Here is a 72089-nt window from a genome sequence, read left to right as displayed (position 1 = left end):
TTGGTATGCAGCAAACCGCCCCAGACAGTGGTATAAAACAAGAATTTTATTATGTTTGTGGATTCTGTGGGTAAAGGAATTCAGACAGGGCACAGTGTGGATGGCACGTCTCTGTTCTGTGATGTCTAGGCCTCCACTGGGGAGACCAGAAGGCTGGGATGACTCAGCTTCTGGATGCATCAATGATTTTGGAAGCTCCTTCACACATAAGTTTCTTTGGGGCCAGAATGACTTGAGCACTGAGCTCATCGGGGAATGCTCACCAGAGTTCCTACCTTTGGACTATCTCTGTGGCTTGGGCTTCCTCACAGCATGGTGGCCTCTGAGAGTCTGAACTGTTTTACTGAGATGGTCAGGGCTTCCGAATGAATGTCCCAGCAGACATGCCTTTCTGACTTATCCTCAGAAGTTGCAAAGCATCACTTTCTCCGTATCTGTTAGTCAAAGTGGTGACAGGCCTGTCCAAACTCACAGGGAGGGGATGCAGACCTACCTTTTCACGGGGAGGTACAACAGTCATGTTGCAGAAGAACATGTGGGATAGGAGATGTTGTGGCCACCTTTGGAAAATAGTGTCTGGCACAACCTAAAATATGGTTCCTACAGGAAAAGAAAATAAATATCTGATTCTACCCATTGAATTAGTATTCAGGGCAAGAAGCCAGCATAGTGGATATCTTGAATGGTGACAAATTTAAGTGTTTTTCTGAGAACTGAGTGTGAGGCTTTCTCATTTTTGATAGCATTATAATGCCCTGATTTTTTTAAATGGTGTATTTTAATCTATTCTTTTTGGCACACAGATTGCCCCAACTCTGGCTCATGAGAGCCTCTTCAAACTGGCTGCTGTGTCCTCTGGATAATAACACCATAACCTTTGATAGCTTCATTGCTTGCAGGCATGACAAGGTGTGTCAGGCTTGGATTATACATTTCCTGGTCTGCTCCTGGAATTGACCATTTCTCTTAAGAGCTCCACTTCCTTTCAATGAAGAATGGTATTTAAAAAACAAATCTAGGTACTGAGGATGTTCATTACTACAAGGCTGGTGTTGTGTCCAGGGCTTTCCAGTGGATAGAGCAAAAATAGTTTTCTTTCTTTCTTTCTTTTTTATAATAGGTTCTACTCCCAACATGGGGCTTGAACTCATAACCCTGAGATTAAGACTTGCGTGCTCTACCAACTGAGCCAGCCAGGCACCTATAGAGCTTTAAATTCTTAAAAAAAAAAAAAAAAGTCCGGCATGCATATGTGTATCTTTAAATGCCTAATTTGATACTAATATTTATAGTTCAAATTTAACTAGTATAAGATTTTAACCTAATATCTTTTTTATTCTTAAAATAACTTTTAAGATTTATTTGTTTTCTTTTTCTTTTTTTTTTTAAATTTGTATTTAAGTTCTGGTTAGTTAACATACAGTACAATATTGGTTGCAAGAGTAAAAGCATAATATCTTTGATTTTACACTTTTATATCTTTAATACTACCTTGCAATATAAATTTTACACTATAAAACTATCTTAGAAAACAAAAAATAACTTCAAAATGACAATGCTAATATCACCTCTAACAATAGGATGTAATTAAAAATAAAGATTTTTTCAATTTTATTTTATTTAAATTCGATTAATTAGCACATAATGTATTATTAGCTTCAGAGGTTGAGTTCTGTTATTTATCAGTTGAATACAACACCCAGTGCTCATCAATGACATACCCTCCTTAATGCCCATCACCCAGGTACCCTATCATACCCCTACCCACCTCCCCTCCAGCCACCCTCAGTTTGTTTCCTAGAGTTAAGAGTCTCTAATGGTTTGTCTCCCTCTCTGATTAAAAAGAAATAATCATAAAATAAACATTTAGATTCCTTCGAAGTTTTTTGTTGTTAGGCTTGTGTATTTATTTTTAAATTTTGTCCTTGAGAAAATCACACTAAGCTTATATAGTGAAGGTACAGTAAGAGAATGAATGTCCAAATTATACAGAGATGAATCTTGCTTCTTTCCTGCCCCTATACTGCATTCCCCCTCACCCCAGAGCAAACAATTTTATAAGATTTCCATTTATGCTTCCAGCATTTCTCTTTAGAAATATAAACAAATACATATGCATACATACAAAATCATGTTTGTATTTATACCCTCACCTCTCTTTACCCAAACAATAGCATAGCATTTGTATTTTTCTGTATCTTGCTGTTTTCACTTAACAAGATATCAAGATCACTCCACAAAACTACTAGAACTCTTCCTCATCGTTTTCACAGCTGCGTGCACTCCATTGGTGGGCTTACCATTGTTGATTTAATCTTTCCCTGGAAGATGGAGATTTGGCTTGATTCTAATCTTTTAATTTCAAGTAAGGCCACCAGTAATGACTTTGTGCATATGTTATTTTGTATTTGTTTTTGTGTTACTGTATCTTTGGGTTAGATTCCCAAAACTGGGACCATTGATGTCCAAGGGTCGGTGCACTTGTCATTTGGCTTGATGTTGCCAACTCCCCACCATAGGGGGGAAGCCACTGCATTCCTAAGAGCAATGAAGGGGAAATTGGTTCCACATAGCCTCATCATCAGAACATGTCATCAAACTTTTAGATTTTTGCCAATCTGATAGGGGAGAAATGGTATCCTGCTGTGCTAGTATTTTGCATTTCTCTAATTATGAATATGCTCAAATAATGTTAAAATTTTAAAGGCCATCTTTGTTTCCTTTATGAGTCTTGTCTGTTCATTATCTTTGGCTTGTTTCTCTATTGAGCTGTTGGTCCCTTCCTTCTTCCAATACCTATGAGTGCTGTGTTGCCATGCAAAAAATTTGTTTTTCTTTTTGATGGTCTCAAACTTATTAATGTTTACTTTTATTGATTCTGGATTTAAGCCATCATTACAAAGGTTTTTCTCATTCTCAAGTTGTAGGAATTCATGCATTATTTCTCCACTCTTTTTATGTAATAAAGAATTTGACTATTCCCTTAGTCAATAAATTCCTTTATTTATTCACCATTTTAAATAATGCTTATAAACATCTTTGTGCATAAAGCTTTTCCTTCTCCCTGTGTTTCAGATTATCTCCTTAGGGTAGAGGCCTAGAGTGGAATTTCTTGGTCAAAGAGGACAAAACATTTTAAAGATTTTGATATGTAATTCCAAACAAACAATAATTCTTAACACCATAGTAAATGAATTGGCAACAAATTCTGAGCCTCTTGTTATGGGCAAAATGTTTAATCTGCTTGTCAGTTTTCATAATTCAGAGCGTGTGCTATAATTATAGGGTAATTCCCTGGGGCACACCTGTAGAGCTGGAATGTCCCTATACCTCACCAGACACTTCTATTAAAGCTTCTTCAGTTATCTGGGGGCTGGAGGAGTCATCACATGTCTTTTGAGGAGCAAGAGTTCTTCTTGGTCACTCTGTATATGTCCACTGCCAGAAGCCCCTTGATAGGTGACTCACCATTGCGACTGAGGAAGTGTCTTCTATGAGAATGCCACATCACATCCCCGGACAGCCTCAACACTGCTCCTCCAGTCACCTCAGGGTGCTGAAGCTGTGCTCTGTTCTTTGCAAACAGGAGAATTATTTTTAAGATTTTATTTATTTATTCATGATAGACACACAGAGAGAGGCAGAGACATAGGCAAAGGGGGAAGCAGGTTCCCCACGAGGAGCCCAATGTGGGACTCAATCCCAGGACCCTTGGGATCACAACCTGAGCCAAAGGCAGATGCTCAACTGCTGAGCCACCCAGGTGCCCTAAACAAGAGAATTTATATCTCTGCTACGCTGCCACAAAAGCCCTTAGTGACTCTGCTTGTGCTATAGGTTAGTTTCTTGTAAAGACCATTCCTTCATTCCTACTTGCATTGTTTATCTTCTCCATTGCCCTGTCTGCGCACATATATTCTGTGAACCCATCACAGAGCCTCCCCATCTAAGACCTCCTGGCTTCTTTGCATGCAAACTCATGCCACAAATGGGGGGAGTTATGTCAGTGTAGAACGCGGGGCTCACTGATATATCTGACAACAGACTGAACCCAAATTTTCCTGCTCTACGTACTATTTTATATGATAGATATGGAGGCTATACAGGATAGGCTATCATTTATCCAATTAACACAGGTCTACTAAGTGCCCAGGTATTACTCTAGGTACTAGGGAATGGATGATAAAGAAAATAAATCATTTCCTCTTGGAATTTACATTTTAATAGTGGGAGACAGATAACTAACAATTGTTTAAATTATATCACAGCAGATGATGGGGGAGGATGTGGCTATTTTTGACAGTGTTAAGGAAAGCTTCTAGAAGTGGTAAGACACAAAGATACAAAGAGATGCAAATCTCTAGGAGAGATTTCTTTTTTGTGAGGCAGGAACAACTGTGGGTTATTGAAGGGGCAGCAAGAAGGCCATTGTGGGGGGTGGGCAGAGCAAGGAGGAAGAGAAGTCAAAGAGGGAGCCAGGGGCGGGTCCCCTTGGCCTTGCAGGTAGGTGTGGTGGATTTTATTTCAAGTGTGATAAGAAGTCTATGGAGGGTTTTGGGCAGCAGAGTAATTATCCTGATTTACTCTGAAATAAGGTTATTGCAATTACTGTGAGGTGAACAGTGTGAAGGGGGTATAGGTGGTATTAGGGAGGCCAGGGAAATCACTGTAGTCACTCAGACTACATTTCCCAGTACAATTCAGAGTTACAATATTCTGTCCTGCTTTCCTCCTAGCACTTTAAGAAGTTATTCATTTATTCAACCAATATTTATTGAGCACCTATCATGAGCCAGGTACTGCTCCAGGAGCTGGGAATAATACATCAATGAATAACACAGATAAAAATAAAAATCTTTGCTTTCATGGATCTTTTGATCTTGGTGGCTGGGGGAGGCAAACAATATAAATAAATGAATTACCTGCTATGTTAGATAGGGATAAGCCGCAAAGAAGAAAATTAAAGAGGTTAGGGAGTGCAAGCGCACACACTCACCCAAATGCATTGAGTGGGGTGGCAGGGATTAGATGTTAGAAGGGATTTCAGTTAAGATGACTAGGGAAGAACTCAGTAAGAAAACAATTTGAGTGAAAGCCTGAAGAAGATGAGGGGCTTGTCAAGTCATATAGGTCTGATTCTTATTTTGAAAACATGGTCATTCATGCATTCATTCAACAAGTATATATTGAGCCCCTGCTAAGTTGAGTGCTGGGGATATAAATGTGGGTAAAATTATGTGTTCTCTGTCTTCATTAAACTTACAGTTCAGGGAGAAGGGAAGAATTATCAAATAATTGTAAAAATCAATGTAAAATTATAACTGTAACATACACTAAATCGAAGCACTTGGTTTTATGACAGCATGTAATAGAGGAATTTTGACACAATCAAAGCCAGATAACACTGTTCAGTTCAAGTCTAAAGGATGAATAGACATTAGCTCAACAAAGAGGGATGCAAGAACCACCCTTTCCAAATGGAGTAGACTGTCAGGCCTTCTGCTAGGAGGGAGTACAACATACAAAGACCAAAAGGTCCAGATGTTTGGTTGAGGAGAACACTGTAAATTTCTGGGCTGAAGATGCAGAAAGAGGAAGTTGTTGATGTGCAAAGCTTGTTTTTTGTTTTTGTCTTTAGTAGGGTATTTATAAATTTATCTCTTCTCTATCCATAAACAGGCTACCCTACTGAAGAATCAGACCTGGGAAATCATGAGAAAAGCAAATAAGACTCCATTATCTCTAAGATTAGAATTTATTCTGGTAATATTTTAAAGATTAATGCCTCCCAATACACCAGGACTTAGTTTTCCAGTTGGGATGTGGTGATGAACAAGGACCAATAGGAAAAGTAGTTGGTTGTAAATTTGTAAGACAGAGAGAGGGTAGCTATTTAGTTTCGGTGTTAGCCTCGTTAAAAACTACTTTTTGTTGGTCTATAAGAATGTGAGTTTAAGGAAGAGTTAGAGAAGATTAACTATATGACAAACAAGGTGCTAGCCTTGAGCCTAGCATCCTTTTCACATCCTAGCAGATAGGGATAATTGGGCAATCAGTTCTCATTTGTTTCACATTATTCAATTATAATGTAATATGCAATTTCCTGAAATAAAACAAAACCTGTATTGGAGAGTATCAACTCTTTGCCCAACTCTTTGGTTATTTTCACATAAATTTCACTGTTTTTTAACTTATTTTTTAATCCTTTATTCAAATGAAATCTTACGCGTTCTTCAAGTCAATATATGTGTCCACTCTATTTTAAGATTTTATTTATTTATTTATTTATTTATTTATTTATTTATTTATTTATGAAAGAGAGAGCCCACTCAAGCACAGGAGAAGGTACAGTGGGAAGGGAGTGGGAAAGGGAGAGTCTCAAAGCAGACTCCTTGCTGAGCATGGACCCTGACCCAGGGCTGAATCACATGACCCTGAGATCATGACCTGAGTGGAACCAAGAGTCAGTGACTTAACGAACTGATCTCCTCTGTGTTCACTTTTTGATTGTTCCTTTAATTCTCCTGTTGCATCTTGTTGGTCTTCTCTTTAATGAGTTAAAAAATAAATCATTGCCATGTGTTTACTTTATATTTGTATGAGAATTTTTATTTTTAGCTTCAACATATTTATCCTTTAAGAGATAAATATTTAAGCATCACTGATGCTTACAATGCCCACTATGAAAGTAGCAAAAGGGTGGTAGACACCCGCTCTGATGCTGCCATACATGTGGGGAGAGGACAGAACTGAACTCTCCCATTGTAAGGAATTCTACTCTCAATCTTCCCTTCTTTTGGTGGAAAGTCACTTCTGGTCCCTGTTGGGTCCTCTAGGGGCCTCTCTATCGCACCATTTTCCAGATACTATATGCTACATCCCCGTCTCTCAAGCTTATTATATTAATTAATTGTGCAATACATGTGAGATCAGGCAAGTCTGGGCATGTTCAGTGAGTATAAAGCTGACCATCAGAAATCCGTTTGTAGAGGCTCTATAAGTCCCTTAGAGCAATTCAAAACAAGGGCAGAGAGAAAGAGGTATAATGGACACTACCTAGCAAAAAAGCATTGATCTTGACATGGGGGGGCATTTGAGAAAATAATTCAATATCTGTCACACAGATTTATCTCCCAGTCCATTCCCTGGAAGAGTAACATTTGAATTCTAGGAAGAACAAAAGAGTTGCAAATGGAAACTAAAACAGTTGAACTTAAAACTCTGTGGGCCTTGGGGGCCGGAGCAGCATAGGCCACAGAGTGCCACCTGGAAGGGAGAAGGTGTCAGTCTTCTCCCTGCGTCTGACCTGGGGCTGTTCTTGAGGGCTTCATTGCTCTAGACAGGAGGGCTAGTGGAGTAGCAGCCAGGGCACTGTTTGCTGCCGTAAAAGTCATTTGGAAATAATCACTTGGATTCCAGGATCTGACTTATGGATGTGGATGCAATAGGCCAGCGCCCCACAGTCTGGTCAAACCTGGAAACATTCTGTCAACTTTTTTTTTTTTTTAAAGAGATTTTATTTATTTATTTGACAGAGAGAGAACCAGAGAGCACAGGAAGGTGGAATAGCTGGCAGCCTGGGTGGCCCAGCGGTTTAGCACCTGCCGTCAGCCCAGGGCCTGATCCTGGAGACCAGGAATTGAGTCCCACATGGGGCTCCCTGCGTGGAGCCTGCTTCTTCCTCTGCCTATGTCTCTGCCTCTCTCTCTGTGTCTCTCAATGAATAAAAAAAAATAAATCTTAAAAAAAAAAGGAGGAATAGCAGAGGGAGCAGGAACAGGGACCCCAGTGTGGGGCTGGATCCCAGGACCCTGGGATCATGACCTGAGAAGGCTGATGCTTAACCCACTGGGCCACCCCAGGTGCCCTTTTTTCAACTTTTTTTGTTTTTTGTTTTTAAGATATTATGTATTCATGAGAGACACACACAAACAGAGGCAGAGACACAGGTAGAGGGAGAAGCAGGCTCCATGCAGGGAGCCCGATGTGGGACTTGATCCTAGGTCTCCAGGATCACGCCCTGGGCTGAAGACAGGTGCCAAACCACTGAGCTACCCAGGGATCCCCCTTTCTCAGCTTTTTATTCAACAAATTTGATTTGATTTTCTTTTTATTTTTTATTTATTTTTTTTACTTAATGACATTTTAATCACTGAATTAGTCACCTACACGAATCTGCTTCCATGTAACTTATTATGCCTGGTGGTCCTCGCTCTGCACGTCTCATTACAGTCCATTAAATGTTTTTGGTACAAATCCCTGTACTCCTTTGTTGCAAAGTTGACACCCTGTTCAAACTAGCTTAAGCACAAGTGAGTATGTACTGGCCTAGGTAACTGAAAGGTGAAGGAGCAGAGGTGAGGGGTGAGGTTGGAGAGACTGGCATTCCTGCCCAGCTGAATCAAACAATGCCAGGAGTTCCACCTCTCCTCACCCATCCCTGAGTTCATGTTTTCTCCATATTGACATTATTCTCAGGAATGACTACCCTTCATGACGATCAAGACAGCCCTTGGCAGCTCAAGCCTTTACAGGGCTCCTAGCACCCTTGATATCAGGAAAGAGAGCTTTCCTCCCAGAAGTCATGCATTTTTATAAATTCTGATAGGTCCCACTTGATCACATAGCCCACCCTGAGCAGTGAGGGAAGCCTCTAGATAAAGCACTAGGATTGGCCAATGGGGTCACGTGCCCATCCACACTTCCACAGAGAAGGTAATGCCACATGACTGACCAACCCCCTTGGAGCTCTGCAAACACTGTTTTTGCTTTCACACTTTAAATGCCACAGTTTGCCAGGCCTCTGTCCTTGGGGAGCATGGAGCCTATAGACAAACTGGTTTGCCTTGAATTTTAATCTCACCGCTTATTAGCTGTGCCCCTTTTGGGCAAATTACCCTGGGCTTCACTTTTCTCATTGGCAAAACTGGAATAATAGTACCTCCCTCCTAGTGTTATTGAGAAGATTAACTGATGTAACCTATATAAAACACACATAGGAAGTGCTGTGTGTTACCTATCTTCATCATCATGACTGCCATCATAGTCATCACCATGCCTCCAGGGCCAGTAAAATGACCAAGAACTTAAACCCCATGGATTTGAAAGAAAACTCAGAAGGAGAAAGGCTGCACATAGTTCATACTCCTATACAAGCCTCTGAATGTTTCTTTCTCAGAGAAAATGTACTGGAGCCACTTTTATCAGGAGAGCCACAAAGAATTTAGCACTGCTGTACAGTTAAGGATCAATAGATAGACTATGCTCTGGTCAGAAAGTTGGAGTTTGGGACTTCAAAGAAGACCCCTTCTCATTAAGTGAAGATGAATGGCATTTTCTGCATTCACAAAAGTAAAAATCCGCATCCTAAAAGAACTTGCATGCATCCAGCCCTCATCCTGATTAGTCACGGCGCTTAAAAATCTGAGGGAGACAAGCATCCTTTGTGGACTTTTACGTTATAACTCGATCTGTTAGACTTTGGTACAACTGTATTGGCTTTGAGAAATATAAACCCAATTAAAGTGTGTCCAGCTTTGAAAGCAGAGGGAAGAGAAGGCCTCTGAGAGCAGCTTTCTCATGCTATGCTCTTTACCAAACTGCTTGACTTTTTGCCACCTCATTCCTAGCAGTTAGATCTCGGATCACGTGGGTGGGTGACCTACAATGAGGTTAAAAATCCCTGCAAGAGTTGGAAAGCAAGCTAATTAAGAAACAAAAATCACACAGACACAGGGCCTGTCTCTCCAAAGATGTGTTTGGGGAGTTAGACATTCTTGGTAGGGCATTTGAGGTGACCAGCTCGGTGTCCCTGTCCATTTCCATTTCCATTTCCTGCAATAAAACGAGAAGTGCCCTTATTAAAAAAAAAGAAAAGAAAGAAAAGAAAATGAATAAGCTGTTTTGGTAACATCCCTTACAACCAAATCCGACTCAGACCCTCGGATATCTGACCATACTAAATGTCTTTTCCTTGACTTCCCACCCAGTGTAATAGCTTTATGAGGTTTTTTTCTTCTAGGGATGTACGTGTATTTTAAAACAAGTGTTTGTCATTTATTGAGCATTTCTTATATAAGCCCCCTACCTTAGATGCTCCGTATCTTCTAGTAGAATCCGTAACTGATCACATGAGATAGGGACATAGCAGAGTCCCCGTTGTCTCAACTCTCGGTTTGGACATTGGTCTGAGCTGGTCTGAGCCCCAGACATATGGACAAGTGAGTATGCCTCCAGGTGATGTGAGCTCCCAAACTTGGAGCTACAACAGCCCATGCTGAGGGGAGCAGAGCTGAGCTGTCCCTTCCCAGGGCAGGTGGAAGGTTCATGAACTATGTAAACTTGGTAGTTGTTTTATCCTACTTGGTTTGGGAACATAGTAATAGATAATAAGAGCCTGCTTCTGGGCAGCCTGGGTGGCTCAGTGGTTTAGCGCTACCTTCAGCCCTGGGTGTGATCCTGGGGACCCGGGATCAAGTCCCATGTCAGGCTCCCTGCATGGAACCTGCTTCTCCCTCTGCCTATGTCTCTGCCTCTCTGTGTCTCTCATGAATAAATAAAAAAATAAATCTTAAAAAAAAAAAAGAGCCTGCTTCTCCCTCTGTCTGTGTCTCTGTCTCTCATGAATAAATAAGTAAAATCTTAAAAAAAAAAGTTAAAAAAAAGAGCAATGAGGCTAAAATTATCTGCTTCACTTACAAGGTTGCTGTGAAGCAATGAGAATGTGTATGAAATTCGTGTAGATATTAGAGTAGTATACAAACAGAGTTATCATAGGAAGATTGAGGTAACACACAAATGTAGCTGTGTGTATATGTCAGAGTTTCCAGCTATGTCCCACATAGGAGCTGGATTTCTAGTTTGGCCTATCTTGACTGGAGCCTCTCAGAGGCTCCCAACAGAGTGGAAAATGAAAGTGGGCCCAAACATTCACAAAAATTATGGGGTATCTTAAATATTATATAATTAGCAAATCAGTATTTTAATTAAAAATATAATTGGGATATTAGCAGTATGATCAAAGGATTTCTAAAAGAGGACTTCTTAGGGTACTACCCGTAAGCACAGCCTGACGATGAGACACACATTTAAGGCTGCATGAGTCACACCTTCTCATTCTGTCAGCATCTCTGTGACTGAACAAACTCATTTGGAAATGGCGACGAAAATCTAATCTCAGGCCATCGTGAATGTGCGTCCTGAACGGCTGGGCTAGGCCCTGGACTGGCACCCTGGGACTGGCTGTACACCCTGGACTGGCCTGCCCATTGCCCACTGCCCCTGGATGGCCATGTGTCCCCCTCAGGCTCTGAACCTCCTCATCCTCTCCACAAGCAACAGAGCTGTCCTCCTGTGCCACCCACTGTCTAGGGGTTAAAAAAAAAATCTGTTTTTCTCCTTTGTTATTCTCTTTCTCCCTTCTCAGCCTTCCTCCTAACCAGGCCTCAACATGCTTCCAGGAGCCACTGTTTTGTCTCCTCAGAGGCATTTAGTCTCTGTTAGTGTAAACAACACAGCAGTCAGCACAATTAACACTTATACAGTGGACTGTAGTTTGCAGAGCATTTTCACAGACATCCTCTTACCTCAGCCTCACATCCAAGAAATCATTATTATTCAAATATAGTTATTATTGTAATTTCAAGTTCACATGGGAGGAACAAGGCTCGTAGAGGTGACGTGACTCTTCTTAGGTCAAATAACCCCTCAGTGGCGAAGCCTGGACGCAGATGCAGGTATTTTGAGCCTGACTTCCTTCCATCATGCTTCCACTCAGTCAAGCCGCGTCCTTGTGGGTAGACAGAGTGGCACCTCTCCCTACACGAGTAATTGTCGCGACGGTTGTCATTGCTCATCAGCTTGAGTTCACTCAATGTGCCTTTGTTTCCTTTTCTTTTCTTTTTTTTTAATTTTTATTTATTTATGATAGTCACAGAGAGAGAGAGAGAGAGAGGCAGAGACACAGGCAGAGGGAGAAGCAGGCTCCATGCACCGGGAGCCCGACGTGGTATTCGATCCCGGGTCTCCAGGATTGCGCCCTGGGCCAAAGGCAGGCGCCAAACCGCTGCACCACCCAGGGATCCCCTTTGTTTCCTTTTCTATGAAAATAATATTATTTTTACAGAGTAGGATTCCGAAAACCTGCTGAGAATTTTTGTAGATTTTAAATCTTAGTTTACCCACTAGTTCTTGATTTCTCTACACATAAAATATAATAATAATACAATAATTACTATGGTGGCAATAATAGTAAGCAACAAAAGTTTATAGTGTTTGATGTTTAGCAGTTTACAACGTACTTTCACATATATTACTAAACTTGATTTTCACCACTTTCCAGGAAAGTGACATTTTATACAATGACTGAACGTCACAGAAGTGAGATGCCCAGTTCACATTCTCTCAACAAATAGAAGTTGCCCTGTGGTTTGCACTAAGGGTTTTGGCTTATTCTATACCTTTTCTGGTACCTCCAGCATGACTCAGGGTGGTAGAGAATGTCACTTACTCTGTGTCCTAGGGCAGTGCTGTTGAAATTCCGTCACACACACCAATCACTTGGAGAGCTGTTAAAACTCAGATTCCTGGGCCCAATCACTCTGATTCAGTAAGTCCGGAATTGGGCCCTAATATTTGCATTTCCAACAAGCTTCTAGCTTTTGTCATTACTTCCTGTCTGGGGGCAATGCTTTGAATAGGGCTGATAAGAGGGAAAGCAACTCATCCTCAAAACTTAGTCCTGTCATCACTAAGGGGCGTTAACAGTAGTACCTACCTCACAGGGTACTAATGAATTAACATATGTAAAAGCCCTTTTACACTTGCTTATAATGTACTATGTAAAATATACTTGAAGTTTGAAAGATTACATCAAGCACGTTCTTACACAGATCTCCGGGGTGCCATCCACATAATATTCTAGGCACACTATGCCCATGAATTTGCGTAGCAAGGGAATATTGGCTAAATGAGAAACCACTCCATTCAAGTTGTTGGTAAGAACTATAAGGGGTGGCTGTGTGGCTTGATTGGTTAAGTGTCTGCCTTTGGCTCAGATCATGATCTCAGGGTTCTGGGATAGAGACCCACTTCAGGCTCTCTGCTCAGCTGAGTCTGCTTCTCTCTCACCCTCTGAGCCCCCACCACTTGTGTGATTTCTCTCTCTCTGTCCCAAATAATATAAATAAATAAGAACTTTTAGATGGGATTCCATTCTAAATCCAGTCCACACTCACAATGCCTACTTCCCCAGTGATGGGGGTGTAGAGCACAGCTCATTGCCCTCCTGTGGCAGCTCAGCATCCCAGGAGTGTACTTACACTCCCCACATGGGGACAACTAACAGGGGATGGGTGGAAGGAGAGAAGAGAAAGGAACCAGGAATCCCACATCCTCACACACTACCACATGGGCTTCTCTTTTCACACCAGTCTTGGTCAAGCAGCCAGACTGAAAAGCAGTTTTTTTTTTTCCTTTTAATGTTTACTCTAGTTTAAGAATTACTGGGGACTTGAAAGTGCCAACAAGCGGTCAGCGAGAGGGAGAGGAGCCAGGGCAAAAGGCCCCTCAAACCACATGTTAGTTCCTCAACCTCTAAGTGAGAGAAAATCAGCCCCATGAGGATTCATTGTTTTCCTCAGCTTTGGAGTTGAGACAGTGTCATGTTTCTCTCACTGTCACTTATTAGCAGCATGGATTTATGTGGGTTACTGTGCCTCCTTGAGATGTAGTTTCTTTACTGTAAAAGATTGATAACGTCCTAATGCCCAGGGTACTCAGTAAATAGCAGCTATCGTCGTCATCATCATCATCATCATCATCATCATCGTCATCAACATCATTTCAAGCAACCAGGATTTACTATACATGTTCTATGTGCCAAACAATATGTTAGGCACTAACAAGGCAGAGGTAATAAATACAACACCGATATCTCTCCTGGAGACAGCCATAGTCCAGTGCGGAAGACAGAAATTAGCAGATGCTGTTCTCAATACATCCACAAATTCACTACAAATAAGGGGAAATGGAAGAGTGGTAAGAGTGTCTGCAACAAACAGCCTCTTGATTCTTCACCCTTCCCTTCTATGTACCCTTCTAATCCTGAGAAGGCAAATCTACATGTCCACAGCTTAAACAATAACCCTAGATAATTGTCCTAGGTCAATATTCCCTGAGTATCCTTGAACTGCTGCCTGACTGAGCCCTTGCCAGCCAAAATCGACATCCACTGGGGTGAATTTACACCATCCACTCAGCATGCTCTGTCCACACAAGGCATTTCATTCAGGTTTGGAAAGTTACAGGCTGACGCAGCTCTGGAGGTTTGTTTGACTTTTTTTTTTTTTTTAATGTTTCATTTCTTTCCTTTTAGGATCTATGCCCTAGTTGTTCTGGGAAACTTGTGACCTCTCTGTGTTTTTAATTGGAAGATGTCATTTTTCCATGGCAACCTATCTTGATGTCCTAAATAGAGAATCTGTAAAATCAGTTTTTCTATGAAGGGCCATGCAGTTGGAATGGGAGGCTGCCCAAGGAGCGCTGGTGGCCAGGCGTGGGGGCTCCACCCCTGGAGAAGGCCCCCCCCCAGCAGAGAGACACCACCAGGGGCTCCTGTACAACAGACCTGCCCCAGAGTGGGTCCCACCAGGAACTTTCTTGGTTTGAGTTCATAAAACCCAGTTGTTGATAGTTGAAGGGGTGGGGGTGGATATTGCACTCTCTGATGGCATGAGGAATGAAACTATGTCAGCCATGAATTACAGTGTCTCCAGGGCCAAGAACCCATAGGTAATAACATAGAAGCCAGAAAAACATTGATGGGAAACAGTTGAAACCAACCCAAGCTCCATGGAGGCTGAATCTGAACTCACCCTTTCTCCATAGCACCTCACCTCCTCAAGGGAATGAGTGTCCTCAGGAAATGATGAAGGATATAGAGAAATTATGTACTACACTTTGCAAGTCACTGCTGAAGAAACTAGTTAAATCATTTGGCAAATAAGTGATCAGGTTCTGATAAATGTCCTAATTTTTGGAATTCTGTTTTTCCTTTCTTCTATTTTTTTAAAGCATAAATTTTCCATTCAGTGTTAGATGTGTTGACAAACAGGAGTCAACCTGACCATGGAGAGTATATTGGTGCATTTAAAAAAAGAAATGGTAAAATGATACACCAAGTCCTTCATTTGTACTTGATCTAGATAGAAGAGCACTGAAGTGACACACTCATTCAGTTAGTGAGATCCCAGTAGGTGCTAGGCATCACCAGTAACAGCTAACACCTTTGACTGCTTACTATTTCCAGGAACTGTATATGTATTAATGAAAGATTCATAATAATAATATCAAGAGCTTTCCCTCACTGCCTTGGTCTTTGCTTGACTGGCTCCTTCATCCCACTTTCTTGTTCTAGTCCTTTCAGCGTTTTTCACTGCCAGAAAAGGCCCTGTGTTTTTATGTGTTGATTCTCCCCCATGACCAGGATGTAAGCTCCGTGATGGTTGAGACCTCCTCTCCGTCACTGCTGTGTCTCTTGCCCATGCAAGAGTGCCTGGCACAGTTAGGCACTCAGTGGCTATTTGTCAAACACACGAGTGGAACATACTGGTATTGACTTTTGTCATGAGCACCAATTATAATGATGATGATGCAGCAGCCACAATACTAACAGGTAATAATGGTGAAGTGTTTCTTATGAGTCATATGCTGTACCAAACATTTCTCCTGGATTCCTAGGAGGTAGATGGCTTTATTGTCTCCATTTTGCAGAAGAGGACACTGAGGTATATGCGATGCATTGCTGGTGTCATCACAAGGCTGAGAAACCCTTATGGACACATCCCTACACCCAACATGAAAATCATGAAGTTCTTGTGGGTGAAGCAAAGGGGGCAGCCGGTCTGCACCCACCATGGCAAATCCTTAAGACCCCTGAGGCCTCTACTTCCTTCCCAGTTAAAGAGGGAAGATTGAAGCTTCATAATTAAGAAGTGTCAGGATCTAGAATGCAGCATGGCACAGTGGACAGAACCCAGGCCATGGCTTTGGGAATAACTGGGTTTGAATTCTGACCTTGCTCCTTAGTAGTTAGCTGTGTAAGCCTGGGCAATCTCTTGATCTCATCCAGCCTCAGTCTCTCTACCTGTGAAAAGGGATAACAGCCCTGACCTGCTTGCTCTGCAGAGATGCCATGAGGAACCAATGCAGTAGGTCTGTGAAAGCAGCTAGCCCTATGACTACTGCACAGTCAATGCTCAATAAATGCATCTTTCCCTCCTCCGTTCCTTTGCTGCAGCTTATTCAGCATTTACCTCCCCCCACCCAAAGAGACCCTATGGTTTCTAGATGTTTGAATTCCATGTCCTCAGATTAAGCCCAAAACTATAGGTTACCTGTGGCCAGATGGCTCAGTCTTTGACCTCATTAAAGGATAGCTGGAAAGTAAGAATGGGGAAAAATAAAAGACCAAGAAAAAGATTTCAAGGAAGAAAATAGAAACTTTTCTGACAGGAGAAAAAAATGTGTGGGAGGAGAGGATACTGCAGGAATCACAGAACAAGAAGAGTCCCGCTGAGGGAAAAAATGGTGTCAGTCAAGAAGTCATTGAGGACATGGTATCTCCTCTGCTCCATCTGGAGAACAGCACACCTGGGGAGTGAGTCGCAGCAGCTAGTTAACAGCCCCTGGGGCCCACTGGCCTCCTCTGAGCGGATGCGCACTTCAGAGTGGACTCCAGTCCACAGGCCGTGCTGGGCTACAGGCCAGCTGTGCCTGGCAGGTGAGACCCACCCTGAAGCCGAAGCAGGGTGGGGGTGAGGATCCAACACTGTGCTCAGCTGCTTTTCAGCTTCTGAAAACACCTCACAGCCCTCTATTTCAGGAGACTCTTAGGTCATCAAAGTGTGAAGTGAAAAGGTAATGTTAGAGGTTGACGGGCTAATCAATTCTGAAGGGTTATTAGCTTCACAAAATGGCTGTGGAAAATGTTTACATGGACACTAAACTTATTTTTAAATTGATTTTTGTTTTCTACAGGAAGAAGGGTTGGATGAAACTAAGCCTCACCTGTGAGGCAGCATTCCTTCTCCCCTCACGCACAGGATACTGGGAACCTAGGCCGACTGGTAGAGGGAAAAGATTGCCCTCTTGGCACCTCGGGGTGGGCTGTGGGCCCAGTCCTCAGTGGGGTGAAGATGTGCAGGAGTGACCTCTGGCAGTGACCATACCTACCACAGTGGTCCTCAGTCTGCATTTCAGCAAGATCCCACCTTAGGTAATTGGTGTGCACATTCAAGTTTCAGAAGCACTGAGCTAACAAAAGCATTCCCACTTCTCTTAAGGAGTCCCTGAAACCCCAGTCAGGGAAATTCTCAGATGGAAACAACCTACCCACAGAGTGAACTGTCTGAGCGTTGGCTGACCACCATTCAATCAAGCGTCAGTTTCTTGTTATGAGGAATAAATTTCATCTCAGGCTGAACTTCAGTCTTTCTAAAACACCTCTATCCCTCTCTTTTCACATATAGAGACTCTCTCCTGGTTTTCTGATTGATTAAGGTAAAGGCAGGTCAGGAGATTTCATGCTCTGGAGTCAGCAAAACTGGGTTTCTACCTTGGTTCTGTTTTTTCCTGGCTGTGTGAGCATAAGCAAACTCTTATGCCCTCAGGCCTTGGTTTTCTTATCCATGGAAAGAGGCTAGGAAGAGCACCTAATTCATGAGCTATAGTAAGGATAAATTTTTAAAATGGATGCAAAGCGCTGTCACAATTTAAGCCCACCAACTGGCTGCTCTTACTGCCATTATTAAGCAATGATATTGTATTATAACTATTTCCAGATGCTGCCACCTTGCTCATTCATCCCAGGAACACGTTTTCACATTAGCATTCTGTTGGTAATTCACTGTAGGTATCTGGAGAGCCTACCTAACAAAGAATTAATTTTCTGACAGTATACACTATGAAGAGAGATATTTATTTGCCAATCCTGACGAAAAATACCAATGAAATTATATGGCAGTCCCAAGTGTAAAAAGACTTTTAAAAAGATTCATTTCAACCATTTGCATCGTGCCAATTTTAGGGTTTTATGCTATTTGCAAAAGTGTTTTCTTTGTGCCGATTACAGTGCAGCTGGAGAGACAGACATGTAGACAAGAAACTGGAAGAGCTTAGAACACACATAGCAGTGGAGCATGGCAAGCTAGCAGGGCATGGTCATAACAGCAAGGAGAGGGCCTAAGTCAGTACGGGGGAGGAGGCAGAGAAAGAGTGATTTTAAAGACTGAATTAAGTTTTAGGGTTGGACAGATGAAAATGTAGAGAAAGCATTCTGAGCAGAGAGAACAGAGGCATAAAGGGGCTGTGTGTGTATGTGTGTGACTTACAATAATGTGATATTGCTGGTTAGTGGACAGACAAAAGGCAGAAGTCACATCACAAAGGGCTCTAGATTTCACACACAGGAGTTTATTCTGTTGCAAACGGGTGGCAGCTGTTAGAGAATTTAAGCAGTGGAGTGTTGAGGTCAGATTTGAGTTTCTGTAGGATCCCTCCCATGACTATGCAGGAAACAGAGTGGAAGGGCAGACAGCTGTGGCAGAGAACAGAGAGTGGGAACAGAGAAAATGGACAGCACTCAGGGGATATTTAGAAGATAAAATAGGATCTGGAAGTGAGAGAAAGAAAAGTGTTAAAGAGGATTCCTGGTGTGCCAAATAGGAGGAAATGTTCAGCAAATAGTAAGGTACGCAAGTGTGGCAGATATGGATCTTTGCTTACATAACAACCATCCCCTGCCTCCTACCTTCCTCCTGCTGGAGCTCCAATTTATTGACTTACAGGCAGAGCTCCTTTGATATTAGAAGGGTATAGGCCCAGCCCCTATGGATGAAGTATGACTGATCTAAACCAGTTGAGCTAATCTCTTTCCCCTTGGCCACTTAGTCAAATTGTGGGCAAGTGACTCATTTATTCTGGTTAATGAAGCATAGTGAGGGGCTTCCCTTGATGCATTAAAAAGACATGCAACTGGGGAAATAACCTTTTGCTTATTTCCCTTCTTCCTGTCCAGAAGTGAGCACAACCCCCATAGCCCACATATTCCTTTGCAATAGCCATCTTGTAGCCATGAGACAAGAATTTGAGAACAAAGCCAACACACTGAGGATGGTGGGACAGAAGATGACACCTGGTCTCTGATGGCACCTTCGAGCATATGAATAAATTCTAGCAGCTACTATCTCTGAATTTCTTGTTAAGTAAGATAAAAGTGTTCTATTAGTTTAAGGCATTTGTTTTATTGAGGGTAAGATATAGTAAGGTAATGAGTAGACTCCAAAAGTAATGGCTCAGACATGACAAACATTTACTTCCTGGTTTTTGGTTGGCTAAGGCTGGATGTTGTAGGTCAGTGGTGGTCGAAAGCTCCGAGACACAAGATAATGGTGGCCTTTCCATTTCCAACATGTGGCTTCTAAGGTTACTCTGAGCATAGAATCAGCCAGGAGGGGTAAAGGGAGATTTTGTAGTCAGTTCCCTAAATGGCATATATCACTTCCACTCATATTCCACTGGAGAGAACTGAGTCATATGGCCACATCTAGCTGCAAAGGAAACTGAGAAATATAGAGTAACCAGGAAACCATATTCCAGTTTCTATGGAAGGATGGATATTTGTGGATAACTACTAGACTCTGCCACACCTCTGTAAATTGAATTTTATTGTTGTTGTTATTTGCAACTAAAATAATTCTTAGCTGATCCAATGGGTCTGGGGCATAGGGGAGACCTTGAAGTGGATCATACCGTTTTTCCTTTACTGTAGTATCTTTATTTTTCAAGACATTATCATATGTGATCAGTAAAAGCAATGGAGTGATGATATCACCTAGGGAGAACACAGAAAGTGAGGAAAGGCACAGAGATAGAGCCCTTTCCATTGTTCATGGGACCATCCAATCCAGAATTCTCCTTACTGTCCATGAAAGAATGACTCAAACATCTTAGTCGTCTAGAAGATTTGCCTTAGGCCCAAAAGTCTAATGGCTCAGATGAAAGAACAATTCTATAGATCAAGGTTGCCCAAGTATTTTTGTTTCGGGGGGCTTCTGGATATAAAATCCAAGTGAGACTGTCTTTGCCTGTTTTCTTTCTATAAGGCACTAACTTTGACAAATAGCTGAAAAAAGTGTTGAGCAAAATATATTCAACTTCCTTCTTTCTCTGGTGAAGATGTTTTATGTGGACACCTAGCAACACAGATCCTAAAATAACATGTGGGAAATGCTCCAAGTGCAATTCTGTTCCTTCCCCTCTTCCTTATCCTTACTCCTGAGGCTTTGGGTTGGGAGACTCACTTTTCTGGTTTTAACTGTACAAGGCCACACTAAAAGCAACAGATGCAGGCACTGGAACTTTCCATCACCGAAAATCTACATTGGCATTTGAATTTTCTTAGAAGGGCGTCCCCAGTAGGCAGTAGAGTTTCCTGATAACTTTAACCACTCCACGGAGTAAGTACGGATGACTCCTCGAAGCCTGAGTTGACACAGTCTGCGATGTCTCAAGGGTGTGTGGCATATACAATCACGGGTAGCCTGTCAGATGCCCTCCATCTGACTGGCTAACAGGGTACTCCAGACTCTGTGCCCCAAAGCTCCCAATCACAGTAGCTAGGCAAAAAGAGAACATTCAATTGTGGCTTGGTCTGGAAACTTGAGGATACAGGCACTAATTAGCTGGAGTCCTATCTATTTGTCATTCAAATAAGTTCCAACAGGGCAGGAGCCAAATTACAGGCATTTCATTGCACTCCCATCCCTGCCATAATCTGTAAAGCAAGGATAATACTAACTAGTGTACTTGGCATTCTTATTTTATGGCCGTCATCATGCTATGTGTTTCACCAGAGGGATTTCATTTAATCCTCAGAACAACTTGATCAGGTAGGTAGTGTTACTGTCACCATTTTACAGATGAGGAAAAAAAGATGTTAAGTAACCACCCAAGTAACAGAGTTCACAAATGGTTGAACCAGGATCCAAGTCCCGTAGCCTGAGTTACTCCTACCCTAGGCTGCCCTCCGCATTAAACCTTGTTGTAAGGATTAAACACTGAGGTGAAACACCTTGCTGGCACCCAATAAAATGCCCAATACTTAGCCATTATCTTCATGTCATCATTCCATCTTACTAGGTGATTTGCTTACAAGACTGCGAAGTGGGCTTACACTTAGGTGAGCTATCTTGTTGCTTGTGTGACTATAAGGAAGTGATGCAAAGGTGATTCCTTTGTTAGAAAATGTGGTGGTTTTGTGACATGGTGACAACTAAAGTCTTGGTGACAGGCAATGTCTGGGCACCCAGAGAAATAAAAGGTCCCAGGAATCAACCTCGTGGCATTTTAAGTTATAAGCTTTTACTTACCAGCAGTAGTTATAAGTCCTTTGGAAAGCAATATTAAATTGATCAGTGGTTATTCTGATCATTTTTCCTTAATAAAGCTTGTTTCCCATATAGGAGTAATATAAAACTTGGAAAATCCAATGAAATAAAAAGAGGAAAAATCAACATAATTATACTGCTGAAAGACAGTTCCATTGGTATTTTTGTGTCCTAATCAACATTGTATTCATTTTTTAGAATTTGCTTACTGTGTTGATAGCATGAGAGACCCTTGAATTCCCATGTACCTGAGTCATCAAACTTTCTAAATCCAGTCCCTTTGGCTTGGGACACAAAGAGACCCTGCTATTAGTTGGTTCTTGGCCCTAGAGTCTCAAGGGTGTAGTAAGGCAGATCCTGGCAGGGCAGTAGCCAGAGGGGCCCCTCTGGACAGGGTGACAGAGGCCCTGATATCTCAGGGAAAAGCACTGTGCTCTGAGCCAGTATTCTGCACAAGGGTCGCCCCAGTCCAGGAGGAAGTTTTCCTGGGCCCGGTTCCCACCCTCGTGGTCACATCACAGTGACGCAGCAGGAAGCCAGCCTCCCCAGAGCCCAGGTCTCTCACAGGAAAGTGTTGTCAGAGGTTTCTGCATGGGCAGGCGGTCCGTGCACGCCGGGTTCGCAGCAGCATTCTCAACCCACAGGATTTGTTCACAGGCTGAAAGGCCAGCCTCAGGGCTGCTCTGTGGCGTTTCCTCCATTTGGTCCCAATACTTGCGGTAATGCCTGTGGTGATGCCATAAATCAGCTCTGCTCTGCTTTCCCCGAGAGACTTTCAAATGGATTGCCCTCCAGGCGGGCAGCGTGAGATACCTCCTTTCGGATGTCATGCCCTAAACAATGATTGACCAGAGGAAATTTATTTTCTAGTTGAACAAAATAATATTCTGAAAGCTTGGACATATTCTTCTTTCGGCCTGACATTTTTGGTGGCCATTGAGAGAAAGGGAGGGTCTCCACATTCACCTGCTCTCTGGATGGAATTTGCTTCTTTGTAGAGGGGGTGAATGGCAATGCCATGCTCTCCCATTGATGTCTGATCCCTAGTCCTCACACGATTTTGACATCAGTGATGAGCTCGCTCTTGGAGGTCCTTCTCCTGGTGTTCCCTCAGCTAGAGGAAAGAGCAAAGGAATAGCAGTCCAAAATCTCCTGTGGAAGCTGCAGGCTTGCTATACCCACTGCTTGGAATTAGACAAACTAGCTTACTTCTCAGGGTCTTGAGTGTCCTTGAAAGTTTATTCCCTTAACTGGACACTTAATTAGCTGACATTCCTTGCAGCTGTCAGGCCAACCACTCATGATGCTCATGATAACAATCCTTGGGCCCTGCATGATCCTAAATCACCTTCTGAGCTCCCTATATTCTCAGGGATCCATGTATCTTATTTATTTAAATTCCTTGAATATTGGTGTTCTGTGTGCATCAATTATGAAGACTTTAGTAACCAGAACAGTGGACTACCAGAATCAGACAGGAAGTGTTACCCAAATTCTACAAACTTTATTTTGGGGTTGATGTCACGGAATATGTCACAAGACACCAGCAGGGCTGAAGTGACACATAGGACAGGGGTCTATCATGAACACCCTCAAGAAGACTTACCACAGGTGTAGGATAAATAGGGAGTGCTATCTTTTTTCTCCACAGACTTATAAAACTTCTGTTGCTCAAAAAGTTTTCTTGAGCTTCAGATTGCTCAGCCAGTTTCTCTCTCTGCTACTGCCACTTGCCAGCCGTCCGGTGGCATGCTGTGCCCTTTGAGGTCTGTCTTGCTCTGTCTAATGGCATTCAGCCTGTGCTCAATGTACTTCATCACGTGGAGCAGGTGGTTGTGTTACAACGAGGCCACATCGTAGCCACTGAGTGGCAGATCAGCTCAACACTCAAAGTGCACATGAAGATGAATATGATTTAGGGGATAAGCCCGTGTCTCAGAACACTGCTCCACAGGTCTAGAGCATGGTTAGACTATAGTGTTTCATTCTTCCTTTGATGGAATATTCAGTGAGACTTCTCCTTTTTCCACAGTTTCTTCTGAGGACCCTAATGTGACAAATAACTCCACTTTCTGAAGAAACTACAGACCATCCATGTAGGATTTGCTAAGAGATGGCCCACCACCCCCCTCCAGCCTATATATAGCAAAAGGTTAGAGGTTGATCAAGGATGCTGGGGAGTAAAGATTTCTTCAAAGCAGCTTCTTTGAGTGTCCTGTGTGTCCCTTCCCCTCCCCCAATGCTGCTTCCTAGCGAGAGTCAGAGGAAAGCTTTTTCTCATCTCCTTTTCAAGCCTGGTGAAGAGAGCCTGTTGCCCTGTGCTGCTGGGAGAACACAGTAGGGAGGGGTGGAAGAGCTTCTGAGAGGACATGACCACGTCCCTTGGAATCTGCCTGAGTCTCCTCAGGAGAACCCTAAAGAAGAGAGGTCAGCCAGAGCTCTTTATGAAAGTCAAAAGAAACTGCATCGTAGACAGGCTTCCTTTGCAGCAGATGCTGTAGAAGACAGCTGGGCTTGAACTATCATGACAGAACCCTGACCTATATGGATGACTCAGGGTAGCAGCTGCTGCCAGGGGACAAAGTGTGTCACCCTGATTCTGTGCACCCTGACAGAGCAGTGGTGCACCTGTGCATCCCCTAGAGCAGGGGCTCAGGAGAATGCACAGCAGAGGAAGAAAGCCTCATTTGGGCTCCTTCCTGGCAGAGGGCATTCCTGTCTGATTGCAGCAGCTCCAGCCATTACATAACACTTTGCCCTGTCCTTTCATTTCCCTTCCCCTGACCCCAACCATGGATGAAAAAGAAGCAACAAAGAGCCAGAGAGAGGAAGAGCAAGGCAGAGAAGAAAGCAAAGTTCTTGCCTATGCAGGTAGCCAAGCTGGGGCCAAGCCCAATGGGGTAGAAAGAAAAAGAACCCCTGAAGTAGATGAAAAATTGAAGTTTTGGGTTGGTTTGGATTGCTGTTTCCTCCCCCTGAAAATGAACACTGTTCACACTTGAAACTGGAAAGTACAAGGATCCAGTCTTGATGCCAGCCAGTGTAAGGAGATGGGAAGATTGGATTTAAAGGATAGTGATAAGGGAAAAATTCAGTTCTTGAATCCAACCTCTTCAATAAACTGGTCACATTAACATTTTGGAGTCAGACTCTCACTTCTAGGAAGCTTGTGTAAAGATACTTTATTCTTCTTACTAGGTCCAATTAAAACCCCTGAATTTTTAAAAATATTTTATTTATTTATTTGAGAGAGAAGAGCATGAAGGAGAGGAGCAGTAGACAGAGACAGAGGGAGAAGAAGGCTCCCTGTTCAGCGGGGCCCAATGTGGGGCTCAATCCCAAGACCCCGGGATCATGACATGAGCCAAGGGCAAATGCTTAACCAAGTGAACTACCCAGGTGTCCCAACCCTAGATATTTTATATAAAAAAGGAGAAGGAGGAAGAGGAGGAGAGTGTGAAAGCTAGAAAGAAGAGACAGACTGGTTAGGAACCTCAACATCCAAAGAGTAACACAGAAGTGAATTCATGGATTTTCTTTTTGCTTTACATCTAGACTGGGTGCTGGAGAAACCAGCAACATAGAAACGCCTATTAGTCAGACATAAAAAGCCACAACAAGAGCCTCCTCTCCCTAAGTCAAAGTACCTGGAAAAGGGTAGCCTAAAAAAGCAGCATTTAGACAAAAACTATTGTACTCCAGTTAAACACCAAAGAAAAAGAACTGTGGTCCCCAACTTCACCAATACCAACCAAGATCAGGTCATGAGCCTGGACTTCCACCTTATCTCTGAGCTGTGGTGCCCTAACTCTACCCCACCTGCTGTCAGAGACCTGCCAGAGCAGGCCCAGCAGGGAGCTGGGACTCTCATTCCCCACTGGTTACATTAACAAAGAGGAAATGCTTTAAATAATCCAGATGCCCACATGAGGAATCTAGAAAAGCAAAGAGCAAAATAAACCCAAAGAAAGTGAAGGAAGGAAATAATAAAGGTAAGAACAGAAATCAGTGAAATAGAAAATAGAAAAACAATAAAGAAAATCAATGAAACAAAGAGCTAGTTCTTCAAGATTATCAATAAAATTGGCAAACCTCTAGCAGGACAGACCAAGAAAAACAGAGAAAACACAAACTTTTATCAAGAAAAAAACCTGAAATAAGACTATAGATCCTGACACACCAGAAGGATAGTAAAGGAATATTATAAACAACTGTACAGATGTAAATCTGATAACTTAGGTGAAATGGACAGATTCCTCAAAAAGCACAAACTACCAAACATCACCTAATATAAAATAGTTAACTATTAGGAAAATCAAATTCATAACTTAAAATTTCCACCCCCCTGCCAAAAGAAAATCTCCAGACCTAGATAGTTTCACTGGAGAATTCTATCAACTCTGGTTTCTCTTCAGATCGTATAAATCTTTTGCCTTTTACTGGAGAACTCTATCAAATGTTTAAAAAAGAATTAACATCAACTCTACAAAATATCTTACAGAAAAATAGAAGAGGAGGGAATACTTCCCAATTCATTTTATAAAGCTAATAGTATCATAATACTGAAGCCAAACTTGATAGTACAGAAGAAGAAAACAGACCAATATACCTTGTAAATTTAGAGGCAAAATATTAGCAAAAAGAATTCAGTAATATATAAAAAAATTATACTCCATAACCAAGTTGGGTTTGTTCTTTTTTTTATTAGTTTCAGAGATAGAATTTAGTGACTCATCAGTTGCATTTAACACCTGGTGTTCCTTACATCATGTGCCCTCCTTAATGCCCATCACCCAGTTATCCCATCCCCTGACCCACCTCCCCTCCAGCAACCCTTAGTTTGTTCCCTAGAGTTCAGCATCTCTTATGGTTTGCCTCCCTCTCACTTTTCATCTTATGTTATTTTTCCTTCCTTTCCCCTATGTTCATCTGTTGTGTTGCTTAAATTCCACATATGAGTGAAATCATATGGTGTTTGTCTTTCTCTGACTGACTTATTTTTGCTTAGCATAACACACACCCTCTAGTTTCATCCATGTCATTGCAAATAGCAAGATTCCATTCTTTTTGATGGTTGAGTAATAGTCCCTTATCTATCTATCTATCTCACATCTTTTTTTTTATACATTCATCTGTTGATGGACATCTGAGCTCTTTCCATATTTTGGCTATTGTGGACATTGCTGCTATTAACATTGAGGCACATGTGCCACCTCAAATCACAATGTTTGTATCCTTTGGATAAATACCTAGTAGTGCAATTGCTGGGTTGTGGGGTAGCTCTATTTTTATAATTTTGAGGAACCTCCAAACAGTTTTCCAGAGTTGGCTGCACTAGTTTGCATTCCCACCAGTAGTGTAAGAGGGTTCCCCTTTCTCTGCATCTTTGCCAACATCCGTTGCTTCCTGAGTTGTTAATTTTAGCTAAGTGGGATTTGTTCTATAGAAGGAAGGCTGGTAATTTATTTTAAATCAATCAACATAATACACCTTATTAATAGGCTAAAGATAAATGACAAGATCATTTTAATCGCTAAAGAAAACACATTTGATAATATTCAATACCCATTCATGATAAAAATGCTGAGAGAACCAGGAATAGAAGGGAATTTCCTCATCTGAAAATGAACATTAACAAAAAATTTAGAGTTAACATTATTCTTTATAGCCAAGAGGGAATGCTTTCCCCCAAGATCAGGAAGAAGGCAAAACTCTCTTCTCTGACTACTTCTGTACAATATATTGCTAGAATTTCTAGCCAGTACAATGGGCAAGAGAAATAAATAAAGGGTATACAGGGAAGGAAGGAAGGAAGGAAGGAAGGAAGGAAGGAAGGAAGGAAGGAAGGAAGGAAGGAACTCTCTTTGCAGATGACATGATTGTCTATGTTTAAAATCCTAAAGAATCAACAACACCAAAAATCCTCCTCCACGCAATACATATGTTCAACAAGGTCACAGGCTAATACACAAAATGTACAAAAGCTAACTGTATTTCTATATACTAATAATGAACATGTGGATACTGAAATATAAAACACTATGCCATTCACAACCACTCAAAAAATGTTGGTGTAGGGATCCCTGGGTGGCGCAGCGGTTTGGCGCCTGCCTTTGGCCCAGGGCGCGATCCTGGAGACCCGGGATCGAATCCCACGTCGGGCTCCCTGCATGGAGCCTGCTTCTCCCTCTGCCTGTGTCTCTGCCTCTCTCTCTCTCTGTGTAACTATCATAAATAAATTTAAAAAAATGTTGGTGTAAATCCACCGAACATGTACAGGACTTGTACACTGAAAACTACGAAATGTTAATGAAAGAAATAAAAAAAGATCAAAATAAATGGAGAGACATACCCTGTTCATAAATTGGAAGACTTAGCTTAGTAAAGAAGTCAGTTCTCCCCAGACTAACATACAGGCTTAATGCAATTCACATTAAATAGTCTGCCAGACTTTTTGTACATATACACAAGACTGGTCTAAAATTCAGATGCAAATACAAAGAAACTGAGATAGCTAAAACAGTTTTTGAAAAGAAGAGTAAATAAAGTGTGTGGAATCTACCCAATTTCAGGACTGATTATACAGCTAGAGTGGTGAAGACTGTGTGGTGTTGGAGGCATGCACAGGTGGGTCAATGGAAAAGAGCAGAGAATCCAGAAGTAGACTCACACAAATATGCCAAAATGATTTTTGACAAGGTTGCAAACAATGTTGGAGCACTTGGTCATCTAAGGGCAAAATAATGACCCTGATCTACACAAAAATAAACTCAAACTGGATCACAGACTTAAATGTAAAATACAAAACTATGAAACTTTTAGGGGAAAAAAAAAGAGAAAACTCTTTGGGATCTGGGGTTAGGCCAAGTTCTTAGACTTGACATTAAAAGCACGATCCATAAAAGGGAACATTGATAAAATGAATTTCATTGAAGTTAAAAACACTGGCTCTTCAAAATACCTAATTAAGAGAATAAAGAGACGAGCTGAAGACTGGGAGGAAATATTGGCAAGCCACATATCTGACATATTCTAAGATCTAGAATGTATATATATATAAAAACCTCTGAAAACTCAGCAGTAAAAAAACAAACAATCCACTTAGAAAATGGAAAAAAGACATATACAGACATTTTGCTGAAGAAAGTATCCAGAGAAAAAATACACACAAGTGAAGTTGTTCAAGGTTATTGGTCATTAGGGAAATGCAAATGGAAACCACAATGCAATGAGCTATCACTAACTACACACCTATCAGAATGACTAATATAAAACACAGTGACAACACCAAATGATGTCAAGGATGGGGAGAAATTGGATGACTTACACATTGCTGGCGAATATGTGAAATGACACAGTCACTCTGGAAAACAGTTTGGCAGTTTCTTAAAAAATTAAATGTTGAGGCTACCAGCAATTGCACTATGGGCATTTACTCTGGGGAAATGAAAACTTATTTTCACACAAAACCTATATACACATCTTCACAGAAACTTTATTTGTAATAGGCAAACCCTGGAAACAAGCCAGGTATCTTTTGACAGGCCAGTGATTAAACAGAATGTGCCACATCTGTTCAGAGATTACTTACTACCAGGCCCCAAGAAGGAGTGAGTGGCTGATATCCACAACAACCTGGATGAATCTCCAGGGAACTATGCTGAACCAAAAAAGCCAAAACCAAAAGGTTATGTCATGTGATTCCATTTGTATGACATTCCTGAAATGTCAAAATTACAGAAATAGAGAATAGAGTCTGAGTGGTTTCAGGGGTGGAGGAGGGGGTAGGAGGTACAACAGAGAGAGGCAACATGAAGGACCCTTGTTGTAAAGGGTGTTCTGGATCTTGACCGTATCAATGTCAGTATCCTGACTGTGACATCATACTACAGTTTTCTAAGGTGTTATTATTGTGGGAAAACTGAGTGTTAGAGACTGAGTTGCATCCCCTAAAATTCATGTTGAAGCCCTTACCCCAAAAGGACCGTATTTGGAGACAGAGCCTTAAAAAAAGTAATTAAGGTTAAATGGGTTCAAAATGGTAGGGCCCTAATCCAATCAGCCTGGTATAAAAAGGAGAGGAGACACCAGCCATATGCCTGTCCAGAAGAAGGGCTTTGTGAGGACACAGAAGACAGTCCTCTGCAAGCCAAGTAGCAAAGCCTCAGGAGAAACCAAACCTGCTGACACCTTGCTCTGAGACTTCCAGCCTCCAGAACTGTGAGAGATAAATGTCTGTTGTTTAAGCTGCCCAAGCTGTGGTATTTTGTTATGATAGCCCCAGCAGAGTAAGTCACTGGTTAAAGGGTACCTGGGCTTGCTCTCTATTATTTCTTACAACTGCATTTTAATCTAAAACTATCTCAAAAGAAAAAGTTTACTTAAAAAAAAATTCTAGCATCTCAGATCTTAAACAGCTCTATCTGGGAAGTACCAGAAAGACTCTTAACCTGGTTCTCTTAATTAGATTTTTTATACCAGGTCATGTCAGGTGCCTCTTCCTGGTCTATGCATGATACCCTCTGCTTACCTCTATCGTCACACTGATCTTATTGTTCTCCAAGTGCCTCCTCCACTGTACCATGTCTTTCCTAAGTGCACGGACTATGTCTCAATCATTTTATATTTAGTATGTAGCTATTTGTTTGTTGACATGATGTCTGGGACATAGTAGGTACTCAACAAATGTTTGTGGAATGGGCAAATCAATGAATGCCTCTATGGTCACATTAGGTGGCAGATTTTTGTCTAAGAACTGACTGCCTGGCTAATTTGTACAGGACATCTGAGAACATTTAAAGATGAGGCTGAGTAAAATAGAGATGCTAACCAATTTTTATAAGGAAAACATTTTCCATTGTAAACTCTATGAAGATAATCCCCTGTAAGTACTATTAAACCATTACAAAATTTTCTGACATCCTTTTTATATTCAAGTATTTTAATTACAATTAAGTATTTTCTATTAAAATATTTCATAAAGAATTGATTTGTTCATTTTTTTGGTTATAAAACTTCTGCCCTTTTTTTTTTTGGTGGCTTCTTCCTTGTGTTAGATTTACAGATGTAAATTTTATCTGACAGATTTGGTTTTTCTATTAGTTTTCCCCAGTAACAAATTTTACACTAGAGTTTTAGCCAATATCAATTTTAGGCTCAGACATAGCAAGGCCTTAATAAAAATCAGCCGTTATTGTGCATTCTTATAACAGTTATTTCTTTACAAATTTGTTTTGAGATATAATTAGATGCCATAAAATTTTAATGTGTACAATTCAGTATTTGCAAGATTTTACAATCATCACCATTCAAATCCAGAACATTTTATCACTCCAAAAAGAAACTCCATACCTATGACCAGTTACTCCCCATTTTTCCCTCTCCAGTCCCTGGCAACCACTAATCTACTTTCTGTCTCTAGGTATTTGCCTATTCCAGACATTTCATATAAATGAAATCATGCAATATGCAGACTTTTGTGTCTGGCTTTTTTTTTTCATTTAGTATAATACCTTTAAGTTACACGCATATTGTAGCTCATATCAATACTTTATTTCTTTTTATGGTCGAATAATTCATTGCATGGCTATACCACTTTGTATACTCAATGCCATTTGGATCATCCATTCATTAACTGACAGACATTTGGGTTGTTTCCACTTTTTTGGCTATTAGGAATAACACTGCTGTGAACATTTGTGTACAAGTCTTTGCGTTGACATGTTTTCAGTTCCCTTGGCTCTTTACCCAGAAGTTAGAATTGCTGGAATGGATTCCCATTAGCGTGTATGAGAGTTCTACTTTCTCCAAAGACCAGTCAATACTTGTTATTGTCTGTTTTTCTTTGTAGCCATCCTAGTAAATGTGAAGTGATATCTCATTGTGATCTTGATTTGCATTTCCCTAGTGACTAATGATATTGGGCATCTTTTCATGAGCCTCTTGGCTATTTGCACATATCTTTGGGAGAAATTTCCATTCAGAATAAATTTTTTAATTGTAGAGTTTATCTTTTATTGCTTAATTGTAAGGGTTATTTATAGATACTGGATATAAATCCCTTATCAAATACATCATCTGCAAATACTTTCCCCCCATTCTTTGGGTTATCTTTTACTTTCTTGATGGTATCCTTTGAAGTACAAAAGGTTTTAATTTTTATAAAATCCAAAATTTGTGCTTTGAATGTCCTAAGAAACTACCATATAATCCAAGTCACAAAGAATTACACTTATGTTTTCTTTTACAGTTTTAGCCTTACATTTTGAGTTAATTTTTGTATATGGTTTAAGGCAGGGGTTCAACTTTATTCCATGTGAAAATCTAGCTGTCTCAGCACCATTTGTTGAAGACCATTCTATCCACACTGAATTATTTTAGCACCCTTGTTGAAAATCAATTGACCATAAATGTAAGAGTTTATTTCTGGACGGCCAGTTCTATTTCATTGATCTATATGTCTATCCATATGCCCGTTTCACAGCCTTGATTACTGAAGCTCTCCAGAAAGTTTTCAGATCAGGAAGCACGAGTTGTTGAACTTTGTTCTTTTTTTTTTTTTTTAAGATTTTATTTATTTATTCATGAGAGACACACAGAGAGAGGCAGAGACACAGGCTCCTGCAGGGAGCCCGATGCAGGACTCAATCCCAGGACCCCGGGGGATCATGACCTGAGCGGAAGGCAGACACTCAACCAGTGAGCCACCCAGGTGCCCCAAACTTTGATCTTTTTAAAGATTGTTTTGGCTTCTTTAGGTCTCTTGACTTCCATATAAAATGTTAGGAGCAGCCTGTTAATTTCTTTTATAAAAGGCAGCTAGGATTTTAATAGGAATTGTGCTGAATCTGTAAATCAGTCTGGGGAATAATCATCATAACAATATTAAATCTTCTGACCCATTAAGAGGGACTGCTTTCCATTTACTTAGATCTTTAATCTCCTACCATGATGTTTTGTACTTTCCAGTACAAGTCTTCTGCTTCTTTTGTTTGTCCACAAATTGGATAAAAGACTGGGAGAATTAATTTTTTTAGTTAACATATGAGAATTTTTTCTTATCTTTGTAAGACAGAATGAGTGAGGCCAGAGAAAAAGACAGATGCACAGAGAGACTGAGGGAAAGGCTGAGCTTCTTTGGTGAGTTGACTGTTCAGTCCTTGAGTGTTTGGTAATGTCAAAGCAAATGAGAATATTTGGGCATCACGAAGTCAGAATACAAACTTTAGGCTAAAAGGATCCAGATCTGGCAGTGAGAGATGGTAGTAAGGGAAACCTTTGACACACTTCCCATTATACCCCATGGTAGTCCCTTGGCCTCCAAGTGGGAGTCTGGTCCTGTCAGTAGTAACCTCCCAGAGGAACTTTAATAGTTCCATGAACTTCTCTGTTCTGTAATCACTTGAATACAGAGTCAATAGTATGGGATGGGAATGTTTCCCCCCAGTTCTTTCTGACTTGCCACACTGCAAAATACCACAGATGCCCAAAGTCCTCATTCAATCAGCAAATAGCACTTCAGGAATGGCCTGCCTTTCATTCCCAGTAGCCCATGGCAAAAAAGAGGAAGACAGGAGCAGCTGGGAAAAAAACAACAGCAGAGACTCTCTTGAGTCTAAAACTGAGTCGTGGAAAAAAGTCCTGAGAAATCCCATTGGAAAGAATGGGAAAGAATCCACATAAAAGATTTTATTGCTAATGACAAACTTCTGCTGCTCCCATAAATTTTTCTACAAACTACAGTAACATTGTAAATATGCAACACACACATGCACACACATACTCTCTCTCTCTCTGACATATTGACTAGGCTGCATTTATACTATGCTCTCCAGAAGAAAACATTTACTTCGGTTTAAACATTTTAAATGCAAGTGGAAAAAGAATTTCAAATATCAAATTTTCAAAGACCTTCCCATTTTGAGGTAAACTCAATCCCTCCCTAGCTCATTCAGGATAATTTTTCTATCAAAAACTAAAGCAGATTTTAAATTAAATTAAATTTAATTTACAGAAGTGCCACTCCTTGCTTCACCAGAATATTTTTGCTACCACTTTAAAAAAGCATTCCTGAGAGTACATAAGAAGAGAGCAGACAAGGTAAGAAGCAGATTGATTCCTCCCATTACAAAGATGAGGAAACTGAGACATAGGGAAGAAGTGGGATTTCATTCATTTGTCAATATAGTCATTCATCGATTATTTACTGAGAGCCACTGTGTATTAGGCCCTACCTTTAGATGCTACGGTTACAGTAACTGTCTTGGCTCCTCTTTTAATGGAGTTTCTAGCTTATGGGAGAGCCAGATTGTTATTTTCAAAATGCAAACCTGATCATGTCGCATCTTTGTTTAACTTATTTCTAGGGTTTTCTACAGATTTCGGAATAAAGACTAACTCTCTTATCATGGCTTCCTGGTCACATGGGATTACCCCAAATCCACTAACATGAGCCTCATCAAATTTCTGCCCCAACATCCAACAAAGTTTCAACTCTCACCCACAAGGTTTGTATGTCTTTGGTCTTTTGAGAGAATGTATTTAGTTTTATCAAAGTTTTAAGGGCCTATAGTTCATAAAGCCGATGTTTCTAGTTAACTCTTGCAATAAAGAATCACAGACCCTTTTTTCCAGACTGAGACTCACTCTGTTTAGGTTTTCAGTTGGTTCTTTTAATATTCACTCCCTCATCTCTCAACCCTATCCGTTCTCTATCAGATTTCACCATCCATTAACACTAACCTCTTAAAACTAATAGCCCTTACATCCATTTTAGTAGGAGGATGAGGTGGACTAAACCAAACTCAACTGCGAAAAATTATGGCATACTCCTCTATCACCCACATAGGGTGAATAACCGCAATTATTGTTTACAACCCTACAATAATAGTCCTAAACCTAGCCCTATATGTCCTAATAACCCTCTCAACATTCATACTATTCACACTAAACTCATCCACCACAACCCTATCTCTATCTCACACATGAAACAAATTTCCCCTAATCACCTCTATAATCCTAATTTTAATGTTATCTTTAGGAGGACTTCCCCCACTATCTGGCTTTATTCCCAAATGAATAATTATTCAGGAACTAATGAAAAATAATATAATCATTTTCCCAACACTAATAGCTATTACCGCCTTACTCAACCTGTACTTCTACATACGACTCACATACAGCACAGCACTTAACCATATTCCCATCCACAAACAATGTAAAAATAAAATGACAACTCGAATGTACAAAAAAGATAATCCTTTTACCTCCACTAATTATCATCTCCACTATACTACTCCCACTAACACTCATGCTATCTATCTTGGACTAGGGGTTTAGGTTAAATCAGACCAAGAGCCTTCAAAGCTCTAAGCAAGTGTTATCTACTTAACCCCTGATAAACAACACTTGGATTGCCCTGTGTCTATGTTTTTGTTTAAGCACTACCTGGAGGCTTCCCAGAAGAGTATGAGGCTTTAGTTGTATTTACCCTACCATCACCCCATTCTGTTCCCTCCACTACTGGCTGTCATGACTTCTCATTCTAAATCCGCATTTTATAATCAAAAGTAGACTCTACGTGCTACAAATTATAGCATAAAGTTATATTTATTGTTCCTGCTTCAGAAACAGCTGAATAAAAGGCTCAGCTCTTGGGAAAAAAAAGATAAAAGACACTGGTTTAATTTTTTTCATTAGAAGGACTCTCAGGGGTAACTTCTTCCTCTCTTAACTGCAGGGTTATTGATGCCTGAGTGGAAGGTCATGTGGCAAATGAGTGACAGACAGGACCTGGCAGGTAATTCTCCTTATCCCATTTCCAGTTCTTTTTAGCATGTGCCATACTATAAATGAGCTTAAAAGAAACTTGAATTCAAGAATGATCATGGAGTGTCATGAAATTGAGTCTGTTTGCCTACAGGTACCTATGAGGTAGATCTGGGCAGAAGTAGTAGAGCTAGAGTTTGAACTTGCTCTGTCTCTTTCTGAGCTCAACACTTTCCTTCTTTAATTAACATCACACTGTTTCTGTGTTTCTCAAACCAGGTTCATCCCTAGTTCTTGGAGCCTAGAACTATCTGGCCTGCTATCAGCCTCAAAAGCCTGTTTAAGTAAGTAAATAAAGATACAAACGCTGTGCCTTAGAAAATGTTAGCTGCCTTGTAATTCTTCCCTCCCCTTCCTACCCTCTCTTCTTCCTCCGCAATCTCTTCTTTCCCCCAATCTCCCTCTCTTCTTCCATTCCATCCTTTGCCTCTAATCTTCATACCTTCCTCCTTGCTGACCAACTACCTTTTTTTCTTGGTCCTGACAAATACTCTTCCTTTCTCTGATTTTATTCATGAAAGATTCTGTTGACTCCATTTCTTGCCATTGTCCACATGCAGTTCAAACTTTTACCCTCTTGTCTTGTTTTCTTCATTTTTATACTTGCCTTCCATTTGTAATTGGCAACAAATGGCCCCCAGAATTATCTCATTTGGATCCAACTGCCCTCATCTTGCCTCTTCAAATCAGTCTCTCAGTTGCCAAAACCTATCCCTTCCAAGAAGTCCTTCCTGAACTAGGCAAACACATTCACAGGGAGAAAAGAATCCAAGGGCCATGGCCTCCAGGACCCCCCATTATGCCCTGCCTTCTCAGACTCAAGAAACTTCACTGGTCTTGGCTTCTTTATCCATAAAGTGAGGGCACTGAACAACCCAGCCCCCAAATTCTTGTATTTAATAAATGCTTTCATTTCATTTCATTTCATTTCATTTATCTATGTCATTTCATTTCAGATAGTAGATCCTGTTCTCGCACCCTGCAAAAACTGCCAATTACTGCTGAACCTCCTTTTGCTCTTTTCTTTGGTTTGAGTCTTCCTTGGAAAAAAAGTAAAATTAGTTAGCTCCAGAAACTGTTGGTGGAAGACTCTATGTACATTATACCATGCCAGAAATCAGACCAAATTAAGACCATCTTTCCCTCAACGTTCTGGGAATATTCATTTGTGGAGGGAGAGGTAACTAAACACCTACATATTTTTAAATTCACTCCTTGTAATGAAAGCAGAAAAACAAACCTCTTGGCAAAAAATGGATCCTCAAGGGTGACTTCTCTTCCTTTTTCTCCCCCTTCCCTAGATTAAGTGATAACTCCTCTATATTTGAAATTCTGCTATATCTTGTCTCTTCAAATACTACTACTCTCAAAATTCCCACACTCACTGTTATTTCAAATACCTCTTGCCCAGTAAAGAGCTGCCCCCCCCCCCAAAAAAAAGGAGTAAAAGGGCTCAGAAGGAGGACTGAGGGAGAAGAAAAAGAAATGGAATATTAGATTAACACCCAATATACCTTAGGCCTTTCTCTAGTCACTTAATATATGCTGTTCAATTAAATAAAAACAATGCTACAAGGTAATCATGGTTATTATGCTTTCAGAGTGGAGGAGATGGAGGCTCACGGAGGCTAAGTTGTCCACTGTCATTGTCTCTTCTTGCACAGTTGCATTAAGCCTGTTAAATGATAGTCTAGTTCTGCTTGACTCCAAAGACTGGGCTTTTTTTTTTTTTCTTTGCTTTACTGATTATCCATGGCTGCTAAACCAAGTACAACCAATATCCAATTGCTTAAAACAACATTGTTTATCTCACAACTTCTGTGAATCAACCACCTGGGTGGAGCTTAGCTAGGTGTTTCTGACTTAGGGTCTCTCACCTTAATCATGGAGCCAGCAGGAGGCTGTCAGCATCTCCAGACTCACTCACATGGCAGGAGGGAGGCCAACATGGCAAGAAATTTACAAATTCTTCTTCACTGGGCAGTTTACCACATGGCTGCTGGCTTCCCCAAGTGAGTCATTGAGAGAGAGGGAGAACACTCAAGATGGGAGCCACAGTCTTTTTATAAACTACTCTTTCAAGTGATCCCCTAGCACTTCCACTGCATTCTGTTCTGTAGAAGTGAGTCAGTAAATTTAACCTACTCAAGGGGAGAGGGTGAAACAAGGACATGAAAACCAGGAGGTGGGGCCACTGGGAGCCTTGTACAAATCATCTCCCTGAGCTCGTTTTTATGTTCTAAAATATTCTTTGCTCTACAAAAACTAGTTATATTTAAACCACCGCTTAGGTAAAACTAGCATTCTAGCTGTGTTTAGTTAGCATCTCTCATGAACTTTTTTTACACTATAAATTTAAGGAACAAATTCCAGGTATCTATATATATTATACATAATATATATGGATACTCCAAAAACCATGTTAAAATGCTCTCTTCACTACTGGTTGCAATGTATAAAGTATAATAATAAAATAAAACTAAATCACAACTATAAGAAGCATCTGGCACAATGTTCATTGCATTTATACAAGTCCCATTTGCAAAGATTTTTATAATGTGAAATTTGGATACAAACCAAAAGAAACATCTTAGTGGCCACTTGACACATGCTAATATACACATCTGTCTCCTCATAAGTAACATCTTATTAATGTCCAGAATTAGCCAAGAACATCTACTGACTATATACTAAGAAGAGATTCCTTCATTCTGGTAAACACATAGTAAGTAAAGCTTTTTATATCTCCAAAGCTTTAGAGTTCAATGGACAAGCCTGAAAAATCTGAACCTCAGAGGATCCCACAGGGAAAACAGTACAGATGATAGCAGGCTACTTGAACAAGGTCTTGGGATGCCAGAGACCTAGCTTCAAAGGTCTCTTCTTCTGGTTGGGGGGGGGGGTGGTTCTTGGTCAACTACTCTTGTCTAAAAACAGGTAAAACAATATCGGGTGTCCAGCAGGGTAACTGTGAGAAAAGCCAGTAGAGCCAAGTGGTTATCCAAAGCACATGGACTGCAAAGCCAGACTGCTTGAGTTCAATTTCAAGCTCTGCCACTCACTGTATGAAAGCCCTTAACTGCTCTATTTCAGCTTCCCCATCTGGAAAATGGACATAGTGATGGAAGCTAAGCTTCCCTCACAGGGCTGTTGGATTGAGTTAATATGTACAAAGCACTTTAGAGCAGTATTTGGCATTTGTTAAGTGTGAAATCAATAAGGATAAATTAAATTGTTTTTGTAAAGCCCTTACCATCATACCTGGCATAAAGTAAGGAGATTAATAAGATTAATTAATTAATTAATTAATAAGATATTCTCAAGTCTTAAAACTTTAATTCCCATCTGTAAAATGGGAATATTAATGCCTATGTTACAGAGTTCATATAAAAATAAAATAAAATATATTAAGTACCTAATGGTTTGTAGCCCACAAAAGGACTTACTAAATGGTAACTTGGGTTCAATTTGGGTTATTATTATAATTATTATAACTTGGATTATTATTATGAATACTCACAAGCAATTATAAAACTACAAATATATAAGAGTTGGAAATGCCAAATAACTCAGCCTAAAACCTCTCTTAAACCAGGAGGTATCTTAGCTCTAAGCGAGTGCCATGCTGTGGGATTACTACAAGATGTTCCTTTTAGCCTGGGTAGTGCTTTCTGGAATTCCTTTGGGGCTATATGTGTCTAGGGAATTCTGTGTCTGAGAATGGTTTCTGCTTGGTATTTTAATTGGCATATTAAGTTTCTTATCTATTTCTCTTTTGTGTTTTGAATAATATCCCTTTGTGGCTATAGGCCGAGCGCAGAAAGAATGTATTAGAGCTAGTAAAGACAAATGGCCCTAGACACATGAGCTACAGGCTCTGGATCATCTCATTCCAAACAGAGTGAGCCAGCTGTCAACCTGGTAAACATTTTCTGGAGGACCCTGATCATAGTGTGAACAAGTAGGGGAGACTCAGGGGCACCCAAAGGACCCGCTGAAATTTTCTTGTTCTGCTGTCTTAAGAACTGCCACTGTGCTTTACCCCCCTCATGAGAGCCCCGCTCATGAACATTTAATGTCTTGGACCTCTCTTTCAAGGCTGAGAGGGATATTTCTTAGGTAGCACCAGCTTGGGTAGAAAAGAATGCATTTCTGTAAAACATAACCCTGTCTGTGGCCCTGCTAATGATAGCCACAAACCAAGAGGAAAGAAAAGCATTTTTAAAGCTAGTTCTGGGAAGCAGATCGCCCCCTGACCTCCTCCCCAGAGCCAGAGCTCTGACTATCAGACTGAAGGTAAACATACCACAAAACAAGACAGTGGAGAGACACCGCTTCATGACTAATTGGCTTTAAGAACACGGAGTAAAGAAAAATATATAAACAACTCTTTGAGCTTTGAAAATAAATACTACTAAGGACCATGGATTGCTCATACCATTTCATTTTTATTAGAAATACCAACTTCAATGACCATCACTGTACCACTCTAAAGCTGAGTTCAGTAGAGATGTATTATTTCTAATGATAATCTTCAACTCTATTTGAAATTGTACTTGTTTGGGGGGTTGTTTTTGTTTTTGTTTTTTACCTGGAGGCTTCAGAGAAGTCTCATCAGCACTCACTTGGCAGTATTTTATGTGTCTTAAATCAAGTAAAAGTCATAAAAGCCCTAACTTTCATCACCTTTCAAGTGGAATTAGCTTGGCCTTAAACTCCTTAGTGAAAGAATCTCAGTGGTAAAGGATAAGTTCCTGGTATCTGTTATCAACTCCCTGTTGGGGGATTAGTCCTGTGTTTTCATGTGGGATATAAACATATCCAGATAATTCTCCTGAGCTTCACTTGTTGAAATTTGACATTTGTCCTATCACTTAATTATGGCTTAGCTCCCAGAAAGCTTTGCTCGCACCTCTTTGATGGATGCCTGCCCTGCCGTCGCCCCCCAGAACACATGCTCAATCCTGGTCCCAATCTTCTCATTAGTTAAGAAAGCAAAGCTAATAACAAAATACAGACTGGAGACCCTCATCTTATGAGATTACCTCAGTTTTGTGGCTTGGGGATATTAGCCACAGTGAGGTTCAAAAGAGGTCATATTTTGGGTATTTCTATCCTGGCTAGGTAGGACTTCCAGCTGCCTACCCCACCCCACGTCCTGGCCACTGCCCCTAACCCAGTATTTTAGCTTTCTTCACTGTCAGCTTGTCTTACTGGGTCCCAGGAGCATCTTTTCTAGGGGGCATTTGCTGCCTCAAATGTTGCTGAAATAGAAACTGCTGCCCTCTTAATTAATAACCTCACAGTTGAATATAGACATAGTGACTGGGATTGGTAGGAAAGAACTGAGTGTGTGCATATCCTTGTTCTACTACCATAGAGTGTTCTCTCTCTGTGAGGTAACCATCTGGGTTGCCAGTGGAGTGCTGGTAAACATGCAAAAACTTGTTCTTCAGGGGAAGAAAGGCACTTATGTGGAGCATTTGCCATATTTCCTTGGTATAAATACTCCCAGCATGGTTGATTTCAAGATGCTAAAGTGAAGTCACTGAATAAGGACTTGAGAAGAAATGCACATCATCAGCTCTGCCAGCAGTATGAGTCTGGTCCAGCGCAAGGGGTTAGGGAAGACCAGGGAAAACTTATAGAGCAAGCAATTCTTGAGCTTGAACCTAGAAAGAGGAGGAAGTATTTTCTGGATAGATACAGACATGGGGGAAGAAAGTCAAGAGGCAAGTACTTTTGGCAAAAAGTGAACAACTTTGGTTGCATTTTAAGTACATGTGCATACATGTGTTTGTGACATGTGTAGTGAATGGGGTCTGACTAGGGAAAAGACATCCTCAAACAGGCCATGTGTGGCCCTAGCAATGAGCCTTAAACATCTACATTATTCTCAGGATTAAATGTAATATCTATGGTCTCCTTCCAAGACTGTGAGTTCTAACCCAGGAAGATCATCCTCTCCAATTGGGCTCCTTTTGAAAAAGTTGTTTCAAATAATTCTTTGGTTATAATAGTCAGTGTCATAGTGCAATAATCATTATTCTAGGAGCCAACATCAATACTGCATTATTACAGAGAATGGCCACACAACAGAGAACAGCCAAGCCAAGGAAAAGGGAACTTTAGACTGTGAGGCTGGCAAAGGTCATGCTGTGATTTGGTCTGCAGAGGAAATGGACAGAGTTTAAAGGGAAGAGTGATGCACTGTTTGCGTCAAAATACATGCTCTGTGTAACAAGAACTATTTCAGAATAGCCTAATTACCAACTGTCCCCATCACATTAGCTTGCCCTCCAAAGGCTGCATTTCCTTTGCTGCATCCAAGGGCAATTAAAAGTGTTGCTCAAGACATGAAGTTTGGTATTCTGAAGCCGAGTGCTGGTAGATCTCATTTGTCTCAAGGAAAGCAACAACTATTAATGGCGTGGCATCTCCACTCACGATAGCAGGTTGTCCTTAGTCTTGGCACAGCATCTCAAGGCACCCAATGCCTTCCTCTCCCCTGCTCTCACTGGCTTCTTCAGGAAGAAAAAAAAGAGAGAGATTTCCCATCAGCATATTCCACTCCTGCTTCTTGACCTATAGGCCAGGCACCAGAGTTTAAGGATTCTCAGACATGGCTTCTCTGGCTTCTTTCTCTTTCATGAGGATTTTATATTCCGGCTTCTGTAACTCATTTAACTATTGTTTGTGTAATTTAACTATACTTAAACATATAATTTAATATAGCTAGATACAAAAATAGTATAAATAAACTATAACTAAGTTAACTATATTTTGTAACATGAACACATTTCTAGAGGCCTTTGGTAATGAGTTTTTAAAAAATGAACCCAGAAAAAGCCATCACAATTCAAGAGCACAAATTGAAGTTCTCCTTGAAGGTCTCTTTTTTAAAAGAAATGGGTTTGCCTTTTTTTTCTTTTTGTCAACTATGGGAAAAATGCTAATTTTCTTGCATAGGAAACTTTAACAGTCCAATTACAGTGAATAATAAAAATAGTTTCCTAGTGGGAATATGTTAAGGATATCGAAATAAAAACCCATTAAGAGTATTGAAATAGTTTGATTATTTATTTGTTTTTTTCATGTTGAGTCGTATCAATTCTTTATATATTAACCCCTTAACAGATACGTCATTTGCGAATATCTTCTTCCATTCAGTAGGTTGCCTTTCTGTTTTGTTAATGATTTCCTTCACTGTGCAAACACTTCTAGTTCCAATAGTTTATTTTTGCTTTTGTTTCCCTTGAAAGAGGAGACATATCTAGAAAATAGCTGATGTCAAAGAAATTACAAATGACTGATATCAAAGAAATAGTTTTCTCCTACAAAGTGTAGAAAATAGTACGGAGATTCCTTAAAAAATTAAAAATAGAATTTTTATATGATCCAGGAATCTCACTACTGGGTATTTACCTGAAGAAAATGCAAACACTAATTTAAAAAGATACAGGCACTCCTATGTTTATAGCAGCATGATTTGCAATAGCCAAGATATGGAAGTAAACCAAGTGACTTTCCATTGGTGAATGGATAAAGAAGATGTAATATATATATATATATATATATATATATATATATATATATATATATACACACACATATACACACTGGAATATTACTCAGTCATAAAAAGGAATGGAATCTTCCCATTTGCCACAACATGGATAGAACTAGGTAGTCTTATGCCAAGTGAAATAAGTCAGTCAGAGAAAGACAAAGACCATATAATTTCACTTATATGTGGAATTTAAGAAACAAATGAGCAAATTTTAAAAGAGACAAATAAAAAAACTGACTCAAATACAGAGAACAAACAGGTGGTTACCAGAGGGGTGGGTGAAATAGGCAATGGGGATTAAGGAGTACACTTATCATGATGAGCACTAAGTAATGTATAGAATTGTTGAATCACTATATTGTACACCTGAAACTCCTATAACACTGTAGGTTAATGATGCTTGAATTTAAAAAGAAAATGTTGAAATAAAACCCACCAGTAATACCAAATAGCAGCTAAAAGTATACAGATAATTAAGACAGAGAAGTTCTAATAAAAGGCAGAAATAAGAATTTGGAAGTAGTTTATTATCTAAGTCATCATTTTGCTGCCTGGTCCTAGTGGCCAGCATACTTCTTCCCATGTTGTTTAAATAATGCCATACTAGGATGAACATGAGATTAAGGATTATATCACCCTGCTGCTGTCAAAGACAAATTTTAACTGTGTTTTCCCTTCAGTTACTGAGTAGCTGTTTAGAAAAAACCTGAGAGCCAAGAATGGCCGCTATGAGACATCACTTCCTTAGCACAGTGACGCATATGTGGTTGTAATGGAAAATAAATATAACAATTTATATCAGGTAAATAAAATTTTAAATTCTACAAAATTGACTCAAAAGGGGTTTCTGAATGAGAGGGAGGCCACCCCTGCTAGAACCGCAGGCTGAGGGCTAGGCTCTTTATAAGGTCATCCTTACCATCTTGTTTCAATCACTTTCAGCCAAGTCCCATCACACAAGAGAATGCAGATGGAACATGAAGTCACTCTCTAGAGCTCTGAGCTCTGGAGCTGAGCCTCCTCTCATCCCAAGAGTGGCAGGGCTCATCTCTCTTCACCTCAATTGTCCTGGGGGAGCAATGGAACCAAATCTTAAGGGAGCTTTCCTCTGGAACTTGACACTCAGAGAGAGGTAATCATATGGTGTAGCATGATAAGCAGAATCATCAGAGGTTAGCCTCATACCAGCTGACCGAGTTGGTGGGCTGTTTAACCCCTCTGAATCTGTTTCTTCATCTGGAAAGTAGAGCTAATGATAATTACAAGGTTAATGATTGAATGATTAAATGAAATGGGTAAAAAGTGCCTGGCACAGAGTGGAACCCAGTCAATAGTCAGGTATAAGCTCTTGTTATACCTGAAAGCTATTGCAAATCCTTTCCAGAATGGAGTTTCTTTCTCTCCACTGCCAATAATGTATTCCCCTCCACCCAAAAGGAGAAAATAGTGGCTGGCATTGCCTCTGCTAGCATCACTAGGCAGTCTAGCTAAAAATAAGGGTGAGGACCAGGTTGATGGAGAGGAATATCCCATGAATGGGGGCTGAAGAAACTTTTAGATAGCTCTGGAGGAACTGGATATTTTGAGGCCAAAGGTCTCATGGTGGGGCAGGAATAGATTTCAGTGGACATGGTCTTAGCTCAGTAAAGGGCCAGGTTCCAAGTACTTTGGGGGCACTGTCAGCCCCACCTTTGCCAACAAGAAGCAAAAACATCCTGTAGCTTTCTATCACTTGGCAGGGATGCAGGATGCTCGAGCTATCCAAAACTACCTATACTACACACAGTGTACATTGCTGTTTGTCTGTCTGTCTGCTTGTGTTTATTTTCAGAGTCTTAGCAGATTGGCCCAGGGTTCATGCTGCATGTTGTATTTGGCAAGAGGAGGTGTTTAAATATCCTAGCTTGACTGGAACTATCTCAATGCTGATGAGTTCAGTTATTTTGAATCGGATAAAGTATTGCTCCAGGTTTCTGCATAATCATAGCATGGAACAGTTCAACTTTAAACTTGAATTATCTGTCTTAGGAAATAGTCACTAAAATAACCACATCTGGAGCATTCCCCACAGGTTCCTGGAGCTCTGACCAACTCTTGGGCAAACCATGGACGTCAAAACACACTTGATGACTTATCTGAGCTATAATCTGGGAAGATGAAATTGATAAAACATCCTTTCCCTTTCCCTAATCTTCCTCTGTATGTGTCTGTAATCCAGTACCTTAAGTGAGTGAGACTAGTGAAGTTTAAGAGTTATCTTATTCAGTTCTATGATTTTTATTCGGTCCACAAAGAATGTATTCACCCACCCAAATGAAGTAAGGCTGAATTGATTGATTCATTTAAAAATATTTTATTGCATCCATTGGTACCAGACACTTAATAAGCATTGGGGATACAAGTGTAAGTGGCCCACTCTCTGCCTCAAGACCTCAGAGTCTAGTAGAAGAGGCGGTGTTTGGGACATGAGAAGCTTCCTGATGAGGGGAGTGGTCACTTCCTTAGGGATTGGAAGTCAGGAAAGACTTCATGAAAAAAGTGACCTTTGTTCAGGATCCAGACTTCACATCAAGAAGTATTCCCTGATTTTTAATCCCCATAGAATTGACCACTCCCCTTGTGAACTCAGGATTATCCTAGCTGCCAATGATAATCAATCACACTGTGACAACTTTTCTGGCTTGAATTATCCACATAGACTAGTGACCCTAAGTTCACTAGATAATAGAACAGTCACTGGTTTTATGACATGTGTTCATCTTTTAAGTCAGCAAAAGAAACTCTGCTATGAAATATGACAACTTCCACATTTTTAGCGAGTTCCATTAAAGACCCATGTGACCAAGCTCTATAAACAGAGGCATTTGGGAAAAAGAAATATCTGAAATCATGACCTTTGTTTATTGCCAGTGTCTCCACAATAGTGAAAGTTAAAAAGTTGACTTTAAAAAAAAAATTGAGCTTAAGATGAGCTGCCTGATAACAAAGGCAAAGAGGGAATTAAAAAATTGGAGTATCGAGCCATTGACAATCAGTATGATTTCAGAGGTACTTTGTATGTTCATTCCTAATGTTTCTCATACCTCTACTTCCAAGTAATGATATCTAAACTTCCACCAGTAGAACTCCCATTTCTTTATCATAAGGTTTGATCCTATTTAAAGTATAGCTATCCCCATAGATGTCTTTTACACCTTGGTGTGAATAAATTTGTCAGATTCTTTCTTGAGGCTGGTGGCACCATGAGTGAAAAAAGGAGTTCTGCCAAAGCAGAAAGAAGGAAGGGAGAGTGAATAAGACTTGGGGTACTCCAAGTTGTCTTTGTGTTGTTTTGTTTTGCTTTGTTTTGTTTCCTAGTTTGCATCTTGCTAGAGGTGAGTCTGGGTCACAGATTAGGGAAAAAAAAATTCCCAGGTGAGAATGGTACCCAATAATTGAAATTCTAAAGAGTTGGAAGACAGACAAATTTGATGGTTTTGATAATCAGGACTAAGACACCCCACCCTTATTCTCCTGCCTCAGCTTGCAGTCACATGAGAGTTTCTGGTTCAGAACCAATCAGATTGCAGCAGGTACCCAATGGCATGGCAGGACGTTATCTCCTCCCCCATATGCTGAGAAAACAGCTATGGTCACAGGTCCTCAACAAGGACATTCAGAGTTACCATTCACCTTTTTCTTTTTTTCACTTTTATTGTAACATGACAGTCCTTGTTCTTAGATCTGATTGTTGTGGAAAGCATCCTATTTTTCAGTCCTCAGCCCATGGGCCAGTGCAGACCTGCTGGGATGGGATGAGTCATTGTCTCAAAGCCTGGTACAGTCACCAAAGGACGCTTCCATTCCAACCTGGGGAGGAAATTTGCACACACTCACTCAAAAGTATGAACTAACAGTCTGTGTGTAGCATACTGGGCCTGCCTTATGGCAGGTATCAGAGTGGTATCAAACACATCTCTGACTTTCTTGTGCTTATAGTTGTGTCAGAGAAACAAGTCATGGAGGTAGCAGTGAACTAACTCCTCAAAGAGAATTATAGGAGGCCAGGGAAAGGAAATATCCTCAAAGCTGGAGAGGTTAAGCTCCATGAGGGCAGGGGCTATGGCTACCTGTTCATTGGTGTATCCCCAAGCTCTATTGCATGATGGGTACCCAATAAATATTTGTTGAATGAATGAGTGGATGGATGGATGGATGGATGGATGGATTGATAAATGATGGGTAGATGGCTATAATAAAATGATTCATGGGATAGTTGTTTCTGAAGGCTGGCTAGACTTTTGATACAGAGGTGAAAGGGGGAAGAAATATCAGAAAAAGCTCTACTAAAGATCCCCAAGAAATCAGCATGATTGGGATGTCACCAAGATAGGGCAAGTACTGGCCAGTCCTAAGCCCTGAGCAATGCTGCAACTCCAATTTATATCACCATCAGTGGGCAGTAAGAACAGTGTCAGGCCAGAACCCAAAAAGAAAAAGTAGGAGATAGAAAGATAGAAAGGAAGCTTCTTGTTCTAAATACAACCTCAGGACACCCCCAGTGGCTCTGTGGTTTAGCCCGCTTCCAGCCCAGGGTGTGATCCTGGAGACCTGGGACCGAGTCCCGCATCAGGCTCCCTGCATGGAGCCTGCTTCTCCCTCTGCCTGTGTCTCTGCTTCTCTCTCTCTCTCTCTCTCTCTCTCTCTCATGAATGAATGAATAAATAAATAAATAAATAAATAAATAAATAAATAAATAAATCCCCAAAGCCACTGGAGGTATCTCTTGCACCTGCTATTCATCCAACTATGGGGCAGGCTCACAGAGATTATAGATTGCCAGACTACCTGTGTCTATGATAACACTAAAGGAACCAGAGCCAACTTGTATCAGTAATAAGTTAGGCACAAAAGTCCCTGGAAAGACCAGGATTTGGGAGGTGACAACTTTTCTATCCCTTTCTGTTGGGCTGTTCCAGGTTTGGCTTCCAGTCTAAACCCTGACTTTTCTCAAGCTGACCTACTTGATCAATATACAGAGGCTCTTAATACCAAACTACTTAAATATAAGCACTGACAGTAATCCCAAACCCACAGTAAGACCCATCCTGCTATCTGCTGTTATGACTTTTGGAGGCAGCAGAAGGTATTCAAGCTGAAAGAAGTGACTGTGTCTTCTTTTGTATTATAAGCATCTCACCCAGTGCCTGACATGAAGCAGGAACTTAGCAAATGTTTTTTGAATGAAAGGGACAGGCTGTCTGGGTCCATAGTGCAGATCAGCCCTCTGCTAGTCTTCCCCTGCCCTAAACCCTAATTTAGACAGTTGGACTTCCGCCATTGCTCTGTTCTGTAACCTAACACAAGGACTGAGGTTCCTACCTTTCTCTTTTCTATCCAGGACTCAAATTGTGCCCTAGGACCCAAGTCTAATATCTACTTTTTTTTCCTGAAGAGCAAGTGTCTGAATTTCTCAAATATTGCTTTCATCATTAGCCTCCATTATGCATAAGTTCTCAAATACTGTGTCACCTGTTGGTGCTCTCATATTGATTATTTTCTCTTTCACAAACTCTCCTTCACCTCACTGACTTCTACTCATGTTTCAAAGCTCTTCTCAATTATCACCTCCTCCTGGCAGCCTACCCACATCTGCCCATTATGATATATACATTCCTCATATAATATATACATCTCAATCATCACCTCCTCCTGAAAGCTTACACAGGTCTGCCTCATATGCTATATACATTCCTCACCTAGGTGCTTATAGCCTCCTAGGCACATCTCTACCTATCACTATCTATTAAGTCACAGTGTAGTCACGGATGCTCTCATCTATCCTCCATACTCAACTATGAACAAATGAGGGCAGGGAATATGTGTTCATCTTTTTCCCCCATCATCTATAATAGTGTCTAGCACAGAGCATTCAATAAAAGTTTGTTTAAAAAAAAAAGAGGAGTGAGGAATGAATGGATGGATGGATGCCTTCTACCCACCAGGATGGCTTGTTTTTGCCCTCTGCTGACTTCTCATCCCTCACACTGAATATTCCCTCCTCCCCTCAATTCCTCTAGTTCAAGTGCCTGAGCCACTCCCTCTCCCTTCTACTTGTTGCCTGCTGCCCCCCAGCTATGAGTGCTTTCCTTGTCCTATTTGGAGTTCCTAGTGTTACATTGACCTTCGCTTTTATAAATTCAACTATGTATTCTCAGCACTGCTTATGGTTTTAGAATTTAATGATACATATTTTTTGTACAACATGGCTCCTAAATATGTGCCATCTATTTCATTTGGCACAAAGAAACACTCATTTGTTCCAACAGTAATGGGGAAATTGTTAGATTTGTTTAAAGATAGTAGACTGTTTTAGACTTTATGGACAATTTAAGGATTTTTCAAGGATACTTTTGCCTATAAAAAATTTTTACCTTATACTCTGATTTTATTGCGTTTTTAAAAATTTCATCTGTATAGTTCAGTATGTATCTCCAAAAGATAAGAATTCCTTTTCAGTCATAATCATAATGTCATCATGGCACAAAGGAAGCCAAAAATTCCTTAGTACTATCAAGTATCTTTAAGTGTCCATATACATTTTATTTTTATTTTTATACATTTTTTTAAAGCTTGAGATTTCAGTTGCAATATGAATAAAGCCCAAACCGTGGACTGGCAAAGGTCTCTCTCAAATTTGCTTTAATCTATAGGTTATGTCTCTATTTTTTTATTGTTTTTTGTTGTTGTTGTTCTTGTAGAAACCACATTATATAGCTTGTAGTCTCCTACAGTCTGGATTTTGCTGGTTGTACCTTCATGGTGTTCTTTAACATGGTTCTTTGTCCCCTGTATGTCCTTCAAATTGTTAGTTAGATCAGGAAGCTGGATGAGATTCCAATTTGATTTTTTTGTCATGAGAAGTATTGTGTGTTTCCATCAGGAAGTACAAAATGTCTGAATGTCTCCTTTTTTAATGCTAGTAGCCACTGATGTTGTTGCCTAGATCCATTATTTCATTAGGTTTTGTAAACTAGTGAAATTCGAGTCCCATTATTCCTTCTTCAGGTAACACCTGAAGAAGGCAAACGTTCTCTGATCTACTATTTATTTGCCCTAAGCTATGGGATTTTTGTTTGTTTGTTTTTTATCAGGAATAAATACTTGATTGCTTTAGTTGTCAGTTTTCAGTGGCTAGTTAATAATCTTCAAAGGTGATAAATGGAAAAAATCTGAAATACCTTTACAAACTCATGAATTTAAACAGTGAATGCATTTCATTCTATTGTGGTTGGTTATTAGCCTTATTGACGTTCAAACTGTTCCTTCTTTACCCAAAGGGAGACTATTTAATTGGCTCCCAAGCCCTTTGGTATGACCCAGTAGTTTCTGGTAGCTACTTTTAATTTTGGTACGGCAAGATGTTTACAGTATCTTCTGCCCCAGACCTGGAATCAGCAATTTTTTCAAGAACCCCTACTTCCTTTTTTATTTGGAAATTGGGGTTATAAGCAATAATTTAGGCCCTAGGGGTGCTCAGTGCTATTGTACTGCTCTCTGCTGCTAGGTCTTTTTGGTGAGCTAGAAAAATTATAGCTCTATAGAGATATTTCCAGATCAAATTCTGGCCTAAAAAGTTTTCATTTATCCTTGTTGCTCCCTCTGTGTTTCCTTTCTCCCACACCAGATATCTTATTTCTCAGTAACTCCACATCATTATTAATTTGATTTATCCCACAATACACAGTCTTAAAATAACAATAATACTACAGTAATAGATAATGAAAATAGGTTAAGACCTTTTTAAGAACTTTTTTAGGTTTTGTTGTTATTGTTGTTGACTTTGGATTATACACTTTTGAGGATTTACAGTCAAATTACTGAGCGCTTTTTTTCAAGATTTCATTTATTTATTCAGAAACAGAGAGAATGTGCAATTATGAGTGGAGGGTGGGAGGGGGGCAGGGTGGAGGGAGAACTCACCAAGCAGAGAGCCTGATGTGGGCCTGGATCCCAGAACCACAGGATCATGACCTGAGCAGAAGGCAGATGCTCAACTGACTAAGCCCCCCAAGTGCACCAAATTACTGTGCTTTAAAGTCACTTGCACTAGTTTCAATCAACTAGATGCATCATTAGTTGATTTGATTCATCTTACTTTTGTTTTTAGAGCTTGTTACTGCACTCTTAATTTTGGTTTGTAATCATGTAAAATATTTACATAGTTTCAAAATCAAATTTATATAAGAAAATAAATTCAACAAAATCTAGCTTCTCTCCCTCTTCCTTATTTCCTCCCTTCAAACAACCAAAACTTAAAAACTTTCTAACTTTTTCTCCCAATTTTAAAATGTAAACCTATACATATATGTATACACGTATGCAGGCGTGTGTATGTCCTTCTCCATTCCTAGAAAAAAAGTGATACATTATATGCACTAACAGTATATCCCAGAGACCAAACACAGCACTGTGGGATAGCAGCCTGAGGAGAGACTCCCCATTCCTTCATGTAGATGCACAGTGCTCCATTTACAGATACAGCATAGTTTATTCAGCTCATCCCCTTGTGATAGATATATAGGTTGTTTCCATCTTTTGCTATTACTAATAGTGCTACAATAGATTGCTTTGTTTATATATCTTTTCACAGTTTTGCAGGTGTAACTTTGGAAAGATTCCTAGGAGTGGATTGCCCAGATAAAGTATAAATCCATAAACAATTTTACTAGACCTTGCCACATGTCCCTCCATAGGGTTCAATCTTTTGTATCTCCATCATCAAGTTTTGAGGATGCCAATTTCCCCATAGATGTGCCAACAGACTTTGTTCCCGAACTTGAAATTCTGCCAATCTGATAGGTGAGTAATGATATGCCAGTGTGGTTTCTTTTTCACTTTGCTTATTATGGGTAGGGTTGGGCATTTTTCATAACACTTAAGAGCTGTTTCCAACCTTTTTTGGTCAACAGTTTTTCTCTCTAGCTTGTTTTTTTCCATAGAGTTGTTGGCTTTTTACTTATTTCTATAAAATTTTTAATAGATTATGAGTATGAGCCATTAATCTGTACTGTGAGTTGTATTTTTCCTAGTTTATCTCTTCAGTATTTCACTTTACTTATGATGTATTTTTCCATGTAGGCTTTAAAAAAATAATGTAATCACATTTATCAGTCTTTTCTCTTAGCATATTTAAAGTTTTCACTAGTTTCAGGTTTTAGAAGAATTCACTATTTTTTTCCTTTGGTACTTGTATTTGTATACTCTGTTTGGAATTTATTCTGGTTTGCAGTGTGAGGGATATATCCAATTTTATTAATTTTTGTATGACTATCCAATTATCCTAACACCACTTTTTAGAAAGTTGATCATCTCCCTGCTGATTTGAGATGCTGCCTTTATCATATGTTAAACATCCATATGCTGTTGGGTCTATTTTTTAAAATTTTTTTCTTCAGATTGCTTGGTCTGTCAATTCAGGCCCTGGCACAAATCCATTTGAATTATAAAACATATAGTATGTTTTAGTGTCCAATATGACAAGCACAACTCAATACTCTTCTTTTTCAGGCTTATCCTATCTATTCATGATTATTTGTTCTTTCAACTGAACTTTATAACCACATTGGTTAGGTCTAGAAATCCTGATGGCATTTTCATTTTCATGGGATTGCAGTATATATATAAACTAACCTAGAACTGACATTTTTATAATGTTGAGTCATTCTGCCCAAGAATGTGATATATCTCCCATTTCTTTAGGTTTATTTCTATATCATTCAGTAGAGCTTTACAGCTTTTCTCTCATAGGTCTTGGATATTTCTTGTTAATTTTATGTGTAAGTGTTCTACTTTGTTACTTGATATCACAGAGTGGGGGGTCTCCTCTTCCATTAAGTCTCTAATTGGTATATATATATATATATATATATATATATATATATAGAGAGAGAGAGAGAGAGAGAGAGAGAGAGAGAGGGACTATTGATTTTATGTGAATTTTATAATTTGTTACTTTATGAAATTCTGTTATTTTAATAGATCTCCTATTGATTCTTTTAGGTTTTCCAAATATATAATCATGTCTTCTAAAAATGAAGATAGTTTACTTCTTTCTAATTAAGAGATCTCTAATTGCTTTCTTTTACCTAATTACTTTGGTTAATACCTCCAGTGCAATGTTAGCCAAGAACTTAAAACCTAACAGCAATCTAAGAAATGACTACACTAAATCGTAAACAAACTGCTTCCAAGAAATGATGAAGAGTTAAGCTGTGTCTCTATGTCAGTTTATTTTTTTATGGGATTTTTTTTTATTTACTTATGATAGTCATACAGAGAGAGAGAGAGAGGCAGAGACAGGCAGAGGGAGAAGCAGGCTCCATGCACCGGGAGCCCGACGTGGGATTCGATCCTGGGTCTCCAGGATCACGCTCTGGGCCAAAGGCAGGCGCCAAACCGCTGCGCCACCCAGAGATCCCTCTATGTCAGTTTAGAAGACATTACTAACTATAGTCTTGCATAAAATGATGACTTCCAATGGGAATAGGTCCTTCTTCATGGTATCTGGGAATATGCCTCTCCTAGAACTCCAAAGATAAGTAGATCTTAAAACTTACAGGATCCTTTCTGAATTAAGCCTCAAGGGTCTCATGGGAGCTCACTAGAGAAAGTCTAAAGTTCATCCCATGAACAAATGCACTGATCTTTCTACTCCTTTAACCGTTTAAAACATAGATTTCTAATGTTTTGTTTTATAGTAATATCTTACTCATTTAGACTTATAGGGGAAAAAATCAGTCTAAAGTAACCAAAAACTTGCTGCACATTTAAGGTTGTTTGTCTGGATTAGATGGGAGTGATGTGTTTCTGGTGTCAGGTGTGGCTGACATACCCCAGGGGCATGTGGTACCCCAGGTCAGAAGGGTCTTTACCCACTTATTGGCCACAGTCAGGGGCTTAAACACATTCCATCATATTCTTGGGAAATTAGGACCCAGCCCTCATACTTTGGTTCTTGGTCTGCCTGTACTAAACAGCCTGACTTAGTGGTTAAGAGAACAGGCCCTGACCAGATCTATACTCAAATACTAGTTTTCATACTTAGTACCTATTTGGTCTTCAGCAAGTTATTGAACATCTGTTTGCCTTGTGTTGTTTTTCTGCAATATGGGGTTGTTTCCTACCTCCTGGGGTTATTATAAGGACTAAAGGAGACAAGGAGACAGTGTACAAAAGTGCTCAGCAAAGTTTTTGTCATAGTTTGTGTTCAATAGATAGGAATTATCATTTCTATTATTAAACTAACAGAAAATGCCAAATAAGCAACAGATCAGTGCTCCTGCAATCTTAACCATAGAGATTAAATAGGAACATCTCTGAGCCGCTATCAACATCAGACATGTTTAAAAGTATTATAAAGAAGAATCATATTGGCCATTCCCTATTGTAAAGTTGTGGGAATAATTGGTTTTCAGTTAGGATTCCAATCAGAAAGTTACTTTCTCCTTTATTACTCCTGAGTGCCCCAAAACACAGCTTCCTTTCCAGTATCCCTTCTAGTGTAAGGGTGCTGAGGACCTAATCCTGGGTGGGCCTTGGGAAGTTAAACTGGTAGAGTCTGAGGTTGGGATGAGAGTCCAGCCAGGAAAAAAAAAAAAAAAAGATCACTTTGAAACATCAAGACCAATGTTGCAGGCAGAGGCAAAACTAGAGCTGGGAGCCAGCCACGGGCCACCAACTGAAAGAGGTGAGCAAATTTGGAGTTGACACTTGACAGGAACACTGAGGCAATAATGAGACAGAAATTCTGCTAGTAAGGTGCTGTTAAGGGCACCATGAAGTTTTGCACAGATAAGCTGGAAGCAGAATGCTCACCTCAAAGAGATATGAGATAACTGGTCATCCTAGGCACAGGTCACCAAATCTGAAGTCATTCTCAGGCTATTTAGTAGTTGTAAGTGACTTGCAAAACTAAAAGGTGTGAACTTCTTTAGTTATGTTGATTTACATCAGGTCAAGTTCCTATAAAAATCAAATATTCCATATCATTCATAGTGGTTTTGTTTCTCTGACCAGACAATAAGTGATACATAATTTGGTACTGGAACTGGAAGTGGATACTGTGCTAAAAAACTAAAACAAACAAAAACAAATAAAAAATAAAGCCCTCAACATGTGGCATAAGTTTGAGGATATATATTAAAAACTTTATTTAAAAAATACAGAAAACAAATATTTTCAGACATTGGACCATAGGCAGCACAGGAGTGAGGTCCCTGCTAAAAAAGGAGACAAATGAAGTAAGCTTACCAATGCCTAGGCTTTCTGTTTGGGGTAATTCCAAGATTGTAGAACAGGGATAGGGAACCTAAAATGAGCCCACCAATCTTGCGTTGTTGAAAAGCCAAACATCAGAGCTCTGGGAAACAGCTAAAAGCTGCCCCCCTTATCTTAGATAAGAGTATCTATCTAAGAGAAGAGAGTGACACCAAGAGAAGAGCTCCAGAAATCTGCAGAAGGATTGGATACCAATCCGTACACATGTAGAGGAAATCCAACGAGGCCAAACAGAGTTATATCAGAGAAAAGGATAATCGCTGGGAGTTACAAGACAAACAGTTTCCAGAGTTTGCACAGGGCCGGGAATTGTTCAAATTCTTTTTGGACAAAATAGAGAAATATTGAGGTCTAATACATGGGACATAAACTAAGATTCCCAAAAACTCAAATCTTAGACTTAGGGCTAAAGTAGTCCTAGGACGAAGACAACTTTATTTAGTCTGCCTTAAAAGAATTTTTTTTTCAAACTACAAGAAGATCAAACTAATATGTGATACCTTAATTGCCCACCAATAACAATTCAATACTCTTTAAAGTAATACAACAAAATAAAGCACTCAGGATAAAATACACAATATGTAGCATGCACTGTAATATTGCTAACATGCGAAAAAAAATTAAATGACCCATAACCAGGACAAAAGTTGGCCAATAGAAACAAAACCAAGGGGCAGCCCAGGTGGCTCAGCGGTTTAGCGCTGCCTTCAGCCCAGGGCATGATCCTTGGAGTCCCGGGATCAAGTCCCACATCAGGCTCCCTGCATGGAGCCTGCTTCTTCCTCTGCCTGTGTCTCTGCCTCTCTTTCTCTCTGTCTCTCTTGAATAAATAAATAAAATCTTAAAAAAAAAAAGAAACAAAACCAAGAAAATACAGTATTGATGGAATTAGCAGGAGACATCAAAACATGACATCAAGACATCAAATATTATAAATATGCTGCTTTCTGTGGACTAAATTGTGTCACTTCTAAAAATTCATATGTTGGGATCCCTGGGTGGCGCAGCGGTTTGGCACCTGCCTTTGGCCCAGGGCGTGATTCTGGAGACCCGGGATCGAATCCCACGTCGGGCTCCTGGTGCATGGAGCCTGCTTCTCCCTCTGCCTGTGTCTCTGCCTCTTTCTCTCTCTGTGTGTGACTATCATAAAATAAATAAAAATTAAAAAAAAAAAATAAAAATTCATATGTTGAAGCCCTAAACCTCAATGTAACTGTATTTGAAAATAGGGTCTACAAGAAAGTAATTAAGGTTAAATGAGGTCACAAGAGTAGTGTTCTAATACAATAGGATTCATGTTTTACAAGAAGAGACACAACCGAGGAAAGACAGTACCTTATAATATAATACTTATGTGAAACTTTGAATCTGCTCAACCTCCTTCTCTCTCCTTCTTCCCCTACCCCTGTCTCTCTGTCTTTGTCTCTCTCTCTCACTCTTTTCCTGACCTTTGTGGGGACACAGTGAGAAGGCAGCTGCCAACAAGCCAGGAAAGGAGCTCTGGCCAGGAACCAACTTGACAGATACCTTGATCTTAGATTTCCCAACCTCCAGTACTGTGAAAAATAAATTTCTGTTGTTTAAACCACGCAATCTGGAGTATTTTTTTATGGCAACCCAAGCAAGCTAATATACTCCTTCTGCTTAAGAATGTAAAGGAAAGTATCATCATGATAAGAAGATAAATTAAAGATATTTAAAAAACTCAGGTGAACTTAGAAGTAAAAAATACATTAACTAAAATGAAAAATATATCAGTTGACATTGAGACAAGATGAGACACTATAGAAGCAAATCACTGAACTTGAAGGTGTAGTGATAGAAAACTATCAAAAATGAGGTGCAAAAAGCAAAAGATGAGGGAAAAAATGAGCAGAGCCTCAGTGACCATTGGACAATACCAAATGGCCTACCATAAATATAAATGGAGTCCCAGAAGAAGAAAAAGAGGAAATAGAATATTTGAAGAAACTATGGCCAACATTTTTCCAAACTTGGTGAAAAGTATTAGTCTATAGATTCAAGAAGCTCAACAAATCCCAAGCAGAATAAACAAAAATAAATCACATTATGGCCCATAATAATCATATTGCTGAGAACTAATGATAAAGAGAAAATATTGAATGCAGCCAGAGGGCAAAAAGACCATTGCATACAGAGAAAAAATACATGAATGATATTTCAAGTAAGAAGACTTCTCATCAAAACAAATAGGACAGAAAACAATGGATTGACATCCTTAAAATATTGAAGAACAATTCAATCTAGAATTCTATCCAGCAAAAATATCTTTCAACAATGAAGATTAAATAAAGCTTTAAAAAAACTCAGAAATTTCATTGCCAGAAGATGTGTATCACAATCAGGTTTTAAAAGTTCTTCAGATAAAAGCAAGATAATAATAAATAAATTTGAATTTTGACTAAGGAATAAAGATCACCAGAATATGCAGTTAATTTTCTGATTTTAGAAATCTATTTAAAAGATAATAGATTACTTAAAACAAAATTGATAATTTATTGTGGTAGTTATAACACCTGTAGAAATAAGATATATGACAATGATAGAATAAAGGAAAGTGGAGGAAGAGAAATATATGATGGTTAAGATTTTTATAATATAGGGGAAGAGATAACAATACTACTTGAAGTTAGACTGTGATAGGTTACAGATGTGTATCACAAGCCCTGGAACAACCAAAAAATAATGAAAGAAAGAGGTATAGCTAATGAGTCAATAATGGAAATAAAAGAATAAAAATCTGATTAATTTTTTAAAAATCTGGGAAAAAAGAATAAAGGACTGGCAGAAAAAAACAGAAAACGCATACCAAGATAGTAGATTTAAACACATCTACCTCAGTAATTAAGTTGAAAGCTTAATGGTCTAAGCACTCCAATTACTGAAACAAAAGCAAAATCCAACTACAGTTGACCCTTGAACAACACAGGTTTGAACTGCCAGAGTCCAATTATACATGGATTTTTTTCAGTGAACATAGAACAGCCCTGTAAACGTATTTTCTCTTCCTTATGATTCTCTTAACATTTTCTATTCTCTAGCTTACTTCAGTGTGGGAAAACAGTATATGAAACATATAACATACAAAATATATGTTAATCAACTGTTATGATATTGGTAAGGCTTCTAGTCAACGGTAGACTATTAGTAGTTAGATTTTTGGGAAGCCAACAGTTATACATGGACTTTTGACTGCTGGGAGGGGTGGAGGGGTCAGCATCCCTAACCCCTGTATTGTTCAAGGGCCAACTGTGTGTGCTGTTGACAAAAAATACTCGCTTTACATGTAAAGACATTGATATAGTAAAAGTAAAAGGATAGGAGGAAAGTATTCTATGCAAACATCAAACAAAAGACAACTGATGTGAATATAATAATATCAGAAATTTGATTTAGAAAAGAAAATATACCAGGCTTGAAGAGGAATATTTCATAACAATAAAGGGATTAGTATATCTAGAAGACATCCTGGCTGTAGCAATCATCCCCCTATATAAACATATATCAAATAATCATGTTGTATACCTCAAACATGTACAGTTTCTATTGAAAAGAACTAATCCAGAAAGCAAAAGAAGATACACAATGCTAAATATAGGTACATCTAATAACAGAGGTATAAAAAAAATAAAGCAAAACCTGACAAAACTGAAAGTAGAAATAGACACTGATGATTATAGTTGGAGATTTAATAGTCCTCTCTATTGATAGCAATTGATAGACCAAGGGGACACAAGAACCAGTGAGGATATAAGGGACTTGAACAATACTGTCAACCAGCCAACTCAGTTGCCACTTACAGACCATATTATCCACCTATCACACAATAAACATTATTTTCAAATGCACATAGAACATTCACCTAGATCATATTCTGGGCCCTAAAATAAGTCTCAAAAAATTAAAAAGATTTAATTGTACAAAGTATAGTCTTTCATTCCAGCAGAATCAAAACAAATTGGTAGACAGTTAGCTGGAAAATTCCCAAATAATTGGGAAATTAAACCACACAGTCAAAAATACAGCATGGGTCAAAAAAGAAATCACAAGGGAAATTAGAAAATATTTTGAGCCAAATGAAAATGAAAACACAACAAATCAAAATTGGGGGGGGGGCCACCGCTGAAATAATGCTTAGAGGGAAATTTATGACATTAAATGATATTAGTGAATAGTTCTTAAATCAATTATCTAAACTTCCACTACATTAAGGAAGGAAAAAAGCAAATTAAACTTGAAGCAAGCCAAAGGAAATAAATAATAAAGATAAGTTTTAAAACTAATGCAATTAAAAATGGACAAATAGTAGAGAAAAGGCTATGAAACCAAAGCTGGTCCTTTGAACACATAAAAAAAATTGATAAGCCTGTAGGTTAGGTTCATCAACTCATCTTGATTTGTCTGGGCCTTTCCCAGTGATAGTTTTGGAGGTTGCACATTTCAGGAATCCCTCAGTCCTGGGTAAATTCCAACAGTTGGTCACTTTAGCCAGATTGATCAGGAAATAGAAAGAGGAGACACAAATTACTAATATCAAGAATGAAAGAGAGACATCATTATAGATCCTGAAGACATTAAAAGAAATAATATTATAAATAACTCTATGCTAATATATTTGACAACTTAGATGAAATGTACAAATTTCTTGAAAGAAAAAAAACTACCAAAGCTTACTCAAGAAGAAGTAAATAATTTGAATTGCCCATTTTCTATTAAAGAAATAGAAAAAGGACTTCTTATTTTATAAAGTCTGCATTATCCTGATACCAAAAGGAGATAAAGACATTACAGGAGAATAAAACTACAGATTAAAATTGCTTTTGAACATAAATTTAAAGATTCTTAACAAAATTTAAGCAAATCCAATGCAGTGATACATAAAATGACTAATAAATCAAATGAGTTTTATCCCAGGAACGCCAGTTTGATTTTGGATTTGGAAATCATTAATGTGACTCATCAAATGAACAGACTGAATTAGAAAACCATACAATCATCCCCATAGATGCAGAGAAAACTTTTGATAAAATTCAACAGCCATTCACGAGAAAAAAAAAATTTCTAGGAGAGTGGGAAAAGAACTTTCTTAATCTGATAAAAGGCATGTAGGAAAAGCCTACAGCCTAAGGAATGAAAAACTAAATGTATTCCTACCAAGATCAAGAGAAAGGACTGAGAACTGCTCTTACTACAGTTGATCCCTGAACAATACTGGGATTAGGGACGCCAACCCACCTTCTCCATAGTGGAAAATTCACATAGAGTATTTGACTCCCCTAAAACTTAACTATGATAGTTTACAGTTGACTAGAAAGCTTACCAATAACACAAACAGTCTATTAACACATATTTTGTATGTTATATATATATATATATATATACACTATATACTGTATTCTTACAATCAAGTATGCTAAAGAAAACGTTATTAAGAAAGTCATAAGGGTCACGGTGCCTAGGTGGCTCAGTCTGTTAAGTATCTGCCTTCAGCTGGGGTCATGATTCCAGGGTCCTGGGATCAAGCCCCAGATCAGGTTCTCTGCTCAGTGGGGACTCTGCTTCTCCCTCTGCCCACCCATCCATTTCCCACCATCGACCTTCCACACCCTGCTCACTCTCTCTCTCAAATAAATAATCTTTTTTTAAAAAAGGTCACGAGGAAGAGAAAATAGATTTATAGTGCTGTACTATAAAAACTCCACTTTAGACACTGGGCAATACTGGGGATCTGTGTTTTGCTTCAACAGTGTTTGGATGAAAAGGACCCAGGAACACCCCTTCTTCTAACCTCCAACCACTCTTCAAGTTCTTTTCTAGTTACAATCTTTAGAACCATCTTCTCAGACATCTCCTGCATCTGGACAAGTCAACACTGCTTTTGGAGCTTAGCTCCTTAATGCCCATCAACCATGAGCTCCCAGATACTTCAGAATTACTCCTCCAAAGTAAAGTCCCTTCCAATCCACTTGGTCAACATGCATCTATCAGCCTCCTGTACTATCTCCCTCTGGGCTGCTATTTCTACTTTGAGCAACAAGGTGGCTCTGGAGAGCAGTTTCAGGGCGTGCAGAAGCCATCCCAGGGTGAGTGGGGTTGACCTGGAGCTATGGAAGCCACCAGGGTCCTGGAGAACACCTGACCCCAGGCCTCCTGGATCTGCATTCTCTGGGCTGTGCTGGCATATACTCTGTGACTTTCTGGAGAGCCACTTTCTAGATAAGGAGGTGAAATTCATCAAAAGAAGGTGGTGACCACCAAACTAACTTCTGAGGGCAGCGGGGGATGGGGAGGAACATCTCTTCGAAAGGCTCACCTTCAAGCACATCTAGGAGCCTCTGGAGCTCAGCAGCTTTTCTCTGGAGGAGCCCCTCTGACATTCTCCAGTGTCAGGCATCTGTCTGAGTCTCTACAGTCCCTACAACCACCAAGCAGTTTTTTTTAACCACCCTGGAGCTCTCTCCCAAGCCGTGGACCAAAGAGAAATAACATAATTTCGGAAAGGAAAGGAAAAAAAAAGCACATGTAAGTGGATCAGTGCAGGTCAAATACCTGTCCTTCAAGGCTCAACTGTGCTTCTGTTCAGGAAAAGGAGAAAAGGTATGCACGTAAGAACAAAAAAAGTTAAATAGTCTTTATTTGTATACAACACGATTATCTACGTAGAAAATTCTAAGAAATCTATAGAAAAGAACTAATACCAGAACTAATAAGTGAATTTAGCAAAATTGCAGGACACAAGGTCAATATAAAATCAGTGTATTTCTATATACTAGAGACAATCCATTAGAAATTGAAATCTTAAAAGACAGCATGAAAAGCATTAAATAGTTCGGGATAAATTTAATAAAATAGGTGCTACACTTGTACAGTGAAAACTGAAAAACATTGTTGAAAGAGATTAAGAATTCTTAAGTGGTACAAGATATGCTGTGTATGGATTAAAAGACAATATTGTTAGGAAGTCTAATTCTCTTCTGTTATAGCTTGCTAAGGCCGCTATAACAAAAATGCCACAGACTAGGTGGCTTAAACAACAGAAATTTACTGTCTCATATTCTGGAAGCTGCAAGTCTAAGATCAAGGTTTTGGCAGGTTTGGCTTCTCCTGAGGCCTCTCTTTGACTTGTGGAGGGCTGCCTTCTATGTCCTCACATGACCTTTTCTCTGTGTATACGTATCCCTGGGGTCTATTCCTCTTCTTATAGGGACACCAGGCATATTGGACTAGGGCCTCTATCAGTCTCATTTTAACTTGGTCACTTATTCATTTTATTTATTTTTTAAATATTTTATTTATTTATTCATGAGAGACAGAGAGAGAGAGAGAGAGAGAGGCAGAGACACAGGCAGAGGGAGTAGCAGGCTCCATGCAGGAAGCCTGACGTGGGACTCGATCCAAGGTCTCCAGGATCATGGCCTAGGCTGAAGGTAGCGCTAAACCGCTGAGCCACCCGGGATGCCCTGGTCATTTCTTTAGAGGCCTTTCTCCAAATATAATCACATTCTGAGGTACTAGAGGTTAGGACTTTAACATATGAATTTAAGGGGGACACAGTTCAGTCCATAACTCCTCAAATTGATTGTTCTATAGATCAAGTCAGTTCCAACCAAAATCCGAGCAGATTTTTGTAGAATTTAGTGTTTGTTTTTAAATTTTACATGGAAAATCAAAGGGCCTAGAATAATCAAAACAATTTTGGGGAAAAAAAAAAGAAGGCTGATGGACTTTTACTACCTGAGTGTCTAGATTTACTATAAAGTAAATCTGTAAATAATACAATGTGATACTGGCATAAGGATAGATATGTGGATCAGCATTTGGCAAACCTCAGGCCACAGACTAATCTTCTGTTTTTATAAATAAAACTTGATTAGAATACTGTCATACATATTCATCTATGAAATATCTATCGTTGTTTTTGCACGTTGACAGGTTATGATATAAACCTAAAATATTTAATCTTTGGTCTTTTGAATAAAAGTTTTCCAACTCCTGACCGGTAAAAGAGAACAGAATCCATGGGTAACCTAATGCAGGATTTCTTAACATCTGCACCATTAACATTTTAGGAAGCATAATTCTTCATTGGAGGACTTACCTGGGCATTGCAGAATGTGTAGCAGCATCCCTAATCTCTAACTGCCAAATGCCAGTAATATCCTATACTTGTGACAAACAACAATGTCCCCAGATGTTGCCAATATCCCCCAGGTGGGCAAAATGGTTCTCAGCTGAGAATCACTGGTCTAATACCTATTTGGTCAATGGATTAGCCATTGGTCAATAGTACCAAGATAATTCAAAGGGAGGGAAAAATCTATAGACTCTTCAATAAATGGTGCAGGAAAAAATCAGATACCTTTATAGAAAAAAAAGAACCTTCCATTATATAAGAAATTAACCTTAAATGGGTCATCTAACAAAACATAAGAGCTAAAACTATAAAAAATGTGTCTAAGGAAATACAGGAGAAATTCTTCATGATCTTGGGCAAGCCAAAGCTTTTTGGGATAAAGAACAGGCCACACAAAGGTAAAAACACATTGGGAATCACCAAAATAAGACTTGCGTTCTTCAAAGAAATTGTTGAGAAAATGAAAAACAAGCCACAGACTGAGAGAAAATACCTGCAAAACACATATCTAAAAAGTAATTTGTATCCAGAATATATAAAAACTCTGACAACTAAATCAGATAAAAACAGCCCAATAAAATTTAGGCAAAAGATTTCACAGTCAACTCATCAAAGAAAATTATACAAATGACAAATGAAAGCCCATAAAAAGATTCCCAAAGTCACTAGTCATCAGGGAAATTCAAATGAAAACCAAAATGAGGTACTACTATGTACTCATCAAAATGGCTAACGATTTCTTTAAACAAAATCAAGCCGAAAACATATCTGACAACACTAAGCTGGAAGATTTGTGGAACAGCTGGAGCACTCATAAATTGCTGATAGATATACAAAATGGTACAGCCCCTTTGAAAACCACTTAACAGTTTCTATAAAGGTAAACATCACTTTCCATACAACCCAGCATTTCCACTCCTAGATGTCTTTTCAAGAGAAATGAAAGCATGTTCACACAAAGACTTAAAAGCAAATATTCATGACAGCTTTATCATAATTGCCCAAAAAAACCATAGAAACAAACTAAATGTCCATCAACTAATGAATGAATAAATAGATTGTGGTATATCCATACACTAGAATATTACTCAGCAATATAAATAAACAAGCTAGTGATACCCACAATGGCATGGATGAACCTCAAAAGCATTTTGTTGAAGATGGAAGCCTAACACAAAAGACTACATATTATGGAGTCTTCTATATGAATTCTAGATTTCTGTTGAAAGAGTGACAGCCACGAGTCAGTATCGCCAGGGACTAGAGGTTGGGGAAGGGGACTGATTGCCAAGGAGTACAAGGGAACTTTCTGGGATGATAAAATGCTCCATATATGTGACCTTGTACATTTAGTTAGTTCCACAAAGTGACTACAGCAACCAAGATCCTTGTTATTAGAGGGGCAGAACACGTGGTGGTTGGAGTGGCAGCCACTGCAGCCTTCACTGAATTCTTACATTGTGACAGGCACTGGGATAAGCCCTTTAGATGCATTATCCCATTCAACCTTCAGAATAACCAATTGCAGTGAGTACTATTGCCTCCCCTTTCAGATGAGGGAAATGAACCAGAGAGTTTAAGGGACATATCCAGAGTCATTCCTTGCTCAACAAATCTGGCTGATCCCCAAGCCTGTGCTCCAAATTATGGCCTTACCCCACAATCTTCACGGATGCTGTTTTAACACTAATTTCTCTCTGAGTTGCATGATGATACAATACCAATATTTTTTATTCCAACCCGACCCTTTGCAATACAAGCTTGTGTGGTTGTGACACTCTAGGCACACATGGTCAGAGCATTTCAGCAGAAATTGAGATTCCCTGAATTAACTTTACCCTGGTTAACTAGGAAAAGAGACATCAGGTCTTCCTGTGTGCTGCAGGTTGTATTCTCTGGAAGCAGCGGTCAAGACAGAATTTGGGGTACAAATTCTGTGATCCCCGTGAAAGGGAGGAGAAAAGGCAGTATTAGGTCAAGGGATCAGTCGCACGACCATTTAGACCCAAGGAAAGTCTTGGCCAACTCAGTGGAGAGCTCCCAAATGGTCATGCTTTCATATTCCCACCTCACTCAACCACTGGCTAAGGGTTGGCCCAGGAAAGGTATGACGTTGAGCAAGGATACTCTCCGTAGCTGAAGCAGTCCCAGGAGCTGTCTGCTCCAGGCTGCCTGCTGACCATATCGTGCAGCTGGATTGCAAATCCTCCTTGGAAGCGGGCAACTGGGTGGTGCTCCTCTGAGTCTATGGCCTGATGCTACCCTCAGAATGTTTCTCCATGGCACTACAATGCACTAAGCTATCCCAAATCCTCCAAGGTGTTTATTTTTTAAAAGCATATAACATTTCAATGCACAAAATGATACAAAAGTAAACAAAATCCAGAAAGTGTTACTCAGGTTTAATGACTTAAAACCACTTAACATATTATCAATGTTATAACTAGGTGCTACTAAAAAAATAATAAACTCAGTTTTATTACCAGTAGCGTTAATTTAGTTATCTAAAGTGAATGTGTTGGGGCACCTGGGTGGCTCAGTCAGTTAAGTGTCTGCCTTCAGCTCAGGTCATGATCCCAGGGTCCCGGGACCCACGTCAGGCTCTCTGTTCAGTGGGGAGCCTGATTCCCCCCCTCCCCCTGCTTGTGCTTGCTCTTGCGCTCTCTCTTTCTGCCAAATAAATAAAATCTTTTTTAAAAAATAAAGCGTATGGTATACTCCTATGCACTAGACACTCTGCTGACAATTGAAGATATGAAAAAAATACAGTAAGAATAAATGATTGAATGAATGGAAAGACAAGCTTCTTATATTCCAGCAGCCTAAAATTTAGCATGTGAGGATAGTAGGGAACCAAGTGACAGTGAGACAGTGTGCTACTGCTTTATGGAGAAAAGGCAGAGAAGAATCTTTGTGACCCCGAGCTGGCGCTGAGGACAAATAGAGCTGGATGAGAAAGGGTAGAGAAGGACACCCCTGGTGGAATTGGCAACAGAAACAAAGTCAGAAGTGTGATTAGTCCAGTTGTGAGGCGTGCGTAGGATGGGACTGGTAAAATGCAGGCTGGTTGGGATGAATTGTGAGTGGCCTTGAACACCATGCGAAGGACGCTGGAGGAGGCACGTGAAGGCTCTGTGTAGACTGAAGCAAATCCATTCCTGTGCTTGGACAACTCAGCACATGTGTTCTTCCAGGCTATTAGGATTCTTTGTAAGTCTTTTCTTCAGGCTCTATCTCCCCATGTTTCAGGACTCTCAATTTATTTTCTTTCCAAATCTGTCATATTCTGTTCTTCCATGTCATTTCTGACGACCGCTTCTAAAAACATGCCCTCCCATCTCTTTGTTAAACAAGTTGGGGAGATCAGGCCACATTAGGAGCAGCAAGACCTTGAGTTGAATGAGCAGCTAATGCCAGTCCCATAGTGGAGACATCCTTACCCCTTGGATGACAAGTGAATGTGCACACACCTTGGGCACTTCCTCCTCTTGTGACCAGTGTCCAAAAGAAGAGATAACATCACTGTTTTATGCTCCCTCTAGTTTTTGCTTTCTCTTATAGTTTCTGCTCCATCTATGTGGCCACTTTCCACAGGACTAGATGCAAAGACTTTATTTTGACATGATCCTGTAGAAGTCAAAGAGAGATTCAACAGATTTGCTTAATTCAATCAATTTCTAGAAAATCTGCTTCTGAATCACACAGCTGATTTACATATGGTAAGTAAAACAGGAATTAGCAAATATTTTCTGAACTTGTAAAATGTTTTTAAGACACTCTGATGAGTCAGTGTTTAATCCCTTCTCCATAAATAGGATGAAAGATCTTTGCCATGTTTTCTCTTAAGTAAATACATTTTAAAACTGTGCCCACATAGTGTTCCAGTTTTCTTTTCAGCTGCCGCTATGAATGGACATAGCAGCTGGAATGAAGGATAACACATCACACCTCAACTTTGAATTTCCTGCCTTTTGTTTTCTTGAATCATAGCTTTGATGTTGTTTAAATAGTGCTCTGTATATTTAATTTCCCTTTTCTCTTCACAAAGACCAAACCATTTTTTTAAATTGCCCCATCTTTCACAGCGGATTATAAAAGTGTTCTTGAGCTGAAATTGAACTGGTCTCTTATTTAAACATATAAATATATATTTAGACATTTTAGTCCACTGTCGTTTATTTTATTGATTGACTGCTTGGGCAGATATGTATTTGTGCACATTTTATCCATGTCATGTGCCTTGCATTTAAAGATAACACCGCTAATAGTAACTGCTAATTGTATGCACAGATGGTCGGGCAAAAAAAAAACAGGCATCTTCCAAGGTACATGTACACAAAGTCTGTTCTCTGCTGTTTGCAGACCATGTCGCTTGTGACTCTCTCTCTTCATCTCAGGTCTTCCCCAAAGAACCAAAGATATATAGCGTTAGAAGGACATTTAAATATTATTAAGTAAAACCATCCAAATAAATACACCATTCTGTGTAACTTATAGCAAGCAATAAGACAGCACTTCAAAAAGGTAGCCCATTTCATTGTCTTTAAGTACCAGAACATTCTTCTTTTTATCGAGCCAAGGTTTTCTTTCATGTAACTTCCACCTATTTGTATTGCTCTTTAGACCCCCACAGAATAAGCCCAGAGAAGGCTTTCAGAGGTAGTTCTTTTAGCTTCCCTTATGTATTTTCCAAATGGAAATTTCTAATTTCTTTCACCAGTTCCTTACTATCACGATAATGGCATCTCAGCACACATCAATTTGTCAATTTCTCTCCTTTGTGCAGATCTGGAAACTCTTCATGTGGCCTGACTAGTATGGTGTAACAGAGGATCCCACACCTTCCCCTTTCTTTCTCCTTTTTCTAAAATGCTCTTACTAGTGTGACTTGCTGACATTGGCAACCACGTTGCATTCTTGCTTTATAATTAACTTACCCTTCAAAGTTTTATGTTTTTTTAAATAACCAGTTAAGTCATATCTATTCTGTCTACTACTCGATTATTTGACCGTTGGGACTAAAATGTAGGACTTTGCTTTCAAGTCCTATCTTAACTTCATTCTTCCTATTCTTTGTTCCAGAATTGTTTTTCTGTTTATTTGGCTTGGTTTGGTTTTTTTTTTTTTTTTTTTTTTGCCAATTCCATCAACAAACATAATAGTTCTCTCTTCAAGCTTGGTTTCACCTGAAAAGTTGACAAAAATCTCCTTCATTTTTATCTTAGCCATTGATGAAAACATTGCATGGGGTAGGGTCAATATGGAACTTCTTGATGTGCCATTAAAGACTCCTCCTCCTCCCCCCCAATTTTATATCAATTCATTAATCAACACCACCTAGTTAATGGTCCTTCAGCCAGCAATCTCTGGCCTAATTTCTGTCCTGTTCAAAAAGATACAATGAAAAGAGACTGTCAGATGCCTTACTTAAAATATGCTATGTATAAACAGCACTTTCCTGGCCCACAATTTAATAACCCAATCAAGAGTGCATTAGATGCCCCTCATAAGTGCTTCAGTAACAAACTAAACTATGCTCATGCTTATTACAGCAATTAATATGTTGCATTGTGATTACAATACATATTTTTATACATATTTTTATCCCAGTTAGATTGTAGGTTCTTTAATGGCAGGGACTCACTGTTTTTATTTAGCATTGATCTCTGGTACTTACTGGTAGAGCCTGGCAGATGATGGGTACTCAACAGATATGGGTTAAATTTTTGAATAAATGAAGAGTGGCATGATGGAACATAATAGAAGCAGTTTGAAGGGCATATTGGGGTGAAGTATCTGTGGGTGAGTGCAGTAGATTTCCACATTAGTAGATTTTATGTACAGATTAGGAATTTAAGAGAAAGACAAAATAGATGTTTGAATAACCAGGGTAATAAGTGAAATCAATGCCAAGGCCAAATGCATGGGGGTGTTTAGGGGTAGAGGGTCTGGGATAAGAAGGAAAAGGAAGCAATGTGGTGCCAGTGGCCATCAAGACCCTGGGGCTCTAAAATCAAGCCACCTGAATACAAGTTCTCCCACTTCCTTAGGCAAGTAATAACCTCATGGGCTTTATTCTCCTTGTCTGTAAGATAGGGATGCAGTAATAATTACTACATAATATGCTCAATGAGTGCTATAAAAGACGATCAAAGAAATGGGAGAGGAACTAGGGAAATATTTTGTCATATAATCCAAAGGAGAAAGAGTTTTGAGAAGAAAATTCTCATCAGCAATCCAAAAGGCACATCAGTAATCTGTTTTAGGGAAAAGCTTCTCTCCAGATGTAGCAGAAGAAACCAGATTTTAGTGGCCAGAGGATAGGCGAGGAAGTGAGGAAGTGGAGATAGCGTATATTGATGATTTTCACAAAGGTTGAATGTGGGCTGAAGGAGAGGATAAAGGCTAGACAGGGAAGAAAATTAAGGAATTTCTTTGCTTGCTTTGTTTTGACTTGACATGGTTACAGGCTGAGGAGAAGCAAGCCATTTGAGAGAAGAGAAATCTGGAATTACAGAAGAAAAAGAGAACTAATCAAGAATAGTACCCAAGAACAGATGGGAGGTAGAAAGGGGTTCAAAAGGAAAAAAGAGGGACCTTATTCCTCAGCAGTCTGTCCTATCCCTGATGACAGAGGAAGTATGGTATCCATCTTTGCACAGCAGGAGGATAATAAATGTTGAGACCATTTTCTAGGGTAGGAAGAAAGAAAGAAAGAGAAAGAAAGAAAGAAAGAAAGAAAGAAAGAAAGAAAGAAAGAAAGAGAAATAAAGAGAAAGAAAGAAAGAAAGAGAAAGAAAGAAAGAAAGAAAGAAAGAAAGAAAGAAAGAAAGAAAAGAAAGGTGTGAGTAGAGGTTGGTAGGTGAGGAGCAGCAAGTTGATGAGCTCTCTACTTTCTGTGGCATAGGCAACGATGCCATCTTCTCATAGGGAACAGTTGAGAGTTGAATAGGGGCTTGAAGGGAGCAGCTGAGGGTAAATCTAGAGGGAAAAGGCCAGGATCAGTATGAGGATAATTGGTGGAAGCAAGACAAGAGCTTCTTATTCAAAATTCAACATGTATTTATTGAGCAATTGCTATGTGCCAGGCACTGTTCCAAGTGCTGAACATATAGCAGAGAACAAAACAGACATTCTCTCCACCTTCACAAAGCTTATATTTTAGTGGAAGAGACAATAAGTATACAACTATGGGCAACTTTGGTAACTTAAGTGTTATGAAAGAAGTTAGCGGGGTGATTTGGTAGATATTGAGCAGGTGGTGGAAGAGAATACTATTTGGATATAGACTAGTCAGGAAAACCTTCACCGAAAAAGTCACATTTGAGTTAAATCCTGGAGGTGGGGGCAGGGCAACGGTGTTCTGATTAACTGATTTTCAAAAAAGAAAAAAAGATTTAAAAAGCCCTAATTTGTATAGTTTTGATTTTCATGGTGTAAATACACCCAGCCAATTTCTAGATGCCAACAGGATATCACTGAAGAGTTGGGAGGAAAGGTGCACATTTGGCTCTGGCAAGTCTGGAGGGGCCATTTCCAGCACACAATGCTAGAATGTTCTGGAAGGAAGAAGAGCATGTGGAAAGGCATTGTAACAAGAAGGAGCTCAGGGTGACCAGGGACAGGAACTGAGGAGGAAGGAGTGTGGGAAGTCAGAGAAGTTGACAGATGCCAGAGTTTCCATATAAGGAGTTAGATCTCATTCTAAATGAAGCGGGACAATATCTGATTTACATTATAAAATGATCATTCTCATTGTTATGTGGAGAATGAATTTGAACATGGATAAGAATAGAAGCAGGTAGCCAGTTAAGAGTTATTTGAAGCTGTTCAGCAAGAATGAGGATGAGAGCTACAGAAATGAAAGAAGTGGATATATTTGGGAATATATTTTTGAGCCAGAAAATAGGACTTACTGGTAGAATGAATGTGACCATTCAGGGAAGGAAGCACTCAGAATGATTCCTAGGTTATCATCTTGACCAACCAAACCATCAGGTTTCCAATGCCATTTGCCGAAATGGGGGAAGGGTTAAGGGGAAACTAGATCTGAGTTTGGGAAGTTTACTTGAGATGTGTATAGTAGCTGTCCATGTGAAAATATCAAGTAGACATTGGGTAGAAGAATCTGGAACTGAGTAGAAGACTGGGAATGGAGATATAAATTTGTATGTCAACTGCATCAGATTGCAGTTGAACAATGTGACTGGTTGGGATTACCTCAAGAGAGCAGACTGATAGAGAAGAGATTCACCCCTGAAGAACTCAAGTATTCAGATGTCAGCTAGAAAAGGAGAAGTCACCAAAGGACACCAGACAAAGCAGTCAATTAAGCCACAGAGAAACAGATCATCACACCATCACAGAAGCCTGGAGGAGAAAGTATTTCAAAAAGGAAGTAGTCAACTGCACTGAATCTGCTGAAAGATCAAGTAACATGGAGACAAGAGAATACCCACAGGATGCAGCAACATGGAGGTCACGAGTGGCCTTGAGGAGAGATGTTTCAGGCCCTGGTGATGCAGAATGAATCAGAGTGACACCCCCAACTCTGACATGGCAAAGCAAAAGCTTGCTTAGCCTGCCCCAGCCCAGAGTTGGTCTCTTCTCTGGGGAAACTGGTGTGATACACTGGGGAAGAAGAAGGTAGAGGCTGACAGTCTCAGTCCACACTCTGAAGAGCTGTGTAATTCTAATAAGCCAGATAACCTCTCAGGACTTTCATCTTCTTGTCATTAAAATTAGAGGCTCTGAAATTCTTTTTTTTTTTTTT

The sequence above is a fragment of the Nyctereutes procyonoides genome, unplaced genomic scaffold (assembly GCF_905146905.1).
Source record: "Nyctereutes procyonoides isolate TBG_1078 unplaced genomic scaffold, NYPRO_anot_genome, whole genome shotgun sequence".
Taxonomy (NCBI): Eukaryota; Metazoa; Chordata; class Mammalia; order Carnivora; family Canidae; genus Nyctereutes; species Nyctereutes procyonoides.
Note: the sequence above shows the minus strand (reverse complement) of the source record.